This window comes from Pelobates fuscus, chromosome 6 (assembly GCF_036172605.1).
Source record: "Pelobates fuscus isolate aPelFus1 chromosome 6, aPelFus1.pri, whole genome shotgun sequence".
Classification (NCBI taxonomy): Eukaryota; Metazoa; Chordata; class Amphibia; order Anura; family Pelobatidae; genus Pelobates; species Pelobates fuscus.
In genome coordinates this window covers 51021689-51093777 of record NC_086322.1, presented here as the reverse complement: position 1 = coordinate 51093777, position 72089 = coordinate 51021689, and the positions used below count along the sequence as shown (strand labels likewise).

The following is a 72089-nucleotide window of genomic DNA, read 5'->3' as shown; positions in this document are numbered from 1 at the left end:
AAGTTCCAGATGGATCTGTTCGTATCTCGACTGAACACTCACCTGCCGAAGTTCTTCAGCTGGAGGCCGGATCCGGCTGCGTTGGCGACCGATGCCTTCCTTCAAGAATGGCCGCGGGGTCTGCTATACGCACTCCCTCCATTCAACATGATAGCGCGCACGATCTCGAAACTGGTTCGCCACGACTGTCGTGTAGCGCTAATCACCCCGCTTTGGAGATCTCGACCATGGTTTCCCCGCTTGATGGAGTTGTCGATCGATTATCCTCGGTTGATTCCAATCTTCCAGGACCTCCTTCTAGACCCGGATGGGAACCCACACGGGCTAGTATTACAACACCAGCTACCCCTGATAGCGTGGTTCCTTTCAGGGGACCTTGGATTGTCCCAGACGTTCCGCAGACAACTCTCCTACTCCTCGATAATGCCTGGGCCCCAGGCACACGAACTGCCTATCGAACTTCATGGAGATCGTGGTCTGGTTGGTGCATGGAACGGGCAGTGGATCCCGTATCTGCCCCTTTGCCTTTGATCCTGGAATTCCTCACGTCCCTGTTTGACTCAGGCAAGGCGTACCGCACGATTAACCTCTCCCGCTCGGCTATCTCGGCCGGACACAGGGGTTTGGATGGTTCCCCTGTCGGCAGGCATCCTTTTGTATGTCGTCTTCTCAAGGGTATCCGCCTTGCTCGTCCTCCTCGGCCTCGCTTCTCTGCCTTTTGGGACGTTAACATGATGTTGCAGTTCCTCTCCTCATGGTACCCTAATCAGGAGCTGACTTTGAAACGACTGTCATCCAAGTTGGTGATGTTACTCTGTTTGATCTCTTGCAAGAGGGTCTCTGACGTCAGGGCCATGGATTGGGACGCCATTGCATTCACCCCAGAAGGTGTTACTTTTGATATATCCAGGAGGACTAAATCTGCATCCAAGTCTTTTTCGTATCCCAGGTTTCCTGGCTGTCCGGCGCTCTGTCCGGTGGATTGCCTCAGAGTTTATCTGGATGTCACAAGTTCCCTTCGCTCTGCCGATCTACACGATTTGTTCATATCTTTCAAGTCGCCTCATCGACCGGTTTCTACACCTACCCTGGCACGTTGGATACGTGAACTATTATCCTCTGCGGGTATAGACACCTCTGTGTTTACGCCCCATTCTGTACGAGGAGCGATGGCTTCTAAAGCCTCCTCAGTCGGGTGTCGTCTGGAGGATATCATGCGGGCGGCAGATTGGTCCAGAGAATCGACTTTTAGAGACTTATATTTCAGACCTATTGAACACATCGCATCTCGAGTAGTTGCACAGCTTTGAACTTGCATAATATGAGCCTCCGTGTCTTTAATAAAATTCCCAGATTTTACTAGTAACATGACGTAAAGTCATGATTTTATTAAAGACACGGAGGCGAGTATTATTCCCTCCCGCCCTCCCGGTGTGGAATGGGGATACGAGATGCTTGAGACTCTACGGGTTTTTACTGTTCAATTAGGTATGTATTGATTATATATGTTTATTTATATGATTGGATGGTTTGGTACGTCTTATTATGTTTACTAATTATTTATCTTTTGTATTTCAGAATCCAGTTTATTGTTTGTGACTCCTTATGATGCTGTTTGGTAAGTCTACAGTTTTGAGTCTGGAAATTACCATATTTCTCTGTCTTTTTTAGCTTGATGTTGTCGCATTGTTCCTGTTTCCTGTGCTGATCAAGTAGGACATCATTCTTCTTACCTGGTCTTCGGTTTTCGCAAGAAAGAGGGGGATTGTGGGAGACACAGGACTTATATAGCCACTTCCTCTACCATGTGATTGGCTACCCGTTATGCCTATACAGTTTTTCTTTCATTTTTTGACAATATTTATATTCCTCTATCTTTGCTGCTGAGGAAATAAAGAAAGAGTTATGCATAATACTCGCCTCCGTGTCTTTAATAAAATCATGACTTTACGTCATGTTACTAGTAAAATCTGGGAATTTTAGTAAATAACCCAGTAATAGAGTAAATAAAGCAGAAAATCACATATATGTTTCTAATTGCTTCCTAGCGCATGATAAAATCTGAAATACCCATCTCATTTTAGTTAATTTAATAAGGGGCAGTCCACTGCCAGAATAATTATTTATTTATTTTTTAAATCCCTAATGAGTATAAATACCCCAAATGAAAATTTGCATTCATTTAATTCTGCATTTTTTTTTATTGGTATATCTCTAAAAACAGCTTGCAAAACCTGCAGACCTCTTGTCTGCTGCCTTTACAAGCCCTCCCTTTCTAACCCTGCCCTGACTTTCTGTGACTGTCCAATCACAGATTTCCCAATGCAGCTCAATGAGAAGTCTTTGCAAGGCAGATGCTTTGGGCAATTGCTGCCTCGTGAGTTTAGCTTCACTGAGCTAAACAAATTAGGACACACTCATCACACAAAGCTTTTCAGCAAACTACAGTGCTTTAGGGATATGGAGTGTCCTTTTAAACTGCAGTAAGTCACATTAGCTGTAGAGAGAGGACTTATTAAAACGAAAAAAAAAAGAACATAAACATCAAAGATTCACTAAGAAATATTGCTCTAATTCAAGTATCCCTGCTAGCAGGAATTGTGAATCTGTATGGCAATGGCATTTACAGCCTTAATGACGGCTAAAGTGTCCTATAACTGCATGTGCTTTATGCGATACCTCCATAGGCAGCTCAATAATAGCCCATCTGAGGCCGCCCTAGGCATCTGATAACTGTAACAGGTTGACCTGTAGAGTATATGATAACATATCTACAGCCATAACAATCTGCAGTATCTTCCTTCAATTGGACTTACAAAATTGTGTCCATGACGCAGTTAGCATTATCAAAACGCCCTGTAATTCTTATTCATCCTAAAAGCAGCACAACACATTTAAACATGTACTTCGTCTAAATAACCATATTAGTTATTGATTATTGCTCTAGGATTCAGTAATCCTGGCATGGATGAGTTATACCCTAAACTACATCTACATCTGTGCCTTAAAGTATATACTCCGTTCAGGGCCCTGCTTGTGGACCTTTAAATAGAAATACCTCTCCAAAAGGGACCTAATTTAGCAGCACACTGGCACAGGCCCCCAAACAGACCAGTTTGGGCCTGAGTGCGCCATTGTGAGACTGGGAGGATGTGATTACATGTCACCATGCCCTGGTGTACAAAGAACCTCTTGGTGAGAAGAGAGACATCGACCTGCCGTAACGCCCTCCCTTTAGACCTCAGAAGTTATGGAAACAGGAGATTGGCTAAAAATAGGCTTATATCGATTTATTGCTGTAATCGGGTTTACGTGTGTCTATGTGTGCCAATGTGTGTATTTGTATGTGTGTCACGTTTCTGTGTGTATGTCATCGTGCATATCTGAATGTGGCTGTGTGCGTGTCAGTGAATATCTGTTAGGGCCCAGCTCACGGTCTGACTACTTACATTGGGGGGGGGGGGGGGGGGGTGCCAAGGCACTCCTGAAACCATAACCACTACAGTGCGCTCTAGTGGTTATAATGCTTGGAGAATTAATTTATTACCTTCTCTAATTGGTTATCATGATTTAGGCATCCGTTGCTCTTATATCACTTAAGCCGCTGGTTATCTGTCACTTTTTCATTCGTGCCCTTCCAGTTAGAGATTACCAGTCAAATCATATTGCTTCTAATTTTTTGCCATCAATTATTCCTTTTACAGTATGTATTTATTTGATTTAACAGTTTCCTGTCCACACCAGATGTCCAGTTGTTATTTCCTACTTATGATTATATCATGATTATACCCGTGGCGCTGCGTACATGGGTACCCAGCAGCGTGACCTATGTAAGTTGTCAAGAAATCCTGCTAAAATGGTTTGACTACTTACGGTCGGATGGCACCAAGGCATTCCCATTATCGTACCATACACAATGTATAAGCTTTCCCAGTTAAGAGTCCTGATATTTTCAATATCTCACCATTATATTAATACCAGTGTTTGTCGTAATGAGGTCTCCGATAGCTCTACTAGACTCTGGATCAGGTAAGGGAAATTACAGTAAGTGTGGAAACTATTTTTCGCATTTATTAATTATTATTTTTTTATAGATCTGTGTGGTTTAGTGATAAACAATGAATTGGTAACTAACAAAAGAATTTAAGTTTTAGTGCGAAATATCAGAGCAGGTATAAAATAGCAGAATTTAGGGCAGAGCCTAGTTGCCAAGCAGAGTGGACGTGCCAAAACCCAGCTCCTGCATTATCCGTCTGATTTTGGGGAATACACCCCATAGACCTGGCACAGAACCACTCTAAAGGGGCATAACTGAACTGGGATCCTCGGGGTGCAACTCTGGACACCCAAATCGACAAACTAACCACCCGAGACCCCAAGCTGCAGTGACCGAGGCCTACAGGATGGCTGGCAGAGGGGAGACGGCCACTCTCCTTTCATCGTACCTGCTCCACGACCACCTCGACCCTCAATCATCTTGCCCCCACCCTGGGATCGGTGGGGGATATCCCGGTCCTCGCCGCGAGCCCAGATCGAGCCCATGCACAGCGCGTGGGCACCAGGGCCGGCGACACATGGCCCATCGAAAATGGCGGCGGAGTACTCAAGGCAACAGCGGACTCAGCTTGAAGCACCTGAGCAGAGCTTCGACTGCGGCACAGACCTCATGCAGCGTCTGGATGCACTATTCAACAACTTCTGGGAGAAGCTCCAGCAACGCGCACAGCAACTGTGCCCATGCCTTGCTAAACTAGGCATCTACTGCTAAATGGTGATTTTTGTATTGCACTGAGTGCTCAAGACCTAGCCTGTAAGCCACGTGAAGCCTAGGAGTACTGATTTGTCCGTATAGCTACCGCTATATATATATATGCATGACCTGTACTGTCCACAGCCTAGGTCTTCTGGCAAGCAACATAGAAGTACTCCTAAATATGTCACATCATCATACAAAACAATTCTGAACTAGCTACTTACACTAGTATTGCATTACGCCTGTTATTAACTTCTTACAGCTTAAAGTATGATTAACTAAGCATGTCTATATTAAACATATTGCCTGATAGACATATGTCCCGCATGTAAAGCGGAGGAATAGCCTGAGGACTGCTTTCGGGGCACCTCAAGCCTCTGCCTGGATAATTTTCATGCAGTGCAAAAAAAAAAAAAAAAAAAAAAATGGAAGAATTTCAGTTAATTTGCTTCAGTTTGGCTACTTTGGTAAAAAATGTGCCATTCCTTAATGAAGGACACAAAATTCATGCTTTAGTTATTCACAATGGGCTTGATTCACTAAATGTGGAATTGTAGTCAAATGCTGCGGAATAAGTTTGCGCAATCTAAATGTAAAAAATAACTGGAAACCAAATTGCTAAATTTAGGCTAAAATGGTTAAGTTGTGATTATAGTTAGCTCTTTATTCGGCCAGCTTATTATTCACAGGCTGAAGTTAGCTTCTTTTCAGTGAGCTTCTTACTCAGTGATAGAAGATAGCTTCTTATTCATCTAACTTTTTTTATTCATTCAAAATGTATGGAAATATTATGAACTGTGCAATATAAATATTACTTTCTTAATACAGTATTAATATACAAACCATATTTCTACACATTTTTTAGATAATAAATAATGAAAACAATAAAAAGAATAATAAATGTTATTAGCTACATAAATTAAGTTGGTTCATTTAAATTGGCTCCTGTTTCTGTAAAGTAGAACACTGTATCTTCCGCCTCTAAAATAAATAAAGAAATAACACATTTGCCACATAAAGGGGGCATCAAGACGCCACCTTCAAATCCATGCCATTTAAACTAAATCCATGTTGGCCATGTTGGCATTGATTTCTATACACTGGACACCCCTCTTTGTCATACAATAGTATTTAGCGTGAGCCAAACCACAATTTTGATTACAAAGTGGCACCATTAACTCAATGCGTTTCAATGGGGATTTCTGAATAAGTAACCAAGGTTTTCCTATATGAAAACCCTCTTGGCTCACTCAAAATGCCATTGATTTCAATACACTGGGGACCCCTCTATGTCATCCAACAACATTTAGCCTGAGCCAAACCACATCTCAATTTAAAAAACAGCACCAAAGAAGCACCATTAACTTAATGCATTTCAATGGGGATATTATAAATAAGTAACCAAAGTTTTCTTACATTTAAACCATCTTGGCTGACCCAAGATGACATTTAAGGGATCCCCTTTATATCATCCAGCAACATTTAGCCTGAGCCAAACCACATTTCGTATCAATATCTATCACCAAAGTAGCACCATCAACTCAATGCATTTCAATGGGGATTTCTGATTAAGTAATCAATGTGCTCTTATATAAAAACCATCTTGGCTCTCCCAAATTTACATTGATTCAAATACACTAGGCACCCATCTGTTTTATACATTGGGGTCCAGTGAGCAGTTTGCTCATCTTTTATTTGTGTGTGTGGTGTGAATGACACGGCACATAGGAGGTTGCAGGGTTGTAGATAAGTGCTGGAGTTGTTTTTTTTTTTTTATTCTTTATTTTAGGAGTGCAGGTTTATACAACATAGCAGGCAGTGCCACAACAGCAACTGCGTAGCACAACATTTCGTACGATAACAGTAAAGCGGCATATTGTAGCAGACATTAGCACAAAATTTTTGTTTTATATGACATCATCCTCAGTAGGTTGCCCCACTGTGTTAATCAACGACATGAGTGCTCAGGTTGGAGTGTTTGAAGCGTAACAAAATCCCTTATGTGGATGGTTGTGTGCGTCTGTGGATGAAGGTGTAACAGAAGTAAAAATTAATTAATAGTAAGGTGTGAAAGAGTAGTGGAGGCTAGACCCGCTGTCCCTAAGGAACCTATGGTGACGTGCATCCGGTAAATGGGGGTATCACAGGTCACGATCCTCTTGCGGTGCATGAGGGTATACTTGTGTGCCTATGGTGTGGCAAGAGGTTGGCACTCACTTCGGTTAAACATTAGTGCTGCAAGTGAGCGTCAAGTGAGTGGAGGGAGTGTACTCCCTGTGCCAGCGCGTATATGTCTATGGGGACTAGGACGTGTCCCTGGGGGTATGGTATAAGCTTATGTAAAACTAAACATCAGAAAATTAGAAAACAACAAGAAGAATAGCGTGGTGAACTACATAATAACAGTGGCCCATAAAGGGCATAGGCTCCGGTAGCAGTTCGTAGCCGTTCAGGGCACAGCAGTTGTGGCAGGATCACCTCGCAGGGCGGCAGGAACAAACGGGCGGATCCTCTCAGGGTCCCAAGTTCTCTGCTGCGTGTCCGGAGCGGAGATCAGTGCTCCCTCTTGGGTGGTTGGTAGCCCGAGTTTCCGTAGAGCGTTGGGTATTTCCTCAGCCTCCATTACTTTCAATGTCCCGGATTCTTGGGTGATCATGAGGCTCCTCGGTGTGCCCCATTTTTAAGGCACCTGCAACTTTGCGAGTGTTGCAGTCAGGGGTTTCAAGGATCTCCTCCAGTCTAAGGTTGCTCTCGAGAGGTCTGGAAAGAAAGTTAATTGGTGCTCCTCGAAGGAGTAGGGCGATTTATTTCACGTGGCTGCAGGACCGGTGCTAGGATTTTTAGTTACACAGGCGAAGATGCATTTTGGTGCCCCCCACCCTCGTTTAAAATAAGGTTCATACAAACACAGAAATAATCATACAGAGACATACAGACACAGACAGAGACATACATGCAGGCATATAGACATACATACAGAGGCATACCGTCATACAGACACATACAGACATACAGAAACATACATACAGAGACATCCAGGCATACAGACACATACATACATACAGGCATACAAAGACATACACGCATACAGAGACATACAGACACATACATATATACAGGTATACAGAGACATACAGGCATACAGACACATACGCACAAAGACATACAGGCATACAGACACATACATTTGTACATACAGAGACATACAGGCATACGGACACATACATTTGTATATACAGAGACATACAGGCATACAGAAACATACAGACACATACATGCATACAGAAACATACATACAAAGACATACAGGCATACAGAGACCTACATACATACATACAGAGACATACACACATACAGAGACATACACAATTACATACTAGTTCAATCTTGTCCCCTGGATGCATGCTGTCTGGCTCCTTGGAGTCCTGTCCTGCAGCCCATCACAGGGCGCCAGCCGCGCTGTGTGGTACACAGGGAGCAGGGATATGATGTCATTCATATCCTCGCCCCCTCCAACACATGGCGGCGGGCACCTGGTCGCAGGGGTTGCAGGGCTGTGACCCCTGCGACCGCGGTATTTACGCCAGTGCATGCAGATGCACACACAATTAAAGGACCACTACAGACACCCAGATCACATCAGCTCAATGAAGTGGTCTGGGTGTCAGGTCCCTCTAGTTTTAACCCTGCAGCTGAAAACATAGCAGTTTCAGAGAAACTGCTATGTTTCACCGAGGGTTAATCCAGCCTCTAGTGGATGTCTCACTGACAGCCGCTAGAGGAGCTTCCGCTATTCGAAAACACTGAATGTCCATAGGAAAGCATTGAGTAATGCTTTCCTATGGGCGGTTTGAATGCATGCGCGGCAAGAGCATTCGGAGCTGAGAGGCGGAGGGATCCCCAGCGCCAAGGGAGTCCGGCGCTAGAGAAAGGTAAGTGCTGAAGACACACACACACTCTCACGAACAGATGCATACACACCAGCTAACAGACACACACATTTACTGACAGACACACTCAGCGACAGACATACATACACACTCACTTACAAAACATACACTCTCACTGACAAACACTCACTAACAGACATCAAACAGACTCACTAATACACACACAAACACACTCAGTAAGAGACACACAGTAACACACTGACACTCACTAGCAGACACACTCACTGACACTCACTAGCAGACACACTCACTGACACTCACTAGCAAACACACACACTGACACTAGCAAACACACACACTGACACTAGCAGACACACTCACTGACACTAGCAGACACACTCACTGACACTAGCAGACACACTCACTGACACTCACTAGCAGACACACACACTGACACTCACTAGCAGACACACACACTGACACTCACTAGCAGACACACACACTGTCACTCACTGACACTCACTAGCAGACACACACACTAACACTCACACTAACACATGTTTTTTTTTTATTTAATCCCTCAGCCTCCTTACCTTTTTGGAGTGCTGAAGGGATTCCCTGGGGTCCAGTGGTGCTGCTGGGCTCCTTGGCTGGCTGGCTCCCTCCCTGGCTGGCTGGCTGGCTTTTTCCCTTGCTGGTTGGCTGGCTGGCTCCCTCCCTGGCTGGCTGGCTCCCGGGCGGGCGCGAGGGAGCACTCTCCCATGTGTGCTTCCTTTTCAGCTCCCTCGCGCACCGCGTAGGGATGCCGGCGCCGGAAGATGACGTCATCTTCCGGCTCCGGTATCAGTATGCGGCGCGCGAGGGAGCTGAAGAGGAAGCACACATGGGAGAGTGCTCCCTCGCGCGCCCGCAGAACCGGGCGCTCGGCCACGCTACAACAGGTCGTCGGTTGGAGGGGAGCGCAGTGCGCTTCCCTCCTTCCGGTCAGCCTGATTTTGCGCCCCCACGGCCGGTGCGCCCTAAGGCGGCCGCCTTTGCCGCCTTATGGTAGCGCCGGCCCTGCGTGGCTGCCATAAACGCCTGCTTGTCAGGGCCATTTCTGAAGCGGATTATAACATCCCTTTGCCCACCTGAGGTACCTGCGGGCGGCGCTGGGAGTCTGTAGCTGCCATCTAGCTGCATTATTTTAGCTTGTTTGGCTGAAAATAGTTGGGTCAGAAGCCTCCGGATTAAGTGAGGTAGTTCCGCTGCAGTGACTGTGTCCGATAGGCCGCGGATCTTCACATTTTTCCACCGCCTCCTGTCTTCTGCTGCGGCCATGCGGTGCTGTATTTTAGCTTGTTTGCCCTTCAGGGCAGTGAGTTCTCGCTCTAGTGCTGCGAGTCGCGTTTCGTGGCCCGTTGTAATGACCGTGTCATGGAGGCGGGCATAGACTCCTCTGATTTCGTCCCGGAATGTGGAGATATCTGTGGCAATGTTACGCTGCAGTTCGTCCAGGAGGGCCTTTAGGGCGTTTTCCGTCACTGGTGCCCCATGTTGTCGATCGGCCCTTTTGTCGGTTCTGCTATTGTGCGCCGGTGCTTCCAGGTCTCTCATGTCAGTAAGGGAAGTTTCGCTGGATGAGCACGACGGCCCATCCGTGAGAGGCGCCATGTCAGGCCTCATGGATCCCTGGGGCCTCCAAAGGAGATCGCCAATATCTGCGGTTGGCAGGGGCTTGTCCGTCCGGTATTTTTTCGACTTGTGTCCCATTGTGGGTGCAAGCTGTAGCCCGGTTTTGGTCAGGTTTTTTGGGTTAAAATAACGGTTTTGGTCTATTTTGACTGCTTGTGGAGTCGGAGCTCCCGCAGGACACGTCCGTTCGCTTAGGCAGCTGGCTCCGCCCCCCCTCGCTGGAGTTGTTTTAAACATCAGATTAACATTTATGGGTTGACGCATTTAGAAGCACTTGTGTGAATCGACTGGCCCTTTATATTAGGCTATTCAGTAATCCCCTGAGATTTTGGCGCCTGAACTCCTCTGAAGTGGTAGTGGTGCATTGCCAATCAATGTGGCCATCCACACTGTGGACATGAAACCATGATACACATGGCATTAAGCCGAAGGGTACATATAACCTAGCAGCTCTTGATGTTAAACAATAACCGATGATGTGATGCCAACTTATAGCTTGCATGATATCAATGGTATTAATATACCACAAGATCTGTAATGGCAGTGTATAAAATAATGTACTATATTCAATGTGGTAATTGAAAGGGTTAATGCTGTAATGGACTCAACTCCCCTCGGTTCTCGATCCCTCGGTCACCAATAATCAACGTTGATGGAGAATCATTGTCAGCAATAAGACACGGACACCAACAAGATGCTTTGACAAGATTTCTCAATCTGTATTACTTTGAAGCAAGCATTTATACAATTTTGTTACATGAGCCGTGATATATGCCATACAGTATAGTACATATTAGTCTGACAATAGAAAGATAAGCATATGAATAAAGTCTGGGGAAGAATATCATAAGATCGGAATGGGCAAGACATCCTGAGATTTAGCAATGTCGCACATCCTATAGAAGGAAGACCCTATTGTTTAAGTCTTTGCCACAGTTAGCATAATTATGTCGTACATTATTTTGAAGCATACAGAAAAGAGTTTAACTGTTTCATATCCTTTCAGTCAGCAATAATGATTATAAACCTTATAAAAGCATAAAATACATATGAAGAAGAAAAGTTAACTATTTCATATTCCTTCAGTAATTACGGGGGCTACCACAATGCCCTTCACCTATTCAGTAATCCCCATTGAAATGCATTGAGTTGATTGTGCCAGGTTTTGATATGCAAAGTGCATTGGCTCAGGCTAAATATTGTTGGATGACAGAGGTTTTTTTTTCGGTCTATTGATAACAATGGCAATTTGGGTGAGCCAATATGATTTTGATGCAGAAAATCCTTGATTAATTATTCAGAAATCACCCTTGAAATGCATTGAGTTGATGGTGCCAGTTTTTGATACGAAATATGTTTAGCTCAGGATAAATGTTGTTCGATGACATAGAAGGTTGCCCAGTGTATTGAAATCAATGGTATTTTGGGTGAGCCAAGAGGGTTTTCATATAGGAAAACCTTGGTTACTTATTCAGAAATCCCCATTAAAAAGCATTGAGTTGGAGGGACGGGGCCTAACAGCCGAGCTAGCCAGACATGTGTGCAAAGAGCTCTGACAAAACTAAGCTTAATCTTGGCTATTACTAGCCATAATCATGATTTCTACAGCCCTGCACCACGACTGCTCATTACTGAAACTAGTGGGAGTTTGTGGATACAAGCACTGAATACTTCTGACAAGATAAACCACACTCCTCATATGCGGCCTAGCACGGAAGGCGACCTCATGGCAGCGAGAGGCGGCCGATCTCCCAACATAGAGACCGCTTTGAGCAGCAGCCCTACTGATACCCCGCATCCCCCCCCTCTGGACCGGTGGGGGTTATCCCGGTCCCTGCAGGGGAAATTTACGAATCTACAGCATGTGGATCCTCTGCTGGAGCGAAGACTGCAGGCCGAGCCACAACCTGAGCAAGAGGGTTCAGAGATCCAAGCTTGGAAAGAGAGCTTTGAGGCTCGGTTTGATCAAATCTGTCGAGACTTCTGGAGGGATTTGGAACACAGACCAGCCACCCAGGACTTACCTGCTATACAGAAGATTGCAGCTGAAACGGCTGGTCACCGATCCAGCGCCGGGGCACATCCGTCTCGCCGACAGAGCTATCGGAGGTCTCTCTGGGCGCCGGAGCCGATAACAGCACAATACCACTGTAAGCCTGCCTCACCATCTCGCCGGCGCTTCCCAGTGCGGCGCTCTGGGGAGAGCCAAAAATACTCTACTAAGCCACTCCGTTTGGTGACCCGCACCTGGCAACGCAGATCACGAGCTCAGAGAAGACACAAGAGCCATGGTCCGATCACTGGACTGTGTTGCTTGGTAGCTGGAGCAAGGTGGGAGCGCACAGGCATTCGGGGATGGTGGCTCCCCACCATACAGAAAGGTGGACTTATGTGTTCCAGTCTTAGCAGCCTGCCATTAATGGGCATCGGATAAGCAGCCCAATATGAAGGCCACAAAGACCTTAATGTAATGTGCTTTCAGTGCTTAAGGGGTTTGATTTAAGTGGGAATTTTTTATTTACTATTTCTTATGTTTATATGCCAGTTGAGTTAAAGGGAAACTCCAGTGCCAGGAAAACGATCCGTTTTCCTGGCACTGGAGGGTCCCTCTCCCTCCCACCCCCCAATCCCCAGTGAAAACCCCTTCAGTGACTTACCAGGGGCAGCGACAGGTCCCACGTCGCTGCTTCCTCCTCCCCCGCCGCTCCTCCTTCTGCTTACGTCGGCCGGTGGGCGAGACTGATCTCGCCCGCCGGCCGAGGAGACCTAATGCGCATGCGCGGCAATGCCGCGCATGCGCATTAGCGCACCCCATAGGAAAGCATTGAAAATGAATTTCAATGCTTGCCTATGGGGAATAGAGCGACGCTGGAGGTCCTCACACAGCGTGAGGACGTCCAGCGACGCTCTAGCACAGAAAACCTGTGCTATGAAGCAGGAAGTGTCCTCTAGTGGCTGTCTAATAGACAGCCACTAGGGGAGGACTACACCCTGCAAGGTAATTATTGCAGTTTAAAAAAAACAGCAATAATTACACTTGCAGGGTTAAGGGTATTGGGAGTTGGCACCCAGACCACTCCAATGAGCCGAAGTGGTCTGGGTGTCTGGAGTGTCCCTTTAATATAAAATGCTATTCTCTGCACATAACCATCTAATGGCAAGTCTAAAATATTACCTGTATGAGACTGTTGGGTCGGTCTCGATTAACATGATATGATAGCCTAAACATGCTGTGTTCCATTGTTTAAATGTAATGCTCATTTTTTCTCACAGCACAAGAGCTTAATTTGTACATGTTGTGATGCAATAACCAGATTGGCCAATGTGAGATACCTCCCTAGGAGGCATATATCCCAGAGTACACTAACAGACTCCCCTTCCGCAGCTGAGGATAAATCTAAGCTCGGGGTGGGCATGCTACTTCAATCAATATCCTTAAAAATAGTTTCTTAAACATGCTCCATCCCTAGGAATAGTCCCCAGTGGATACTAAGCTACAGAATAAACTTAAGATTAACATGTTACACTATTTTATGCTAGTTTTATTGACAAAGTTAATGTCTACCTACCCAGTATGCCTCGATAACACTTGTTGCCTTGCATTGTCGGACATGACTTGTTTTAGCCTGTATTATTACAAAACCGTGCAGTCCTGTTATGTATACACTTATCTGTCAAAATTCCGCACGACAAAAATAAAGAAAAGCATTGAGTTAATGGTGCCACTTTTTAATCAAAATTGTGGTTTGGCTCACGCTAAATACTATTGTATGACAAAGAGGGGTGTCCAGTGTATAGAAATCAATGCCAACATGGCCACCATGGATTTAGTTTAAATGGCATGGATTTGAAGGTGGCGTCTTGATGCCCCCTTTATGTGGCAAATGTTTTATTTCTTTATTTATTTTAGAGGCGGAAGATACAGTGTTCTACTTTACAGAAACAAGAGACAATTTAAATGAACCAACTTAATTTATGTAGCTAATAACATTTATTATTCTTTTTATTGTTTTCAATGATATTATTAATTATATCAGAAATGTGCAGAAATATGGTTTGTATACGAATACTGTATTAAGCAAGTAATATTCATATTGCACAGTTTACAATATTTACATTTTGGATGAATAATTAAAAAAAAAAAGTTAGATGAATAAGAAGTTCACTTCACCATCATGATTAAATTTTATATTCAATTTTTAATTAACTCCATTAAATTATATATTCAGTGTTTATTAAATAAACTCCATTAAATTATAAATATATATATGTGCGTGTGTATGTATGTCCGGCTATTTATCCACGCTCCCTAGGCGGCCTTCTCCCCAGTCTATGAAGTCAGTGTACTTGTCTGTGTACGTTTGGGTGTGGTCTGGCTATTTTCCCACAGTCTCTAGCAGGCCATTTTTTTTCCTCTTTTCAACTTTTCCCTTCCTCACAGCAACGTCAAGTTCAACTGCACTCATTGGCCTCAGTGACTGAACCACGCCCCTCGTCACGAACTCTTTACATGACCAATCACTGCCAGGCAAGTGCTTAATATGCACAGAGTCGGCCAATCCGCTGTTGGGTGGGTGTGGCTAGAGACACTGTTGCTAGGCTTCGGCATCTCAATCGTTACCATCCCTGCTCAGTAGTTGATTGGGATCTGTCAACATTCACTTGGACACGCCCACCTTTGACATCCCGTCCTCTTTCTTTGACGTTTCGAATTCTGAATGGTTGGCAAGGCATTCCTCGCTGCTCTTGCTGCCCTTTCATTGGCTGAGGCGTCTGTCAATCATCGTATGTCAAAACTAGGCTGTGCTGCAGTTTATATGGACTAAGAAGTCCCCAAAGCGTCTGAACTCCTTGTAGTTCGTCCCCACTTCATCTTGTTTTGCTTTTTCCCCCTCTCCTTCTCTCCAGCAGGGGGGCGAGGTTTAGAGCTAAATTTTATTTTATTATTACACAGAGCCAGCTCTCCCACTAGCTATATTTCATACACTCACTCACTCAGTATGGAGCTCAACTCTCTGTTAATCCTCCTGGAGGCAGCTGAATATTTGGAGAGAAGAGACCGAGGTATTGTCACTCATTGCAAATCCCACCACACCTACACACTGGGGGGCTGCACACCATAAACACAGCACCTACACAGTGAGGGGCTGCACACCATAAACACTGCACCTACACACTGGGGGGCTGCACACCATAAACACTGCACCTACACACTGGGGGGCTGCACACCATAAACACTGCACCTACACACTGGGGGGCTGCACACCATAAACACTGCACCTACACACTGGGGGGCTGCACACCATAAACACTGCACCTACACACTGGGGGGCTGTACACCATAAACACTGCACCTACACAGTGAGGGGCTGCACACCATAAACACTGCACCTACACACTGGGGGGCTGCACACCATAAACACTGCACCTACACACTGGGGGGCTGTACACCATAAACACTGCACCTACACAGTGAGGGGCTGCACACCATAAACACTGCACCTACACACTGGGGGGCTGCACACCATAAACACTGCACCTACACACTGGGGGGCTGCACACCATAAACACTGCACCTACACACTGGGAGGCTGCACACCATAAACATTGTACCTACACAATGAGGGGCTGCACACCATAAACACTGCATGCACCTACACACTGGGGGGCTGCACACAATAAACACTGCATGCACCTACACACTGGGGGGCTGCACACCATAAACACTGCATGTACCTACACACTGGGGGGCTGCACACCATAAACACTGCATGCACCTACACACTGGGGGGCTGCACACCATAAACACTGCATGCACCTACACACTGGGGGGGCTGCACACCATAAACACTGCATGCACCTACACACTGGGGGGGCTGCACACCATAAACACTGCATGCACCTACACACTGGGGGGGGCTGCACACCATAAACACTGCATGCACCTACACACGGGGGGGCTGCACACCATAAACACTGCATGCACCTACACACGGGGGGGCTGCACACCATAAACACTGCATGCACACCATAAACACTGCGGGCTGCATACCATAAACACTGCATGCACCTACACACTGGGGGGCTGCACACCATAAACACTGCATGCACCTACACACTGGGGGGGCTGCACACCATAAACACTGCATGCACCTACAAACTGGGGGGGCTGCACACCATAAACACTGCATGCACACCATAAACACTGCACCTACATACTGGGGGCTGTATACCATAAACACTGCATGCACCTACACAATGAGGGGCTGCACACCATAAACACTGCACCTACACAATGAGGGGCTGCACACCATAAACACTGCATGCACCTACACACTGGGGGGCTGCACACCATAAACACTGCATGCACACCATAAACACTGCACCTACACACTGGGGGGCTGCATACCATAAACACTGCATGCACCTACACACTGGGTGAGCTGCACACCATAAACACTGCATGCACACCATAAACACTGCACCTACATACTGGGGGCTGCATACCATAAACACTGCATGCACCTACACAGTGGGGGGCTGCATACCATAAACACTGCATGCACCTACACAATGAGGGGCTGCACACCATAAACACTGCATGCACCTACACAATGAGGGGCTGCACACCATAAACACTGCACCTACACAATGAGGGGCTGCACTTTAAACACTGCATGCACCTACACACTGAGGGGCTGCACACCATAAACACTGCATGCACCTACACACTGAGGGGCTGCACACCATAAACACTGCATGCACCTACACACTGAGGGGCTGCACACCATAAACACTGCATGCACCTACACAATGAGGGGCTGCACACGATAAACACTGCACCTACACAATGAGGGGCTGCACACGATAAACACTGCACCTACACAATGAGGGGCTGCAGCTACATAAACACTGCATGCACATACACACTGAGGGGCTGCACACCATAACACTGCACCTACACAATGAGGGGCTGCACACCATAAACACTGCATGTACCTACACAATGAGGGGCTGCACACCATAAACACTGCATGTACCTACACAATGAGGGGCTGCACACCATAAACACTGCATGTACCTACACAATGAGGGGCTGCACACCATAAACACTGCATGTACCTACACAATGAGGGGCTGCACACCATAAACACTGCATGTACCTACACAATGAGGGGCTGCACACCATAACACTGCACCTACCCACCATAAAAACAGCACACCATAAACACTGTGCCTACACAATGGGGGGGCTGCACACCATAAACACTGTGCCTACACAATGGGGGGGCTGCACACCATAAACACTGCACCTACACACTGGGGGGCTGCACACCTTTAACAGAGAAGTCTGCACACCATGAACAAACAAGGCACCCCATAAACGCTGCACACAATAAACAATGCACCTACTAACCTGGGAGGGAGCTACTCTCTTTAACAAAGAAGCCTGCACCCTATACACACCTGCTAACATGGGAAGGAACTGCACCCTTTAACAGGGGAGTTTGCACCCCTTATCATGGAAACGATCTGCACCCAATCAACACTACACCAATTAACATGGGCAGGGGCTGCACCCAATAAACATTGCTTCTACTAACATGAGAATGGACTGCACCCCATAAACACTGTATCCTTTATCATGGGAGGAAGCTGCGACCCATACACATTGCCCACCTTCATAGCAGCATTTATCGTTGGAGGGAGATGCATTCCCATAAACACTGCATTGTTTACCATGGGAGAAAGATGCCCCCTCATAAATACTGCACCCATTAACATGGGAAGGGGCAGCACCCCATAAAAACTGCACCCATTAACATGGGAAGGGGCTGCACACCATAAAACTGCGTCCATTAGTATGGGAAGGGGCTGCACCCCATAAGAACTGCACCCATTAGCATGGGAAGGGGCTGCACCTCCATACGTACTGCACATTTTAATATGGGAGAGCTGCACCCCTAAAACCACTGCAGAGTAACACAGAATGGGAGTACAGCCCATATAAACACTGCTTTGTAACTTAGGAAGATGTCTGCAAACTCTGAACTGCACAATAACTTGGGAGGGACTGCCCCCCCCTTCAAAACACTACACACAGTAATGTTGAAAATAGCTTCATCCCTGAGCTCAGAACAGTAACATGGGTGGGGGCTGCAACAGCTTGAAGTCTGCACTGTACTATGGAAGCTTCAAAGCCCTTGCACTTTAATATTAATGGGGGGCTCGCATCCCAAAAACACTGCACAACAACATATAAAGGGGGCTCCAATAAATCCTGCATTGTAACATGGGAAGGGGCTACCCACTATAAACACTGCTTCATAACATGAGAGAGGGCTTCTCTGCGTAAACACTGGAAGATAATATAGCGGGGGCTACACCCCCTACACTTTGCATGTCAACATGGGAGTAGTCTGAAGCCAAATAAAAACTGCACAGCGAAATGGGAGGGGGATGCCCCCCATAGACACTGCACAGCATCATGGGAGGGGGGTACACCCTCATTAAAACACTGCACAGTGTCATGGGAGGGGGGTACACCCTCATTAAAACACTGCACAGTATCATGGGAGGGGGGTACACCCTCATTAAAACACTGCACAGTGCTATCCAGGGGGTGAAAATAAAAACATTAAACAGTTATATTAATCCTCACGTTCTATATCCATAGCTTTCATTCTATCTAGAATACACACAGACCTGTCGTAGTCATGTGTTGAAATAATAATTGTTCCAACATATCCAAATATATGAAAAGTACACATTGACTCTAACAATGTCTGCAGTGTGTTCTGTCCTTGCAAATCTCATCCCAGCCTAGAACCTCACACTAGCCCTCTTTAATGCGTATCCTCCATACAGTGTTACTTTCTATGTATGAACGGCCACTTATTGACGTGTTCCAAGTTTACAGACTCTGTTCTAATGGTACACAAGTGTACTCTGCAGACCTGATATTATGCTATGCATGTGGAGTAGGGCTAATGGCTCCTGTCTATTCCCCTGTCAGATCCTACTTCCCTGGGGACATTTCTATGACTGCTGCTGTTTTGGTTACATTATTTTGTGTGTAGATGTCGGAGTGTCATTTTATATTGAGTGTCAGTGGGGAGTGATTAGGATCTCACCCTGCAGGCCAGTCACATGCTGTGCATGTAAACATTGTAACTTATGGAGTAGTTTTCGCAGGGTGGAGAAGGGGTGAGAAGTTGCTACACAGTTGCATGTGCAGTGATCAGTGTACTGTGTGTTTTAATTATTGCCCCCCTCCTCTGTCTTTTTCTTTGACAGAAGCAGAACATGGCTATGCATCAGTTTTACCTTTCCATACTGATTACTCCTTGAAGAAAACCAAATCAGCCTCATTATCTAGAAAATCTCAGAACAACAGGTAAATAGCAGAGGAGGGAGAGTCCCTTCCCCTGTCCTGATTTGGGGGCTGCAGATCATATGAGAGTGCTGGGGGTGGTGCTGGGAGAAGTCGCCATTTTTCCTCCCTGGGCTTGGCTCTGTTTTGATCTCATATAAACACTGCCACGCGTACACCATGCACACAGCGGCCCATGCATGCAAACCCTGCAGCAGCCTGCCTCATCAGGAGACACACATCAATTAACCTCTTCCATGCAGTCACACTTCACTTCTCAATAACCAAACTAGCACTGGAATGCAGGACACTGCACCATGCTGCTTTAATTGATTTTTATTATTTTAAAACAAAAACAATGAATACAATATGTATATTTTATTTTTGCTGAATTTTATAACATAGCAGTGTCCTGGGCACCCATCACTAAACTATTATAAACACTATGTATATGTGTGTTTTTATTTTTTATTGTTTTAAATAGCGAGTTTGTCTTTCTATATACAAATGTTTCTGTATTTCTTGATATTTGTGGTCTGCACACATAGTGTAGTTTCTATGTTTATTAACTTAGTTTGTTATTTTGGGGGAATAATTGAATATGTAAGAATAATAGCCAGTAAATATGGCAAGTGTGTGCTGCATGTTACTTATTTATTTATTCATTCATTTTTGGTTCATTTTTGCTTCCTACTGTAAGGCAATTTAATTCCCTGACAAAACCACAAACTGCTCTAATTAGAATTCATGCCCATTCAAATTGAGCGACTCCTGGATTACAACTCCTATTATACTTAGTGACATTATGAGATCTTAATGGGAGTTAAATATGTTTCTGGTGTAATGAGATCTGAAGGTAACCACTTTCTAAACAATTTATGTGGAATAATACTCTCTGACCAATCACGTGTGGTGGTTGGGTGAGCCTGATAAGTGTTTTATTCCACAATAGCTTTAAATAGTTAATCACCACTTAATGTAGACATAAAAATGAATGCTTAAAATAGTACTGGATTTATTAAAAAAAAAAAAAAAATGAATTCAAATCCTAAATCTCAATAAAACCACCGATCTTCCTCCATTAGAAATAATTGACCAGGCAAATTCTCAGCACTAACAGAGAAGTAAGTGCTGTCATAAATTGCAGATGCCAGTTCTACAGTTTATGAAAGGAATGTTTTTTAGGGCTTAGAAAATATTTGTGCCAATTTTAGGTTTTAACATTTTTTAAATTTTTTTTTACATTTAATTATACTTTTCATTGACAAACATACGCATTACACCGTTTCCTTGTAATTTGTCTTCAGAATTATTTTGTGATCCTTTCATAGTTTTAAATTCCTGCTAATTTTCTGTGTGCAAATCAGATTTTAATCTATTTGCATGTATGTATGTATGTATGTTTTTTTTTGTTTTAAATGTTGTTTTAGGAACATCAGGTGGCACTGACGTGCACTTGTATGTTCTTGATGTTAATGTTTACATTTTTGAGAGAAGGTTATGTATTTCTTAGGTTCCGAATATATATTATACTCATTAAAAAATCCTTTTCTGTTTATTTGATTGGAATTTCCATGTGAGTAGACATACCAATGCATGCATATATTACAGTAGATAATTAAAGTTATAGACTATTATTTATATTTTTTCATTCTATAGGTATATATTGATCAGTATCCAGTTATTTCTTTTTTGTTGGTCACTAGGTATTACGAGGGTTAAACATATCAGTGTATTTGGTGATGCTACTGATTTTATGTTTAATTAGGCAATGTGTGCATTTGATATGCTTGCTGTTCTTGGCAGATAATTTTCATCTTAGCTCTCTCTACCCAGAGTGGATTATGTACTTCACACTAGACTTATTTCAGTAGAAGTTGCTTTATAAGATCAGCAATAACCCAGCTCACCTGCCTGCTAATCAGTTTAGAGTTAAAGGAACAGTGCTAGCACAATAACCACTACAGCCCACTGTAATGTTTATGGTGGCAGGAGTGTCCTGGCACCATCCCAGAGTAACTGGCCAACCTGTTTAATAACAGTTTGACTACTTACCTGGGCCTAGGCTCAGACAGGGTCTAGGAACTGTGGCTGTGAGAGATTCTTACTGAACCGACTGGGAGATCAAAAGATCTCCCTGCGTGGCCATGTGCCCCATCACCTATTTGAGGGATTGTTGTGATCTGTATCTCTATAGCTCCCTTGCATTCCCCCAGCGCTTCATGATTACTCGGAGCACCACAGTCAACACTCTGAGTCATAGACTGAGCTCCGGGAGTGTGAGAGAGCTCTTAATGTGATCTACACTTGTTATTGGTGCAGACTACAAAGCTCCCCCACCAGATCACTAGGGATCCTGCGACTGAGCCACCCCCCTACTTCCAGTGATTCAGCCCAGAGTGCCCTCCACCGGACTACCAGGGATAACAGCCCCCTCCTGTTAAAAAGTGAGCAGACAGTGTCAGGTGAACGCTCAAAGCTAATGAGCAAGGCCCTGCACAGCTAGAATAAGCTTAGTGAGAGGAACTTCTAACCAGTGGAGGAGTCACTTGTGGGTGCCTGACAGGACCCAAACAAGTTGTCAAACCATCCTTAAACTGTATGACCACTTAATCTGGGAGGATACTAGGGAACTTTGTCAGCCAACTGGTTAACTTGTGTGATGGCTCAGGTCAGCCAACAGTCAAGCTGGCATCTAAACCATTACCGGTATATTGGCTTGTAGTGCTTATGGTGCTTGGATTGTTCCTTTGGGGCAGTTCTTACAAAGTATTTGCATTCACTCAACATTTATGTTGTGTGTTTATTGCTCCAATTGAGTTAACTACAACTTCCGTGATGCACTGCTAGTGTTTAGCTGGGGCATACAAGTATTGTGGAAGATATTAATTTTGCATGGCTGCTTTGACTTTAAAAAAAAAAAAAAAATATTTAAGGAGTACTTCTGTACACCTTCTCTATAAATGTCCCCAGAAAAGGAAAGTTACGAATGTAAATCTGATGGACACAAATATTTGCACTTATCTTATTTCTTTCTTTTTTTATTTACTTTTAGATTGCAGGTTTTGCCTGATAAGCATAGTTCTGCTTTTAGCCTTATTTATGTTGACTACTATGCGTATACATTAAAAAAAGTAAACAATCATTTGTGTGTGTGCTCAGTGTACTGTGTTTACGTGCAGAGCTAAAGACACGTGACTTCTTGGACTTTCTCTTGCCTAGCACGTCTGAATTTCCAGGTTCGTTATATGCTTACTAAGTTACATGATCCTTCTATGAGAGGAAGGGACAAGTGTTTAACCTAACAGTCGAAACACAGACGAGATATTTATTGATGGCTATATACACAGACAAAAATAAAATAAAAAATAATCATGATTCCCACCACCAAGGTTATGGTTATTGTAATTTTATATGCTTTTACCTTTTGGTCCTTGAGGAAGTCCCTTATGGGAAGAAACGCATAGGGCCTAATTTTGATTTAAATTTCTTTTGAAATAAAGCCACTTTTCTACATTGTGTTCCTCCTGAAGTCCCTGGTTTATATTACACCTACCAGCTGCTGTAGCATGCCCAAAGAAGTACTCTGAGGGAAAGTGCCCCCAAATTTCGGGGGAAGGCACCCATTGAGCACATACTACCAAGAAATCTTGTGAGTGCAATTCAGTTTGGTGCTTCATTTATTGATAGCTATTTGTTTGTTTTTTTTGTTTGCTGTCTGTAACCATTAAGTGGAAAATTAAACTAATAATTTTAGAATTTTAAGCCACTGTACTGTGTGAGGAACTGCTGTATTTCCCAAACTAAAATGAAGAAATGACCCTATGACATTAAATAGCTCTTTGCATGTTTAGAATTATTTTGTGCTATAGTAGGAACCTGCCATTAGCATTGTAAATGTTTGAGAAGGAAAGTGACAAAATACATGTGATGCATGTGCTATAAATTGTTTTACTTGTTTGTGATACTTGATACAAGATGTTTAAAACTACCAGCCCTGCACCAAATACACATTTGACGATATGGAAAATTTAAGATTAAAGTGCAGCAACTGAAAACAAGTTTAGAGAATTTCTTCATAATTACTTAGGTTTTTATATATCTATACTTTACATAATACGACTTTGAGTTTTGGAAAGGTTTGTCACTATGTCATAATGTTTTTGCTTTTAATGTTCATAAAGTACGGGAGCAAAAAGGGAATTTGAGATTCTTATTGTTATTACAGAATTGTCTCTTATCAGTCAAATGTGTTAAGGACTACCCTTAAATAAATAAATGTACAATAATGACCTTTTAAAGCAAATTCACTTGCTTGATTTTAAAGTCAGCCTATACGTTTTAATTCTGGTTGTTTTGCAAATTATAGCTGTGTAAATGTGCAGACTAATTTAAAAACTGGCCTCTGCTTCCTGATAGTAATATCAGAAAATTGATGGTCTATTCCTGCTGGTTAACTTGTTTGATGGCTCAGGTCAGCCGACAGTCAAGCTGCACATAGTAAGTTGGGCTGAAAAAATGTAGGTTTAATCACTGAAAATGAATTCACTAGATTGAGACTTCAAAGTAAATTAAAGTTTAAGGTCAAAATCTCCGACCTGGAAAATTTCTGTCTGCTATTATCTCAGCTCAGCTACTCTGGCCTTAAATTTGAAATCCACTTTGATTTCATTTTGAATTCTCACTTTGAAATCTATACCTCTGTACTGCCAAAAGTGCTGAATAAGATAATCCGTTTGGTTCCTAAATTAGGTTATCCAGTTCTGTGCATCATAATCCTGAATTTAGTAAAGGCCCGCAGAAGCTCCAAACACACCAAATGTTAAATTTCCATAAGTCCCCATTGTTAATTAGTAGGGATCAATCAAACAGTACTCACAGTGGAAGTAATGGCACTCTTCTGACTCAGTGACCCCAGGTAGTGAATGTTAAACATTCAATGGCATCATACTCTCACTTCAGTGTGACTCAGTAATCTTTTTCTGTTGTTTTAGGGACCAAAGGAGTTGGGAAGCTAGCTGTTTCAGACTTGAGACCAGAATACTGGGCATGGGGGCTTGGCTGTCAGAATGTTCCCTGTGATGTTGGTTTAGTGAGTGTGATTTAGTTTTTATTGTACATTTTGACAACGATCAGTCTGTAAGCATTCAAACACATATGGTAGTTAGAAGAACACTATAGGGTCAGGAATACAAATGTGTATTCCTGACCCTATAGTGTTAAGAACATTATTTAGGTGGCCGGTCCCCACTTGCCCCTCTTCAAATGGGTATAAAACTTGCCTTTATTCCAGCACAGCACAAGTTTGCGGCGCAAGGCCCATGCCAAATCCACCTCCTTAGCTGGGATTGTCAGAATTTATCATCTCGGCCAATCCAATACTTTCCCATGAGAGAGCATTGGGAGGGTAATGTGCACACGTGGCATAACACAGTGCTGGCCAGTCAGTCAGCATCTCCTCCTGGAGATGTACTGACCAAGGAAGCACCTCTAGTGGCTGTCTGAGTGACTGCCACTGGAGGTGTCCCTAGTCAAAAATGTAATCACTGCCTTTTCTCTGAAAAGGCAGTGTTTACATTAAAATGCCTGCAGGGACTGACTATAGACACCAGAACAACTACATTAAGCTATAGTTGTTTAGGTGATTATAGTGTCCCTTTAAATGCTACAGTAAAAACAAAATATTATGGTTCACATCATGCTAACTGATAATGAGCCTGCATTCACACACACACTCTCTGAAGGTGGCTGTTCACTCAGCAAGGTAAGTAAATGTAAGATCATGGTTAGGGATTACATTAGGGTTAAAGACTGAATTTACAATATGATAGTTCTAACACATGAAGTTACAGTTACATAGTTACATTGCTGAAAAGAGACTTGTGTCCATCAAGTTCAGCCTTCCTCACATATGTTGTTGCTGTTGATCCAAAAGAAGGCAAAAAAACCTAGTCTGAAGCGCTTCCAATTTTGCCACAAACTAGGAAAAAAATCCTTCTTGACCCCAAAATAGCAGTCAGATGTCTCCTTGGATCAAGCAGCTGTTACCCCACTAATTAGAAATTATATCTGTTGTTTTTTTTTTAAAGTATTTATCCAACTGCAGTTTAAACATCTGTAGTGACTGACAAAACCACCTCTTCTGGCAGAGAATTCCATATCCTTATTGCTCTTACTATATAAAAACCTTTTCTTTGCCTTAGATGAAATCTCCTTTCTTCCAGCCTAAATGTGTGACCTCGTGTCCTCTGTATAGCCCTGTTTATGAATAGATTTCCAGATAAAGGTTTGTACTGGCCCCGAATATATTTGTATAAAGTTATCATATCCCCTCTCAGGCGCTGTTTTTCCAAACTAAACAGATTTTATTTTTTTAACCTTTCTTCATAACTAAAAAGCTCCATTCCTTTTATCAGTTTTGTACCTCGTCTCTGGACTTTTTCTAGTGCCATGATATCTTTCTTTAGAACCAGCGATTTATAAAGAGGCAAAATTATATTTTCAGCCCGAGAATTTATGCCCCTATTTATACATGACAAAACCTTACTGGCTTTAGCAACTGCAGACTGACATTGCATATTGCTGCCCAATTTGTTGTCTATAACAATTCCCAAATCCTTCTCGTGTGTGGTTATCCCTAATTCACTACCATTTAGTGTGTAAGTTGCTTGTGCATTCTTAACCCCGAAGTGCATAACTTTGCATTTCTCTACGTTAAATTTCATCTGCCATTTTAGTGCCCAGTCCCCCAATCTATCCAAATCCCTCTGCAGCAAAGCAATATCCTGCTCACATTTTATTACTTTACAAAGTTTTGTGTCCTCTGCAAACACTGATACATTGCTTTCAATGCCTATTTCAAGATCATTTATAAATATGCTAAATAGAAGTGGTCCCAAAACAGAACCCTGAGGGACACCACTTACCACTTTTGTCCAGCCTGAAAATTTACCATTAATTACAACTCGTTGTACTCTATCCTTAAGCCAATGTTCTACCCAAGAACAAGAATATTCATCTAGACCAATTTCGTTTAGTTTGAAGACTAACCTATTGTGAGGAACCGTATCAAATGCCTTGGCAAAATCTAAGTAGCTCACATCCACTGCAACACCCTGATCTATACTTCTACTTACTTCTTCGTAGTTAGGGTTATAATAACAGTCAGGGTTACATTTAGTGTTACATCAAGTGTTAAAGTTAGAATAAGAAGTTGGGTTATGCTAAATTAGTCCCCAACCCTAATTTAACTAATTGCTTATAGAGCAATGCAGCCCCTAACCCTAAACGTCAGTGAACCCCTAACTTTAGTTACCTTGCAGGACTTCACTGAGCAGCCCTCTTCAGAGATTGTGTGCTCATGTCTGTTCCCTAGAGATCAGGTAACAGATCTATACGGGGGAACCAACTGTTGTACGACACTGCAAAGCAAAATGAGGAACTAGAAGATTAGATGCTGAACAGTGATCGCTAACATTGGCCCAAACATAGAGGTTGAAACCTAAATTTTGTCAACTGCTCAAAGACAACTGGACAGTCTAAATTCCATTCCTGAAAGCACAGGCTTTATGCTTACATTTGCAAACGTTTTTGATTCCTTCATTTAGTTTTTTTTGGTTTACATACTATCTTTTCTCTTCCTTATTTTCCCTTCTCTTTTTCTGGGTATTCGGCTGTTGTAACACCTTTCTTGCCAATCTTTCCTATTAACCCCTTAACGACAAGTGACGGACGAGGTCCGTCACTCAGGGGAATGCGTTAATGACGAGTGACGGACCTCGTCCGTCACCTGTTAAAATTAACCCCAGATCGCCGCAATCGCGGCAATCGTGGGGTTAATGGTGCTCCGGTCTGCCTCTGCATTAGAGGCAGACCGGGAGCACCGGATCCGGCTGCCCCAGTACATGTGCCCGCTCTGACAGCATGTCTGAGCGGGCACATGTGCTCTGTATACTCACCTCCGCCTCCCTGCACTTCCGGGTTCAGTGTGAAGTGCAGGGAGACGGATCAGTGTTGATCCTGCCCCCTGGTGACAAAAAAATAAAGTTTATTTAAAATCCCACCCCCCTTTACCCCCCCTTTACCCATTTAAATAAAAAATTAACCCCTTCCCTGCCAATTGATCACTGACTACAGTGATCAATTGGCAGGGATTACATTTTACTATGATCTGATATTTTTTTTTAACCCCTGAGGGTTAATTTTTTTTTTTTTTAACCCTCAGGGGTTAAATGTATTTTATTAATTAATTTCAATATTTTAAAATTATAAATTTAGCTAGCTGGGGAGGGTGGAAGTTAGTGGGGAATTGGGGGATTTAGTATTAGGCTAACTTGGGGTTAACGTTAAAAAAAGTTTAAAAATAAGCTTTAAAAAGTTAAAAAATTAAGTTAAAAAAAGTTTTAATAACGTTTAAGTAAAAAATAAACCCTTTACCCAGTCCAAATAAAAATTAACCCCTTCCCTGCCAGTCGATCACTGCCTACAGTGATCAAAATACAGATCACAGTATTATACTGTGATCTAATTTTTTTTTAACCCCTGACGATTAACTTTTATTTATTTTTTAACCCTCAGGGGTTAAATTTATTTAATTAACTAATTTAAATATTGTATAATTAAATATTTTGCTAGCTGGGGTGGGTGGGAGTTATGGGAAAATGGGGAATTTACTGTTAGTGCTGCTTACTGCTAGTTAGGGGTTAACGTAAAAAAAAAGCTTAGAAAAATGTTAAATCTGTAAAAAAAAAGTTTTACGAAAGTTTAGGAAACTTTAAAAAAATTAATAAGCAAAACAAAAGTTTAAAAAAAAGTTTTAAAAAGTAAAAAAATACATTTAATAACGCTCATTACCACTACACCTGGTACAAGCTAGCGTAAAAATGATCCCACGCTAAGGTTCAAAATATGCCTTTTGAAATACCCTGGGATGTCTTCTTTAAGAAATGGTATGGCTTTATGGGGTATTTGGTTTATATAGCCTGGTAAAATACTCTAAAATGGGACATGGGCACAGCGTAAAAATTTAAAGTTTGAAAAAAAATGGAATGGCTGTGTCCCAAATGTGCCCCTCCTATGTCCACATATACCTGGCAAAGGTACATACGGGGGTATTTTTGTACTCAGCAGACATAGCTGAGCAACATATGAAGTATTATACAGTGGTAGTACACATAAGGTTTGCAAAATATACTGTGCAAACTCACTTTGTGTGTCAAAAAGGCAGAAAAAACGCTTCTTACCACTACACCTGGTACAAGCCAGCGGAAAAATGATCCCACGCTAAGGTTCAAAATATGCCTTCTGAAATACCCTGGGGTGTCTACTTTAAGAAATGGTAGGCCTTTGTGGGGTAGTTTGAATTTAAAACCTGCGAAGATGCTTGGAATTGCACATAGGCCCGGCGTCAAAATTCAAAGTTCGGTAAAAACTGATATGGCTTGGTCTCCTATATGGCACTGTAGCTTCACAAAATTGTGCCATAGACATACAATGGGGGTGTCCTTTTACTCAGAAGACTTAGCTGAGCATAATTTGGGGGGTTTGAACTTAGTGGCACACATGAAATATACAAAATGCCCAGCAAAAATGCAATCCGTATGTAAAAAAAATGCACAAAATTATTTTTTACCACATACTTTGGCATGTAATGGTAAAAAAATGGGGGCATGTTAAGGCACAATATGCACCTTATGAGATACCCTGGAGTGTCTACTTTTACAAATGGTAGGCCTTTGTGGGGTGTTTTTGAACAGTCAAACTGTTATAATACCCCAAATGGAAGCATAGGCTCATTAAATCAGTCTCTCAAAATTCTACTGTGAATACTGAAAAGGACAGGTCTCCTGTATGGCACTGTAGCTTCACGAAATAGTGCCAAAGACATACAATGGGGTACCGTTGTACTCAGCCGAAGTAACTGAACACATAATAAAACTTTGTACAGGAATAGCACACACCAACTTTACAAAATACACATGAGAAGTTCTTTGTTATAAGTTTGTGTGCGAAAACCCCCAAAAAACACAATTTTACTCCAATATTTAGCAGAGGTTGGCGGTAAAATGGCTACGTAGAAAGTGTCAAAACAACCTTAGGTAAATAGCCTGTGGTGTCTACTTTATATAAATATATACTTTTGTGTGGCAATTTTGTTTTATTTTATGGCTATTAAGCTTACAAGACAAACATACCAAATTCTAAAATCGCTCCACATTAAAAGTTTATTTTACTCCTTGTGCTTTGTGACCTGTAACTACCAAAAAAAACTTAAAATCCCAGACACATTATATATTCTGTAAATCAGAACAACTAAATGAATTTATTTTTAAATACTTTCCTTAACCTGCACTAATTAGGCACACATTATTATTGCAAAAACTGTAAAAAAAAAATCAACATTTTTCATTTTTTTTTGCATTTTTCTGTATTTTTTTATAATAAATAAGCATGTATATATATATATATATATATATGTTACATCAAATGAAAGCCCTTTCTGTCCTGTAAAAAACGGTATATAATATGCGTCGGTGCAATAAATTAGTCAAATGCAAATTGCAGTTGAACGCAAACAGCAAAAAATGCCGTTGTCATAAAGTGAAAGACAAGCTTCCGAAGCTCTGTCCTTAAGGGGTTAAGACCGTGCACTATGTTAGTAACTTTTTGCATTTTTTGTGTCTTTTCTATGATGTTTTTTAGTAGTCCACAGACAGCTGTAGTAAACCTCATTGACCAAGAATAACGAAAACTGGCATATCTTGTGCATTGGATAAATTAAAACACTCCGACAAACCAGCTGCCGTGCTCCGGATGTTCATAGTGGTTCACATACATATTTTAGTGCATCTCCAAATTGAATGACAACATTAAATAGCACCAGAAGGTGTTTTGTGTCTCCACCTGTTATCAGTATATTAATCCTTCCTGGATATATCTGAAGATAGGTGGTACCTCCATCACATTTTGTGTTTCTGAATTTATACAGAAAGTCCTCATTTTATTAGTCTAATTTCCCCAACTGAATGCAGCATTTTATATGCAAGAGTACACAATGTACTCAGAGAGGGATATTCATAAACAAAAGCATGACTGTGTAGTATATATCCAGGCTCAGTGGTATGGTGGCCACTACCCCGTTCTTTGGCGTGAGAATCTGCCCTATACTTTTCTTGGCTACAGGCATTCTGCAGTGTTGCCTCAACGTTTGTTACTTTTTTTTATGCTAATCGTGTTTTTCAAATTCATCAGCCCATTCAATCATCATTGCACTTTCATTAATACACACATCTTGTGCCAGTGATAGTTCTAGCCAATAGGTTAACCAGTCTTGTGGTAGTATGCATATGTGAAAATGTAATCTGCTCGGGTTTTAGACCTTTCGTTAGTACGATGTACAGATGGGATTTGAGTTCCTACATGGAGAGGACCTTGCCATCCCTCACTCATGGCTGACTCGGTAACTGTAGATGTAAATACTCATGGGTGTCATGAATATAAAAATATTGTTGGCGTTTAGCGGAGTATTAACTAGTTTTTCATTAAACACAAACATTTTTTTGAATGCATTTATTTTTTCCATTTCCTATTTTAATCGTTTTCTGCAACAAATATAAAATCATGATAAAATGAAAAGCGAAAACTGTCTGTTTTCTGGTCATTGCAAAGATCATTGCAAAGATTTATAAAAACCCTTAAATCCGATCTTAACCCTTTTTAGTGCTTGGAGATCTATTTTTTTTTTTTTTTTTATTAAATTCGAATTAATAACAATTTTTGTGACCCAAACACATTTCCTGGTGCTATAGTAATTCAAAAGGTTAAGGGGAGAGAAAATGAGGGGTGACATCAGAAGGAGCTGTTGCATAATGTTAGCAGAGTTGATAAAGAGACTGTAATACAGTGCTTCATAACCCTTTTTATTTTCAACAGGGAGATTAGCTTGGCAACCTGTACTTCAATTTTAGAATTAGCTCAGTTACCCAGAGTTTAATTGTAACATATAACAAAAGGAATTCTGTAAAACGTTTTCTGCTATACTCTTCCCACTGGAAAGGCTGCTATGGAAAATCAATTATTGTGGGTAGTTGCATAGGGTCTAATGAAAATGAAATGCCTGTTCTCTCTCGGTCAATGATTTTTCATTTTTAAGCCAAATCGGACAAAACTTTGAAGTCAACGTTGTGTTTGTTTGTGCTAATATTAAAAATATACAGTGTCCAAAATACTAAACAACTAAGCAACTTGTTTGTGTTTTTATTTTTAGTTGTGCGGCACCCACCATCCCAATGTTTAAATACTTTTTGTACTGTATTATTATGTAATATTTTAGAATAACAATGAGCAATATTCACTAAACCTCAAACAGTAGTGCATTAAAAAACGATATTGTTAGATCTATCCTAAAATAGGCAAGTTGTGACTATGCCTGAGTTTTATATAAAAAAAATTGTTTCTCATTCTGCATGTTTTTGCCTTAATTTTGCACTTTTTTTCTTTTAAAATGTTTTAGTTCACTTTAATTTAAAGCATAGTGAATAAACTGCATTGATTGTTTTTTTTTTTTTCCAGTACCAAATTGTGTTGAAATTACATTAGATTTTCTTGTTTTAAATCCCTGAAAATATGTTGGCACATAATCCAACTCTTCTGTAATAATGGGTAATATTTAATTGTGTATTATTTGTCTATGCTCTCCCGATGCAGCTTGAAAACAACAAATATTAAGATATACCCTTTCCTGCAAAACTCCATTTTTGATTGAAGAAGCAGTTGTCTCGCGGCTCTGTATTATGAAAGCTCTCCATTCTAATTTAAAACAAGTAAATATTTCCTGTTAAATATCTACGTTGCAGAAAATTGCCAAGAGAGCAAGTCCAATATTTTTATATAAATAAAACCGATTTAAACACTGTTTGATTTGATCTCCAAGTCCCTTTGCAGGTTTGCTTGGGAGCTTTGTAGTTCATTCTCTGTTATACCGACTGGAACATTTTGTGCAGCCATTCTTGTAATATTCAAAGTAGCTCCCAAAGCAAACATTGGCTGTGTTTTGAGGGTTTTTATTCTCAACAGCATGTGGTGTGGATCATTTCAGAACTTTTCTAAATTTTGCCTTTTAGAGCTGGTTTCTTTATGTACACATAGCACAAAATCCTCCTACAACAGATCCACCTGTGGTTATGAAAACGTCAGTATTATTCACATAATAAGAATTCCAGTGGATTTAAAGGACTACTATAGGCACCTAGGCCACTTCAGCTCAATGAAGTGGTCTGGGTGCCAGGTCCCCCTAGTTGTTTTTTGTTTTTTTAATTCTTTATTTTTGTATATGATAGAACAACGCGCATGTGGTACCCCAACGGCAATCCACATGCTTTTTCAAAACATTTATAACAATCAGGAGTACGTTAGTGCTTGCACATTTTTATTATTAGTATGCATTTGATCAAGATAAATCACGAGTTAGCTTCTGTTGAGCATAAACAAAACTTGTGTAGATCAGTTAAAATAGACAAAACATTGCTAGTAGTAAGACTGCATAAGTGTTAATTTAGATTGAGTAACATGCTGGACAGGGCACGACTGCTATTACTCGTGTCGTGACTGTTTGGTTACCTGCTAAGTATAGCATGGTTGGTCTTGTTTAATTATTAAAGAAAAAAAAAGTTACCTGCGCTCTTTCCACATCCCTATGTATTTTTAAACAAATGGAGGTTTTTAGTTACCTCCAATGGCCATGAGAGGGTATGCCCACCTGCCACCTTGTTTAATTTTTTAGTTATTAGTTAGTCGCTTATATGCAGGGGGAAACAAGAGTAATGTATTGACCACTGGGGTTGAGCCAACTGCGTTTAGAATATATAGATAATGCACGCAGGAGGCATTTAAATAAAGTAACATACGTTCAGGCATTTGGTGACAGGCCCTGCAGATCAAAAATAAAGATCAGATTCTAGGCCGAACATTAAAAGACAACTAAGGGACATTACGCTAGGCCAATCCTTACATTATATGGGGTCCCCTAGTTTTAACCCTGCAGCTGAAAACTGCAATGTTTACATTGCAGGATTAATTCAGCCTCTAGTGGCTGTCTCCCTGACAGCCACTAGAGGCCGCTTCCGCGATTCTCTGTGAGTAAATCGCACTGAAATGACGCTGGACGTTCTCAAGGAGTCCAGCGTCAAATAAGATCCCCATAGGAAAGCATTGAGTAATGCTTTCCTATGGGCGGGTTTGAACGCGCTAGCCTCTCTGGCCTCACATGCGCATTTGGCTCCACTTGGGAGCTGACACCGGCAGGGGGAGGAGAGGTCACCAGCGCTGAGGGAGCCCGGCGCTGGATTAAGGTAAGTGGCTGAAGGGGTTTTAACCCTTTCAGCTCAGCGGGAGGGGGGCGCTGAGGGAGTGGGGGGTCCTATTAACCATATAGTACCAGGAAAACAGGTTTGTAAGTTTGAATGGAAAAGCTGAAGCTAAAATTGCCAGGTTTAGTCTATATCTAGTTGAAGAATGTTTTCAAATGCGGTTTCAAACTTACAAACACATAATTCCATCCAGTATTTACCTGTGGAGTCTTATTGAGTGAGTAAAGATTTATGTTTGTTGTCATCACGGACAGCATGATGTCGCCAAGATCTGAGAATTCTTCTTAAAGACCGACTGAACTCAGGGTTGCTGTGTGAAAATAATCTGATTAGCAAAGGTCAGCAAATAATGCACATTCACATTGGATTGGACAGGAGATCATTTGTATGGATCAGAAGAGCTGGGCAAGTAACTTGTTAAAGAAAGTATTGGTTCATAATTTTACAATACCCATGTTAGTCAAATGGGCAATAATGGACCGTCCATTTCTGTTTCAGCTTTTTTGTCAGATTTATTTTTCCTTACTTTTTAGCCACTTAATATAAGGTGTTGTGACGTATCGGAACAAAGGAAGGCAGATGCTAAACCAGGCATAGGCAACCTTTCGGCACTCCAGATGTTTTGCACTACACCTCCTATGATGCTTTGCCAGCGTTATGGGTGTAAGAGCATTATGGGGGATGTAGTCCACAACATCTGGAGTGCTGAAGGTTGCCTATCCCTGTAAAACTATGCAGCGGGGTTAGCCAACCCATATCTCTCCATTTGCTGCAGAACAAGAATACATTCTCAGAATGCAGCAGACGGACAGAAGCATCATATGGGATGTACCACCAGAATACAGTTAATGTTGAGCTACCTGCTAAGCATCCCTGCCGATGAGCAAACATGGGGTGATCCATTCCAACGACTTAACTGCGTGCCAACTAAGAACGTCAGCTCGAGCAGGAGTCAGAAGAATTGGGTCAGTCTGCTTAACCTATCTGCTAGGATGACAGGCATCAAGATATCAAAGCTACGAGTGGTTTCTTCTCTTAAGTGCATAACCACCGTGGCATAATGCCCAAATTAGAGGTTTTTAGATACCAAAGAACGAGTACTTTTAACTATTTTCTCTGTATGAAGTCTGTGTGCTTTTAAATAGCAGACGTCCAAAACAGTTGTTTGGCAGATGGGAGAAGTGACTGTGTCTGGAGCAGATGACAGACATTTTGAGCTTTGAAGATAAATGAGGTGCAGTGAGCAGGGCAGCACACAGATAGAGATTGAAGTCTAGAGGCTTTACGGTGCACTGATGTGTGGGGTCGATCCCATCTCAAAGTGAAGCATGAAGCCGAGCGATAATGATGTATCTGATGACAGTGCCTGGAAGATTAAAGAGCAGCTGGGGCTTTGTACAAAGGGATGAGCGATGAGACAGGACTATAATCTTCAATGTACTGCAAGAATTGAGCCTCGTTTACACACTTTTTTACACACCGAAAACATTGTTGCCTTTGGATTCTTCTAAAATAACTAATGTTGCTGTTTTCAGTACTTACAATGTTTCTTTCTGAGCTTAAATAGGATGATGGGGATATAAATAGCAGGAGCCTTGTAGTCCAGTTCGCCTTAAAGGGCCACCCAGACCACTTCTTCTCATTGCAGTGTCCTTTTCCCCCTGCATCAGGTTGGCTGTCTACCAATTGCTTTGCATGAGGACTTCCAGTGTCCACTAAATCACCACAGGAAAGCACTGATTCAATGCTTTCTTATGGGTAAGGCCTAATGTGCATGTAGTGCTCTCCGTGCATGCACATTAGGTCCCTCTCCCATCGGCTGACGTTGGTTGGAGAACGAGGCGCTGGCCTCCTCCTTGGTCTCACTCTTTGCTCCCATGGTGGCAGAGGTAAGATGCAACATCCAATTCTGCACTGTTGTTGGCAGCAAGCCAAAAGCTCGGAGGAACTGTGGCACATCATCAGGGGCCTTGAGTGTAGCCCAGGACTCTCCTTTTCTGGCATGGAAGCTGAAGGGGTGGCCCCAGCTGTAGGCAATATGCTGCTCTCGCACTAAGGTGCTGATGGGGTGGAGGGCGTGTCGAATTTCAAAATGTCCAAGTTTGGCATTATCTGGCCTTGGACATAATGCGCTCCTTCTGTTGATATGAAATAATCCAGCATATCACATCTCTTGGCACTCCATCGGGGCGGGGAGGGCATAAAGGTTGGTGAGCCCTGTTTAGTAGAATCTCCTCCGGGTCCTCATTGCCCAGGATCATATTGAACATGGATTGCCGGGTATCATTCAGGGGTTCCTCAGTTTAGTCATAGTTGCTATACTATAGATGAGTTTGAGAATTTTTACAAATCAGCTACTTTGTTCCTAAATAAACACCCATATTTAATTTTCCACATTCAATGGTTCTGGCAAGAATAAGTAACAACATTTTATAAATTGGTAAATCAATGATCATATTAAAATATGATATAGAAATTGTACCCATTTTATCATTTAGCATCTTTGAAGGAAGAGAATTATACCATCAATATATTTATTGACGCCATCAGAAATCAATTTTTATAAATAAATGTGCAAAGACAAGACCTATGCATAAAAGAATACTGCAGGCACCATAACCACTTTAAGTGGTTATAGTGCCTGGAGTTCAGTGGCTCCTGGTCCTGCATCAATACAGTTACATTCTAACCAATACTAAACAGTTTACTCACCGCTTAACAGAAATTCTCTGTCCCCAGCAGCATGAAGCAAGGCTTGCAATAACTAAATAGCCGAGGAGGAGAGGGTAGCAGGCATTGATTGGCTGAGAGTCTTAGCTGAGCGACCTCAGCCGATCACTTCCTGGTATGAATTTTTATGGTGTGAGGTTGAAGCATAGATCTGCTGCTGCCATTTTAACATTGAAGACCGTTCTTCAGTCTGCTGCTTATGACTGAGAATCACTAGTAAACGATGAGTGGTGCCCATGACTCCAGACACCATAACCACTTCAATATGTTGAAGTGTTCCTTTAAAAATATTGTTTTCGATTCATAGTATAGTGAATAAAGCCCTTGATGTTGTTATTAAGTTCCTTTTCCCATCTCATTCATCAGCTTCCACAACTCGAAGACTAATTCGAGATTTCCAAGCATCCTGCCAAATTGCAACATATGGTGAAATACAATCACAGAACGGTTTATTCACAGATGAAAATAAAGTGAGCATAGCATAGCATGAGGACCTTGATTCCTGTAATACATCAAATGATTAGCAAGCAAAATGACAGCACTTTTACAGCCTCACTGCACTAAAAACAAACAAATGCAAAACACTGGGTTCTCCCATCAGTATCTATAGACATGTATATTGTATTTATATTATGCATCCAAAGTTATGTACGCATTGTGACAGTTCATTGATGGTCCCACGGCAGGCAGCCTACAGTACTGAGCTGAAAGCTAACAATACAACTGTATCCTTAGTTTGGTTGAAATGTTTCCACACTCTTTCATTAAAATGTTTGAGTTTGAGTGATAGGAGCTGTAGGCTTCCGGTAGGTCTCTATTTTTGATCCCAGAGAGACGGAATTCTCAACAAGGTTATTTATATTCTGTAAGTTGGTAATAACATTAAACTCTCATTTACTCTCAGCAGACCAAGAAACGATAATTATTATTTTGTTTAATCGCAAAATTTACCATTTCTAGCAGAAAACTATATATTAAAGTGTTTCAGTTGCAAATAAAATGTGTTGACTATAGGCCTAAAGATTGAGCCTTCATCATATAAATTTGTTTTTGAATTATATTAATAATAAAAACTTTTTTTATGATGCCAGTCTGGAAAGTGACATTACTAGGATCTACTTAGACTATGTTTGTCTTCAAATGTATATGCAATGCAAGTTATCTTTATCTTGCTGGAGGTTTTTTTTTTACTCAATGCTTTCCTATGGAGAGATGTAATGCACGTGTGGCATCTGCCGCTCATGCGCATTATCACCACTTGTCGTTGAGCTTCGGTTCAGCGCTGAGGGACATCGGTGCTGGGAATAGGTAAGTAAATGTTGGGATTTTAACCCTTTATTTACTAGAGCGGAGGGGACACTAGGGAGGTGGAAGCAGAGGGGACGATAGTGCAAGGATTCCTGGTACTATAGTATCCCTTTAACTAAAGTGAGAATTCAAGATAAATCTCAAAATTAAGATGGAAATAGTCGAATTGGAGTCAGCTATGCTTCCTGGTCAGCTATTTTGTACTTAAATTTAAAATTCACTTTGAATTTTCAAATTGATAAATACAATATAACCCTGTCCATCTTCAAACTACATATTCTTCTTATTCTTTTAGTCTCATTTACTTAGACTTACTCTAAACCTCTCTTGAGATATGTTTTGTTTACTGAGGTCCAGTTGTATTTACATTTAAATATATATGTATTGTTTACTTTTCATTAATAGTGTCTGTGCACGTATAGTATTCTACTCCCTCCAATTGGATTATTTTCAATTGTTTGCATGCTGGTCATGTTTACAATGCCTAGCATGTCGATTTCTCGAGGTTACAATCTATTCATCAAGCTTGCCATTTGTGTTTCGACTAGCCATCTAATAGTTTTCACATAGAGAAATTTGTAAATAGGCCTTGAGTTGTTATTCAAAAGTCTGATGAATGGAAGACATTCACACTTCACTTAGCCTTTTTGTTTTAAGTCTGGGGCGCACTCATTTAAATAGCACGGCTTTGACAAAAAAAAAAATCAAACCTACGTCTTTGCATATGAAATGCATTCTTCAGCCCAGAAATCCATATAATTTATATTTGTGTACAATTCTGTCTCATGCCCCTTTCCCTATTTAATTATTCCTGCAAGACTGGCATGCATTGAGCCCATGTGTAGATTTTCTCATGGGTCTAGATCTAGTATAGAGATTTTAATGCTTTTTTTTTTTGTTTGTTTTTTTTTTAAGTAGAATTAACCTGTTAAACTCCCCCTTTCCTCATAAGACGCCTAAATATCATGCGAAAATCACTTTATAGTGGTTTCTTGGCAGCTGTTGTTGGAGAGAAGTTTGGCAGAGGCTGACACGAGTTGTGGTCTTGCAGCAATGAATTTTGATAACTGTATTTCTTTAGAATAAAATTAAATTGTGGCACAATCTAAAGGGTTACTTCCTCATATCGTAGCCATGTGCAGTCCACACTGTGGTTAAATGGGAACCTTTCTCTGAAAATGACACCATTGCATAATACATTGAAAATCCACTGTAACTTGTATTAACTTTTTCATGTGATATTTTGTTTTCTTTTAAATGTATTAGAGTCCTGGCACAGTCAAGGCATACACTGTATTGGAGGGTGGGGAATGGAAACAATGTTTCTATTTCTCCTCCTCTCTCTGTGGTGTCTCTTTGCGGAATATTTGACCCAATGCTTGACAAGGAGTCAAGATGGAAGAACTCAGGTCCACGTTACAGGTAAATCCAATGATGCGGTTTTTACATTTAATAGTACTTTACAGACCTCACAAATACATGTTTGTTTAATATAGAGGATAAGTAACCATAATAATAATAATAAAAAACCTGGAAAGTGATGGACCACTTTTAAACGTATGACGCTCTGCATTCTTTGGGGCAACCTGCTTAGTTTATTTCAGTACTTTGCAAAGACGAGGAAAAGTGGTGTGAGGCAACTAATTACCAGGTGTACTAGACCATAGCATATTCTGCCCACTTCAAACTGCGTCAAATAAACCCTTGATAAATGTATGTTTCACCAGCATTGAAAGATATTTGACTCCGGAGTCCTGACCTCTGCCACATGTTAAATAACTGCTGGCACAGGAGAGCTTTATTTAGCTCCTGGGAAACATGCTTCTGTTTTGAATAACACCCACAGTTTTGAGCTATCTCAGATGGCATAAAACTGCCTGTAGACGTGGGGAGAGGGGGGCTGGGGGAATCTGTGAATATTTGTTGAGCTAAAGTTTTGTTTTGTTTTTTTTCCCCCCAAGACACTTGGTAATTTTGTTAAGTTGCTTTAGACAGGAGCAAAGGAAGGATTCTGGGAATAATAGTGCTTTCAATATGTTATATTTGCTGCCGATCACATCTCTGCATCCTACCTTATAGACCTGTGTTCCATATATAAAATATTTTCGTTCTTGAAGGTTGTGCATTATCTCTTACTCAGCCCACATCAAAGCTTACTCTAGAGACCATACATTGTGATTTCATAACACTTTTATCTGGTTAAAGGGTTTTGTGGTTTCAGCAATAAGCATGAGTGATGATATTTTAAAACCTTGATGGATGACTTAATTATTAGAATGATTCAGTAATTTAGCTATGTGTATATCACTGTCTGTGCTAATATCTAAAGCAAAGCACAATATAGAATAATTTAGTTATCATCTAGTGTAATCACTCCTAGTAAGTTATATGTTAATTGTCTTTCTGCTTGCCTTATAGCACAGTTGAATTTATGCAATATTAATGTGGTCAAATATATTAAAGAGTAAGATCTGATAGCTCGTGAATGTAATATAAATCTATATACATCTATGCATGCATACACTGATCAGCTACAACATTAAAGGACCACTCTAGTGCCAGGAAAGCATACTCGTTTTTCTGGCACTAGAGTGCCCTGAGGGTGCCCCCACCCTCAGGGACCCCCTCCCGCCCGGCTCTGGAAAGGGGAAAAGGGGTAAAACTTACCTTTTTCCAGCGCTGGGCGGGGAGCTCTCCTCCTCCTCTCCGCCTCCGTTCCTCCCCGTCGGCTGAATGCGCACGCGCGGCAAGAGCTGCGCGCGCATTCAGCCGGTCACATAGGAAAGCATTCATAATGCTTTCCTATGGACGCTTGCGTGCTCTCACTGTGATTTTCACAGTGAGAATCACGCAAGCGCCTCTAGCGGCTGTCAGTGAGACAGCCACTAGAGGAAATAGGGGAAGGCTTAACTAATTGATAAACATAGCAGTTTCTCTGAAACTGCTATGTTTATAAAACAATTAGTTAACCCTAGCTGGACCTGGCACCCAGACCACTTCATTAAGCTGAAGTGGTCTGGGTGCCTAGAGTGGTCCTTTAAAACCATCTGCCTAATATCATATAAGTTCCCCTCGCTGCCAAAACAGATCTAATGTGTTGAGGCATGGACTCCACAAATCCTCTGAATTTGTCCTGTTGTTACTGGCACCAAGACATTAGCAGCAGATCCCACTAGTTGCGAGTTGGGGCCTCCATGGATCTGATTTGTTGCTCCAGCACATCCTACAGATGCTCAATCGGTTTGCGATCCGGAACTTGGAAGCCAAGGCAAAACCTTAAACTCTATTTCTTCTCAAACCATTCCTGAACAATTTTTGCAGTGCAATATATATATTCACTGACTGGGTGATCAACAGATCAGCATTTAATGTAATTAACTGTAAACAGTACATGTAGGTGAGAGGGTCTAGAGTGAGAGTTCAGAATTAAATGGAGACTCCTAGCTGGAGGTGACTTATTCTCCCTTTACTGCATTATATGAATAATACATTGAAATTGCATGTGCAAAAAACAGTAAAAACAAACAAAAAATCCTGCACATTTCAAGAACCTGTATTTGCGACAAATCCTAGGCTGTTCAGGATCTGCCATGAGCCATCATCAAACTAGGAAGTGTTTCAGACAATCACGATTCTCACAGAATTTTCTGTTTTGCACTGCTGTTTCTCTCCTTTTAACCAATGCCTTATGGCACCACAAAGTCTTCTGGGAGTTGTACATCAATTATCTGCTTTCTGATGTAGAAAGCCAAGATCTGAATTTCAATTTTCAAAAAACATTGGTTTGAAACGAAGATTGATTAACAGTCATGAGTAGTGTGGGTACAATTTGGGGGGGTTAGTGGTTTAGGAAATGTGTCAATAATGATGATTTTTCAAGAGTTCACTAAGAAAATTCTTGTTTGAGTTCATAGTGACTGCCAAGGCTAGTGGGATATTTTAGGATTAGTCGCTTATACCTGTTGTACTGAAAAGGTTATCTTTGCAAGCTGCCAATAAAATGGTGTTAAAGTGATCTATAGAGTTATTATATGTAAAACGGATCAGTCCTATAAAACACAAACCAACACAGACTCCGTAAAACCATATTTTGATTCGTTTGATTGAACTGCACACCAGATGGTGTCTTTGTTTAAGAGGTTTAATATGTAGGGCTCTATGAATTCTGCCTCTGCTCAGACTGCAAATGTATTTAAGACTTACATTTTTTTTTGTGTGTCTGGTGACAGTTCACTTATTTTCTGCCGAACTCAATACATGCTGCCAGAGGGACTTTGTTTTGTTTTTTCCTCCCCACCCCCAGTGTCTTTAAATAGAGAGCACTGTCTGAAGGAGAAGCATTCAAACTGGTATTTTAAATTGAATCCACATTACCGAGACTCCACCGGTGAACATGGATAAGCCTGCAGGCCTAATGCTTACTGTATGTAAATGGAGTAAACAGCTGTACTAAAACTACCTATTTCTGACTCTTATGGCATAGTAAACCATTAATCTCCATCTTGAAAGACAGCATAGTAAATTGTTTTAATATAATATATCATTTATTATTTTATCCGTTAACATTCCATTCAATGTGTAGAGCTTTCTGACCAATAGGGTTCTTGGTTTGCTAGTGTTTAAAAAGTCCTGTATGTTTTATTGTGCTGTGTTTTTAAACACCAGTATGTTTCCACTCACAACAGACCCTAGACACCCATGAAAATACTTAGCAGAAGCTCTGCAATATACTTTGTTTGTTGTGTTTATGGCAGATGTAAACAACAATGTAAAATGAATGCACCACTTGGCTTTGTACAGCAAACTTTTCAGTCTTCGTGCAGTAACTGAAGCAGAACCGTAGGCTCCTTCCCAGAAGTTTGTGTTTTTAAGTGCACTCGTCATATCTAGCATGACTTGGTGCTATTTTATAGAGCATAATATACTAATTTGGCTGATATATTTATAGATAACAGATAAAAGGTTATTCTGTTCTACGTAATTTCATTTTTGGTCTTTACGACTTTGCCATTGGAATATCCAGCCGTCCCACCCCTAAATTATGCAGTTTCCTGGCACAACTCTGAACGTGTGCCACCACTTCAGGAATGGTAGGATATTGTTCAGGATTAGCCATTCTATCAGGTCCAAGTTTGGCGTATAGGAACCCTGCAGCAACTGTTCTTCCGGTGAGTATTTTAATTTATACATTTGCTTGCCATTTTGCCAACAGAGTGTATAAGTTAGATCTATTCCTAATGTAATGTGTTATCCGTACAATTTGTGCATGTGTACCTTAAGTCATGCTCTGCTTTTAGACCCGCTAAAGATGAGGGCATCAAAAATGTCATCTAAATACTTTCACCCAACTATAAGCCTCCATTTTATCGCCTTTGAAAATAATGTGTGTGAATACCTTGCTTATCATTCTTCTTATTCCATGACAATAAAAGAGTTTGAAGATGGAGGGCATCTTTCAGTCATTGCCAAGGGCGCCTGCAATTAAAATATTGTTGCACTTTAAAGGACCACTATAGGCACCCAGACCACTTCAGCTCAATGAAGTGGTCTGGGTGCCAGGTCCATCTATGGTTAACCCTGCAGCTGTAAACTGTTTACATTAGGGTTAATCCAGCCTCTAGTGGCTGTCTCATTGACAGCTGCTAGAGGCGCTTCCGCGCTTCTCGCTGTGATTTTCACAGTGAGAAGATGTCAGCGTTCATAGGAAAGCATTGAGAAATGCTTTCCTGTGGACTGACTGAATGCGCGCGCGCGGCTCTTGCCGCGCATGCGCATTCAGCGGATGACGTTGAAAAAGGGAGGAGAATCCCGGCGCTGGAAAGGTAAGAATTTAACCCCTTCCTCCCCCTTCAGCCCGGTGAGAGTGGGCCCTGAGGGTGGGGGGGAACCAAAGACAATATAGTGCCAAGAAAACAAGTTTGTTTTCCTGGCACTATAGTGGTCCTTTAACTTAGCCAAGTCAATAGGAAAAGTATAGTATCAGCCCCAGTGAAGGATGTGAGCAGATTCATATCTACTGTAGCCTCCAGTTCTTTAAGAAGTCCTACCTCTTTAGGATATCCTCCCACCTTCCTGGGTGACTTTCTCTCATTACAATTGTCCTCCTCAGTTCCCTCTCTCTTCTTCCACAAGCCACATTTACTAGCTTATGTTGACAAAGATATCTTGTCCAAAAACAAAAGGTTGCTTGTATACAATCCCCAAATCCTCTATTTAAATGTGACAATTCTAGTGCACTAGACCAATAGAAACATAGAATGTGACGGCAGGTAAGAACCATTCGGCCCATCTAGTCTGCCCAATTTTCTAAATACTTTCATTAGTCCCTGGCCTTATCTTATAGTTAGGATAGCCTTCTGCCTATCCCGGGCATGCTTAAACTCCCTCACTATGTTTACCTTTTACCATTTCAGCTGGAAGGCTATTCCATGCATCCACTACCCTCTCAGCAAAGTAATGCTTCCTGATATTATTTTTAAACCTTTGCAACTTTAATACAAGACTAATTTAAGTGCCTTGGATAGGAGAAAGGTAAGTTCAAATATGAGTGTTTGCCAAAATTTGTTTTACAGTTAACAAATAATGTATCTTAGACCGTTGAATTGGATTTAGGCAAGTGGGCCTGGATCATGGCTTGTTTGGAAAGTATTTGTATCCTCTTGCCTGATCTTTTCTGGTCTTGTGTTTTTGCTCGTCAGTCTATTTTACTTTTCCCCCCCTTTTAAATAAAGGGTTTACACATGGTAATAATTTTGCCAGGTTTGTGTAATTCATCTTGCCTCCTGAATGTGTAAGACAGCCAGAATGTGCAGAATAAGCAGAAATGTTAGTCGAATTGAATCAAAATATTCAGCTTCTTGTGATTTATGTCTCTAGAGACCATAGTTCAAATCATTGCCAGAGAACGTTTTCTGCAAGTGAAAATCTATTTGTTTGATTACGATCCTTTTGGGATAGAAACACAAAATAAGCACTCATGTTGTCCAGAATTATGTATTTTTTTTATTATACACAAAAGGTTCAGTCATGTTTGGCTTGCTTTGTGCATAGTGCAAGTTCTATTTTTGTTTTATATTTCTATCGTATAGACAGGTCATTCTTTTAAAAGTGATAAATATCATCAACCTCAACTGCAACAATGGGGGAAAACGTATGTATTGAGGGGAAATTAATTTTGTGCAATGACACGTATGAAATCTACCCAGTTACTTCAGCCAAGAGTGTCCTTTTAATAGCTATCTGCCCATCCAGTCTGCCTTATCTATATTTGTTCTTGATTTTGTATCATAATTCTCCTAAACCGTGATGGGGGAACCCTACTGTTTATAGCTTGAAAAACAATTTGATTTTACTGTGCTTAAAGCTTAAAAAACAATTTGACGAATCATGAATGTAGTAATTTTAATCTCTCTAATGCCTAACATCTAACCCATCTATATGAATTACAAATTTAATACCAACTTAGGCGATCTAAAAGCATAGTTAGTATTCTATTTTGGGGCATTTATATAGCGCCAGCTTATTCCACTGCACCTTACAATATTATGAGTGGGGGAAAATGAACAATAAATGAGACCATTACAAAATGTTATAGGAACAATACGTTGATGAGGACCCTGCTCAAATGAACTTACAGTCTAGAGGAGGTGGGGTAAAAACCACAAAAGGAAGGGCATCGAGGGGGGACAGCAACCAAACACCAAGATGGGAAAGTAGCAGAACTGGAAGGTGATAAAGTCATCCGTGAATCTTGGAATTGTTGGAGTATGAACTAATGAGAGAGGAAAACTATTATTGGTTAACAAGGGTTAAACGCAAGATGAATTTATAATGGAGAAAGTCTGACATGGTTCAAGTCTTCCTCCAGCAGCGTTTGGCTGAACGGGAGCATCTCTGCAGGTAGCAAATTGACTTAGTGTGCCATGGTTGGAGGCGCGTCCTCGTTGAGGTGTATATTTGGAGTGGGGCTGCACCGTCTAGGGCAGAGGTGAGGGTAGTGTTCTATCAGTAGATATCCAGAGAGGGACATGAGAAGGTAGGGATGGATGAGAGTTGAGAACAGACATCAGCTGAAAGTTGCAGGAGGTCAAGAAAATTCTGGTTTCTCCTGAGTTGAGGAGGGTTAGGCTGAGAATGTTGGGTGAGGGGGCTCTCAAAAACAAATGATAAGAGACACGTAGCAATAAGAGCCGGATCACACTCTGGTGTAAGACACACCACAGCCCATAATAGTAAATGGAGGGGCGTGAGAGTTAGCACAGCCAACATTGGATATCGCCTAAGTTCCGTAACAGACAACATGGGAAATGTTTATGATGTCTCTGGTGAACTGTATGATTGGTTTTCAAGTTGTTAAGAGTGTGCAGCACCCTATTATGTAACCAATGTACCTGCAATTTCCCCCTTTTCTTTCTGTACCCTGGCGAGCAGGCGCCAACAAATTGATATGGCAAGAAAATAAATAAATAAATAAATAAAAATGCTTTCAAATTGAAAAAAAAACCAAATGATAAGAGGTGGTGATCTGAGGAAACGGAGTGTTACAGAGATTAGACACTGTGCATGCATCTGAAAAAATAAGGTTTGGCTATACTGGCATTATTTTTGAAATTCACATTGAATTCTCACTTTGGTGAATTAACCTGCAAGTTTTGATCACTAACTGCTAAGATTTTGCCTTTATTCCACAACTCTCCTCATCCCTGGCCATGAAAATATCCTAAAAACAAGGCGGTGGAAAAAAATTAACTGCCAAGTCGCCCTTTCTGGGTAACAAAAAATCTCACTTGGTTTCCCGTTTTAGAAAAAAAAAAAAGTTAAATTTAAAGTTAACGTGTTAACAGGCAGGGCTGCAAATAAAATGGCCATGTAGCAGAGTGCTGGGAATCTCAGGCTAATGTGTTACAAAGGGACATGAAATTATAGTGAAATTGAATCCCTCCCATTTTATCACTGTTAAGCCTCCGTGGGTTATTTTTGTTACTAGTGAGCAGGGCACGGACACGGAAAGGTTCCACCTCCTCTCTCTAAGTCACAGTCTTGGTATTCTTAATAACAAAGTTATTTCCAATGCCACTTTTGGAATTTAACATAAGGAAGCAGGTCTAAATGAATATTGCTTGGTGTTGTAAAGGGAGAATGTTTGTGTGATGGCTTTGTATTTTAATGCATTATATTCTATGTGCAGCTTTCCCCATGTAAGATTTAGAATGTGGTTGTGATCTGTCGCTGTAGCGAGGACTGACATGCTGCTGTGTATATTTATGGGTAAGGGAGCGTATGCTGGTCTTGTTTCACATTGAGCTGGGCTTGTGACATGATGAGAGGATTCCAGTTATGTAAAATAATGACGTTTGATACACCGAATTTAAGCTGCTTTTTTCCAGTCCTGTTTTCCAGGTTGAAAGACCGCTCTATTCTTAAACTTTTCGAAATGCTATTTATTTTACCAAGTTCAGTAGGATTTCCTGTTTGTGCCTGGCTGTGGTGCATTACTTCTGTGTTTCTGTCAGATTTTGGGAAACCTATTTACAAGAATGAAGGATTTCAATTATTTTAAGCACCTTTTAGTGGCTGTCTCAATGTCTATTAATGAACGCGGCAAACAGAATTGAGGGCAACTTTATAAATACCTATTGTTTTTATGTTGTTGCACACATTATTTTCATTTTATTTTACACATAGACTTCTCTGAATTGAATCTATTATATATCTAAAAATTAAAGCTTAAATGTTACAGCACAACTGACCTCTCTGAGTGCTGGGTTTTGTTTTATTGCAAGAAAACATGGCACCCATACTCACTAACATTTGATTAGATGTGAGACTATTCCTATGGGCTTATTGATTAAACCTGGATTTCAAGAAGAATTAGTTCAACCCTAGGTTACAGAATTTTCAGGGATGTGGCAGGCAATACCATCCCAGAACCCTAATTCTTCACACATCCCACAGACTCACTAGTCAAAAAATTAGAAATTGAGATCTAGAGGGGTTTTGTTGGAGGACTTGGGTGCCATCTTCGTGCCCCCGATAGAATAAGAATGTTTATGCATTTTCTTAGTGGCAATAGATTTACTAAACAATATAACTGTACATGTGTTTAAGTCACCCAAGTACGTTTATAAAGCTGTTTTTCATTATCATTATTTCCAAATTTATAAAATGCCATATTTTCTTTAGTACCATGTTTTCAATATACTGGCATGCCATGCACATTAATAGGCAGTAGGGCTATTTTAACATACGTGTTTATTTTGAGTTAAATGTGTTCTGTAAAATATAATTAAATGAAATTACATCTAAACACCTCTACCTCATCGTAGTAAGATGAATATCCTGGATTTAATAAAACACAGAGAGAAGAGGTCATAGGTAAAAACTAATATTTCACAAAATGCTTATTCTAGAACTGGAATTGTTTAATTCTACGTTGTGGTATGTCCTCTAAACATTGAGGATTCTATTTTGTAATGATTGTAACCTTGTTTTGTGTAAAGTAATTTTACCAGAATTTAATGAAGAATAGTGAATTTAAAAAAACAAACAAACATATTTACAATGAAAACATAGACATTTTAAATATTAATTTAAACCTTTACCATAACAATAATGTGATATTCTTCATATTATTATTTTGTTGTGATTGTGCACTGTGTAATTCTCCTGACCCCTGCCGAATGTAAGTGTATAATATTATAATTTTCTCTCCTCCAATTGCCCCAGCGATGGCTGATTAAGCAATGGAATGTGCTCAAATATATGATTAATAACATGGAAGTCCAGAAAGGGCAATGGGAGGAGGACATTTCTGACACAGAACACTGTGCTGCCTGTCACTACCAGTTTTAATAACCCCTACCGCACATACTAACCATCTTTTTTTTACAGTGCTCAGTCACTCTACAGCTGAGACCCAAGACACTCATGCTGTAGCTAGTTGAAACGTTGCAAATATTCAACTTGCAGGACTGGGGCTGTGACTCAGAGGACTGATCTGATTTGGATTTCAATGTGTTTTAATCTGTAAAGATTGTTGCTTCTGTTAACCATGTCAGTTACTGCTGGGCCCCATATACCAATGCAGCATAATTGTATTGCCAGCTGCAAAGGTAATAAGAAATCTATCAGTATCTTAATGCTTTAGCACACTATGTGCTGAGAGATAATGGAGTAGCTGACATAACCGCAAAAAAAAAAAAAAATAGAAAGCCAAAGTTATCATAGCAGGAGCCCTATTGTCGATGAGATCATGAGAGGGAGAGCTATGAGCGGGCTAGGATGATAGACAGAGATAGTGTGCTGGAGCATTATACAGAGACATGCACTGCATGGGTATTGTGTGGGATAGTTGTGTTATCTCCATACTGTGCCCAGCTCTGTGTGTTATTTCTTTGTATTTTACTCAGCTCTACCTGTTGTATAGGTATCTCTGTAGTCTACTCAGCTCTGTATATTGTATAGGTATCTTTGTATTATACCCAGCTCTGTGTATTAAATGTCTATTTTTTTTTCTCAGCTCTATTTGTGGTATGATTATCTCTATATTGTACTCCGTTATATGTATTTTATAGACCTCTTTCATATCTATAGATATGTTTTGCCCAGCTTGTTTTATTGTATGAGCATCTGTATTATGCTAAGCTCTCTGTATTGTATGAGTATCTCTGTACTCTATCGGGAGGAATACGATTCTGGGGGAGGAGTCTGGTGCCCCACCATCTTAAAACTTCACCAGCCGCCAATGATTGTGATATAGAAATCTTTGCTTTAACATTTTTTTCTTTCTTAATAGGTCATCACACAATGAGCTAGAAAAACACAGGTGAGCTCTTTTGTACTAATTGGGTTCTTGTTTTAATTCTCAACAGGTATTTTAGGATTAGGGAGTACCTGGCTTTGATGGGCTGTGCATGGTAACTCCCCTGATTCCCAGCCAGGGCATTGCCCACATTACTTTGAGGGCAGGTGCTCCCTGAGTTTAAGTCCCATCCAACCCAAAGTCCCCAGCATACAGTACATTATGTATCTTCAGGATTCACAGTTTTGGAGGTGCTTTAATTCTATTTAAGTCATTATAGGGTCTATTTACCAATTGCTTTTAACCCCTTAAGGACCAAGCTTCTAGAATAAAATGAAATCATGACATGTCACACATGTCATGTGTCCTTAAGGGGTTAAACTCATAATAGGTCAAGGTTAGGAAGATCAAGTTTCTTTGTTTTTTTTTCTTTAAGTGAGTTTGACTTTGAGCAGTAGCAGACCAGGTTGAATATCTCACTGTGAGTAATCTTCATTACTTCCACTGACTGCATTTAAGAGATGGTATTTCTAAGAGATCAGTGACTTATCACCTCCCACTGATCAGACACGTATGAAGGGATATAAAATTGTCATGTAGGTTCCATGCTGAAAACATATGCGGTGTTGTCAGCTATATGCCTCTCACTTCCTATAGCAGTCGTTTGATGTTATTACTGGCCTATTTTTACACATTCACTGCAAGATCTTATGAAGGCTTTAGTTATCACATTTGTTATCTTTCTCAATTTCTTCAAAGAGCTGTATTTTTAACTAACAGCTTTAAGCTGAAGCGTCTTGGTCCAAAATAGTTCTCTGTACTAGATCTCTTTGATTCTGCCTCATTCCATGCCATGTGTGACTCGTCTGGCCTCTGCAGTAAATGTTGAAGTTGTGTTTCTCTTTCTCAAAAAAATAAAAATAAATAAAAATAAAAATAAAACATTAATTTAGTGAGCATTATCGTGCCAGTTGACTACCCCTTTTTGACTCTTAAGGGTTAGATGGAAGCACTTAAAGGAACTCTATAGTGTTAGGAATATAAGTCCTGGAGTGAGTTTTTTAGGTTTCAGGCCTACTCAGATTGCTTAGATTTTCTCCCTAACTGCGCTGGTCTTGCTCGGTTGGCCCCACCTCCAATAGGAAAGCATTGCAAGGTTCTTGTGCATGCATGGCAAAATGTAGCGCTGCGCCAGTCAGCATCTTCTCATAGAGATGCATTGAATCTATGTGGTGCATTCAGCATCTCTATGCAGAGCGTAGCTACGCTGAACCTATGTGTTGCACTGAGATAGGAAGCATCTTTAGTGTCCGTCTGAGTGACTAGGTGTTTCTCTGAAACATTGAAATGTTTGGCAATGTTTCCATTTACAGGCTATAGACACTGGAACTACTACATTAAGCTGTAGGGGTTCTGGTGACTATAGTGTCCCGTTAAATAAAAAGAAGAAAAGGAATGCCATACATTTAAATCCCCTTGGATATCTGCTGGTTCACTGAATGTCACAAAAGCTGAAATGGCTACTGTTTGTAGATTATTTGTAAACTTCTTCTGGTATTTACTAGATTTAGTAACTTGTAAAGAAGGTTGTGATCTTTGTGACTGCTATTTGAAACTAAACCTAATGTACAACGTCTGCCTTTACATGATCCCATGACTGGCTGAATGCCCTCATGTACTGAATGTGGCTGACGTGGACCCATAATGTTAAAAAATATACGGTAATGAGACCTGATTATAAATTTTATTCTAAAACTCAAGGATTTCTTGCTGATGGAATAGTTCTGTTTATAATTGAACCAATATGGTACTTGTTCTGTTTTACTTTAAAACTAATATACTTTTTTTAATTCTATACACAATGCTGTCAAAGAAGGTCCACTGTTCGAAAATGCACATAGGAGCACAAAAACAAGCATGAGAATTGCACTCTAAAAAAAAAAAAAAATCTCTATGTCAAAAATACAAATATTACCAATCCATCACTGATAAGAGATATTCTCACAAATGTCACAAAGACAAAGCAGTTCTTCATGGAGGAGTTGCTAAAATGCCTTCATAGGGTTTCCCTGAAGACAATAGTGGGTTTTGGTTTAAGAGCTGATAACACAGAGTGCCCCAAAACGTGCAATAATGTAGGAAATCAGACATGAGTCAGATGTTTTGCCAACACTGCATACCTGCTTTTTTTTCAACAGTTGAACTGGTAAAAGTGTTATTTATTGTTAAATCCACTTGTTGCAATTCATAAACGACAGACATTATGCAAATAATCTAAAAATTCTTCTGTATTTTTTGTTTTCCAGGCGAGCAAAACTACGACTATACTTGGAGCAGCTTAAACAACTAGTGCCACTTGGGCCAGATAGCAACAGACATACCACTTTAAGCCTCTTAAAAAGAGCAAAAATGCACATCAAGGTAAGTTCTGTACTCCGTACTATCAAATGTCCATATTTGTTTTTTGCCATATTCTTATGTAATTTAAAAAGTAATTTATATTGTATTTTGTGTTCTGCACATTTTAAATTCTCTAGAGATGTTTGTCACCAATGTTCCATAAATAGAACCCAGTGTACAGGGCTTGTTTTTTAGCACGGTACACATGTTAGTTATTTTGCACATTCATTAATTCTTATTTTATGTTGATTTTTTTTTTTTTTTAAATGTGTTTAGAAACTAGAAGAACAGGACCGAAAAGCACTTAATATTAAGGAGCAGCTTCAGAGAGAACATCGCTACCTCAAGTGCCGTTTAGAGCAGCTGTCTGTCCATGGGATGGAGCGAATGCGGACAGATAGTATGGGCTCCATCATGTCTACTGACTCGGAGCAAGGTGAGAAAGATGTGTGCATTCTCCAGGGTCTAGAAATATTACTCTGGAAATGACAGTGTTTGCAGATGACACAAAACTTTGTAAAATAATACAATGTGAGCAAGATATTACTTTGCTGCAGAGGGATTTAGATAGACTGGAGGACTGGGCACTCAAATGGCAGATGAAATGTAATGTTGAAAAATGCAAAGTTATGCACTTCGGCGTAAAGAATACACAAGCAACGTATACCCTTAATGGAAACGAATTAGGGATAACAACAAACGAAAAGGACTTGGGAATTGTTATAGACAACAAACTATGCAACAATGTGCAATGTCAATCAGCAGTGGCCAAGGCCAGTAGGGTATTGTCATGCATGAAAAAGGGCATTCATTCTCGGGACGGGAATATCATTTTGCCTCTTTATAAATCACTGGTAAGACCACATATTGAATATGCTGTGCAATTTTGGGCACCTGTTCTAAAGAAGGATATTATGGCACTAGAAAAAGTGCAGAGGCGGGCTACAAAATTAATAAAAGGAATGGAACATATCAGCTATGAAGAAAGGTTAACAAATTTAAGCTTATTTAGTTTAGAAAAACGTCGCCTGAGAGGGGATATGATAACATTATACAAATACATTCGAGGCCAATACAAACCATTGTGTGGAAATCTATTCACAAACCGGACTTTACATAGGACACGAGGTCATGCGTTTAGACAAGAAGAAAGAAGATTTTGTCTAAGGCAAAGGAAAGGTTTTTTTACTGTAAGAACAATCAGGATGTGGAATTCTCTGCCTGAAGAAGTAGTTTTATCAGAGTCCATACAGATGTTCAAACAGCTACTAGATGCATACTTGCAAAAACAGAATATTCAAGGATATAATCTTTCAATGTAGGGTAATAACTGCTTGATCCAAGGATAAATCTGACTGCCATTCTGGGGTCAAGAAGGAATTTTTTTCCTAGCTTGTTGCAAAATTGGAAGTGCTTCAAACTGTTTTTTTTTTTTGCCTTCTTTTGGATCAACAGCAAAAAACATATGTGAGGAAGGCTGAACTTGATGGACGCAAGTCTCTTTTCAGCTATGTAACTATGTAACTATGTAACACTGCAACACACACTCTCTCTCTCTGGAGAAGTGTATCTGTATTTTTCTTATTTTCTTTTTTTTTTTTTTTGTAACCCACCACTGTCATTGTTGGAGGAACTGACATGCATCTTGAGGGCAATTTGTTAATTTCATGAAACCATATTGCAATGAGTAAAAATTGGAAGATGATACGTTTGGTTTTTGAGAGGTTACTTGTAGGTTGCTGTGAGGCATTCCATGAAGAGATGGGACATGTGCAGTTGTAATGTTAGATGGGAGAACAGACCAAAGATAAGGAGAGTGAAGATCCAAGTTAGGGATCATCAGCCGAAAACCTTGCCTGGCAATTACTGTGGTTGCAACAGCACCACTCTGGGTCAAAACTCTTTTCTACAGGCATGGTCAAGCCATGTGTAGCTGTTTCCATTCTCTGCTTGGTTCTGGGTAAGACTTTGTCCTGCAAATATTGGGCTTGTTTCCATGCTTTTCTAAATTATTTAGCGACAAATTTGTAAGTGCTAAACTGACTCTCACTACAGATTGTAATTTCAAGCTGTTTTGATGTTCCAAAAGTTCATTTTTAATGACTAGTAATTAACAGCTACTGAAGGATTTCACACCTTCCATAGAAATTAATGGGCAGTTTTAATTGCTGCTCTACTTATTAGATGCTCAAATTACCACCAAGATGCATTCAGTTACTAACTCACTCAACTTTAAACCGGCTTCAGCTAGCTCCAATGTGGAAAAGCTATGTTGCCAATGCCAATCACAATTTCATAATGTAGCCTGTAGAGGAAAAAAAACACGAGTCTATTCTGTTTAAGTGTTGTTATGCACTAACACCAATCTATACGTACAGTGTGTGCAAGTTAGGTGTATGGAAATACTAAAGGCAACTTGCTCAGATGATCGTAAGTAAAGTGCAATGAGCTGAACATCTTATAGTCTCCTGGCGGAGTTGGTATGGCATTAATTGGAAAACTTCCTCTTTGTCCAATTTGCAAAGTGGTAAATGCTTAATGGTGATCGGTGTCAACTGAGACAGAATGAACTCCAACATCACCATGATTCTTCTTGACGAGCCGCCTGATTGGCAAAATGATTGTCTCCCTGCTGGTCTCTATAATTTGGAACACACTTTATTTTATTTTTTTTGTGAATCTCATGATTGTTTATTTTTAATTTTTTTCATCACATTTGGATTTTAATTAATACTTTTCTGTCTATCTCACTTATATATTTAGGCAGTTTGTTGTGTAGGGAAATCTTAATTAGTGCAGTCTAAATGTAACACTAGTTTAGCCACATTATAGGTTGCCCTCAAAGGCACAGACAGGTACGAATAGCTAGAGACTTCTCTCCTATACCTGTTTTTCTAATTTTTCTAGCTTATCTACCTTTCTAACAAAATAATTTTTCTTCTATGTTTTTGGCATCTAAATGAACTGATGTGAGAAGAGATTTATAATACACTACTACTGTTTTTTTCTTTCTGTAGTTATGGTGATTCTGTTTTGTTTTGTGGATTTGCTCCATGTTTTTATAGAAAGGAGTATTACATGATATAATAGTATTTAATCCATGTGTTTTGTTTGCTTTCTTTCCTTTTTTTTCTCTAGAAGTAGACATTGAAAGCATGGAGTTTACACCAGGGGAAATGGACAGTATCGGAAGTGCCAGTGATGTGGAAGACCACTACAGTTTGCAAAGTGGCTCCAGTGATGGGAGTTTTACACATTCCCTGAGACTCAATTCCAGGCTGTCGTAGTGGTCAAAATACTGAACCAACTCAGGACCATCCAGCTGAAGGCACTTAAGAGAAAACAAATGAATACAAAAAAACTTAAAAAAAAAAAAAGCAAGAATACCAAGTCACAAAAATGCCAACCTCCGCTCAGCTTGATTCTCAATTTAAAAAATGAACTCCTGCCATTGTTTGTCCCCTCAAAGACACTAACTCGGGCTGCACTTTGACATTGAGGGGACGATATGAAATCAAAGTTTTAAAATTATTTACAGAAGAAGGTTAAAACTCAATGAAACCTATTTTGTTTCAAGCATATCATTCCATTATTAAGTATTACATGGAAACACAGGAAAGTGCAAGTCAGATATTTTTCATTATCCAAGAACAGGTTAGTTTTGAAAATGAAGAAGAATTTATACACCGGGCAATTTTCATAGTAAATAACCCTAATTTTTTTTTTTTTTTGGTGAACAGATAAAGTGCTGAATTTGGGAACGTCTATATTTTTTAGCATTATGTTCTGGGGAGAGAAGGAGAGAAATATTGTAGGATTTTATATATATATATATATATATATATATGAAGCTGATCTTCGGTAGGAGAGCTCAAAAAAGTCTGTACTGTACAAGGGTTTGGGATAAAGGCCTACTCTATATATCACTTCAAATGACAGCATGGTCTCCTCCTTTTGCACTGAAAACGTTTCACTTGTAATTGGCCAGAGATACATCGCTGTATAATGCTTTATTGGTTACTCCTGCTGAACAGCAGCTTCTACATTATATGCTGATGCTGAATAACATTACACACTTTCAAACTTCACTAAAACGTTTCTTTGATGAAGGAACAAAGTATAACATATATTGGATGAAAACTAGCATTTAAAAATGTAATGATATTTAGGGATACCCTTAAGAGTTCTAAACCATTACATTCACAGAATGGAAAAGCGTATTGGGCTCCATACAACGCGAGACATTTATGTGATCACTTGTCTTGCCATCTTTCTGACAGGTTCAGAAATAATACAGTAGGCGATTTTAACCACATATGCATGACTTTAGCCCAGAAGCTGTATTTACTTTGTGTATGATGCTGGCATACTTTATTTTTTTTTTATTGTATTGTGCTGCAGTTTTGGGAATCTGTATTCCCTAAGCACCAGCAGGTTAATATAATTACCCAGGAGCAGGGTATTCAAGCACAAATTTTATATTTGCAATGTCAAACCGACAGTATGTTTTAAAATTGATATTGGGATCAATTGTTGTAAAATTGATCTAGGGATCAGTTTCAAGTCAAATAAATACATAGAACCTATAGTAAATCTAATGGTAGTAATCATAACTGGCACTCCCATATTTCTGCAAAGGACAAAGAAGTATTTTTATATCTGTAAATGTACCTTTACAGTTGCCTAGATATTCATTTAAATGCTATTTTATTAATACAGTGAAGGATACAAACATAACATAAACATGTAACCAATCTTATATACAAGTGAACTGTTCAGCAAACTACGCTGCTTGGATATATTAACTATCGATTAATTGACAAAACATTCTAGATTGACTTTCATGGGTAGAAGAACCTATGATAGATTTCATATAAGTAATGCTTCCTAAATCCTAAAGTGTGTATTGTCAGTCTGCATAATTATGTAATGTAGTTCATATGAGAGCGTTATGTCTGTGCCTTGTGATACATATATTTTGTTTTTGACATTTTGTAGAAAACCCAAATTTTCTCAAACACTGTGTGGATTAGGGATAGGCTTTGCAGTACCTTCTGGGAGGATATAGCTTGTTCAAGCCTGCTCTCTACTAACAAGTGGCAACCTCGGGTACTGTGGACTACAACCTTCTCTCTGAGCCTCGTCATACCTGGGAACTTACTGTGCTATGTTTAACCTTCATATTAAACGCCACAATGATGTGTCTCTCTACCTACTTCCTTCATCACTCATCCTTACAATGTAACATTTCAGCCATACTGAAATGAGTTGCTCCAAACCCATTCCCCATTTTGTAAGAGGAACTTCAAACAAAGTAAATATTACAATTCCCAGGTATGAACAAAGTGGCGGTTCTAGACCACAGCAGCTGTTGGGTTTATTGTCTGCCTTAGATTCTCCTTGTCAACATGAATGCTCTGACTCTGCCATAGTGAACTAATAGCAGGGCCTGTTTTGGCAAAATCTCTTCTCACCTTCAACATAAGTAAGATGAGTCTGCCATTTTGCTTGTTTTTGATTTTAGCCTTGTAACGCTACCACTGCATCTTATTGAAGGCATGGCTTCCAGCATATTTCATTGTGTTTCCTCGGCACACTAGAAAAATATACATTTTAACGTCTAGAATGAAAAACAAAAAAGTAGGAAAAAAAAAATTGATGCTGTGAAACGGCACTTTTTATTTTGTATACTTTAAATCTGTATCTATGACAGTTGTAGCAATACTATGAAGTTGTAGTTTAGTTTTTATGTATAACAGCCTCTTTTCTCTTGTGAAGTCTGTTAGAGCAAGGCTCTATGGTGAAATGGTCTGTCACCTTTACAGTGTGAATGTAGCATATATAAACCATGATCAATGCAATAGGTGCTATGGACAGAGAGCATTCCAGGTGCAACATTCTAACTGTGGAGCAAACACCACAAAACGGATGGAATCTTCGTGCTACTTGCTCTTCTTTGATCAATTTTCCCTAGAGATGCTCTTTGTACATAACCCCTGTTATACTAACAAAATGTTACTGAGCCCTCTTTGTGAAGTCACGACACAGCCCATTCTGCAAATTGTGATAACTGATTTGCATATGAGGGTCACAGCATGTGTCACAAAGTGTATGGTTAGCACATGTAAACATTTTTCGTCTGCTTTCAATTCTGCTATTTTTTAAATAATGTTTTTTAACGGTCTTCATATCTATGTGAAACACTGTTAAGGAGACAGTTGTTTAAGGGGAATGCAATTACTTGCATTCAATCTGTTGCCAGAATTGCCTTTTGACACATTCTTAGCTTATTCTATTAAAATGGGCCCGTGAGAGGGCTCTATAGCATAGAATGGTTAAAAGTATTTGTTGAAACAAACGCAAATGAAAATAAAAGCTAAGGCACTTTTCTAAAAAGTGGATTTAGCAGGTATGATCTATATTTCCTGTAAAAGATTTTGTATTATATTTTTCCTAAATGTTCTAATTTTATTGGGGGGCAGGCAGGGAGGGGTCATGCAGGGTATGGAATGGATCCAAACAAGAGTCTCAGGGACTCTCCTTTTTTTTTTCTTTCTTTCTTTTTTTTTTCCATCATATTGTGCCTTGGTATCCATTTTCGTATGCCTCTCAAATTGTATTTTTGTATATTTCTGTCAGACCTTTTCCGATTGTGTATTTATATTGGGCCGTAGTTTTACCTTTTCTTTTGCCAGTCGTAACATAATGTCCCACAAGAGAAATTCACATCACAGTTTCTCTTTTACTTGCTGGTTGGCCTGAAAAGGTTCTTTTCAGAGTACTGGTTGCCAAAAGTCACTAAGAGTCAAAGAATTGGAAAAAATGGAGGGTTGGTCAAATTTGACAACTAGTGAACTTTTCAAAGTTATAGTAAAGGCATATTGGAGTGACCTGTTTTAGTTAAGAATCCACAATTCTCTCTGTAACATAAGGGTTGTGTTATTGGTTGACATTACTGAGGTGTTGTTTCACTGCCAGTCCCAATAAGTCTGATATGGGCAAACTGTGCCTGTATGGCGAACAGCTTGCATTCTCATAATGGATTGTGGATCACCTATGGTCACCTATTTTATTGTAGATGCTCTAATTTTCAGGTGCCTGGTATTTAATATTTTAAATATTCCGACTTAGTAAGGTGCCACATTTTGGGCTAGTCCATAGAACTCCCTAGTGTTTTTGTCGGTTAAATTGTAACACGTCCAAATCAGCTACCAGATGGTATCTTCCCATACATCTGCTTTGTGATGTTTAGAGGTTTGAAGTTGTAGCCCTGTATGTAATCGTTGTACAGTTTGATGAGCTCGACTATAAGCAACCACGCTGCCCATGGAAAAGCAGTGGAATAAAGTCCATTCTTAGAATTCATTAGCACTGCCTCTTAAAAAAATAAAACAAGTAGGTGACTTGGATAAGAAGCAAAACTATAAAGCTCAAGAAAATAGCACAATTATGTTTTTGTAAAAATAGAAAAAAAAAAACATTGTGTATATATCTGAAAAAGATTTGTTAAAATGTATTCAGATAATGTGTTGAATGCTACACAATGCACAGTGTAGCTTGATCCTTGTTTAAAAAAATGATACAGATTAACCTTTTCAACATTTCATATCTGGTATTTGTGTGATATCTCAGAAACCCAGTGCTAAGTATGGAAAAAATGACTATATTTATATGGCAGCTTAAGATCATTTGCACTTTCATGAGCTTTGACCTTGCCAACAGCAGAAGAAAAACATACACTTTTACTTGTATATCAACATTAATATAGAATTGTGTATTTTTCTTGTTTTGTTTTTTTCCATACTAGTGTTTCAGTCACATGACCTTGTTTGTGATTCACCTCCAAGCTATTTAAAAGGGGTGTGAAGTCCCTACATTGGCAGCTGACCAATCTCATATTTAGTGATTGTGCTAAAGGGATTGGTAATCTCCTTTTTTTGATAAGGTCCTGGTGTTTATGTTAAAACATCTTGCTTATTATTATAAGTACCCCTTTAAAGGGGAATTGAGCAATATTTGATTATGTGTCTAAGCAGAAATCACTAGTTCAGCTTTGGTGCTCAATGTTACATATTTGCAGATAACTGGTGCAATTTGGCAGTGATTGCTAAGCTTTACACTACTGATGTTCTCGATTTACATTTTTCGTAAAGGCTGGCTATGCATCATGGGGAATGTAGTCCACAAACATCCACTGTGCCAAGATTAGCCGTCACTAGACTGTATCGAGCGAGATAGACTTTAGGCTTTACTCATTGTCCGTGTAACATGCAGAAACTTGAACTTTTTTGTTATCGTTTTATTCTGTTTAAAAACAGATCTTGTACAAAAATCATCTGAAAATGATCTGAACATTCACTAGGAATTTAAATTTCTAAATAAATCAAATTATTTGCACTATTGCAAGTGAAAATGTATTCATTTTTATGGGTAAAAAATACACATTTTAAGTTCTTCCAGGGAATGTAACTCCATATTCTGCATTTCATGCTTTACTAGAAAAAAAAATAATAGGTGAACTTATTATGAAGAAGCCTTTAAAAAATAAATAAATAAATAAACAAAACGCAAAACATTCCATTTGTGATAGCACCATACTTACACTTCATACATCTACATTTCTATGCAAGTTACAGAGATTTTTTTAATGCCCGTATATATGTATGGATCAAGTTTGCTGACCTAATCATTACAAATTAGCATAGACTTTGTGGGATCAATTAAGCAACTGTATCCAGGGGAAGGGCCGATTGATATTGTTTTTCCATCAAGAAACAGTGTACTTTTTAACTTCGTACCAGCTCTCTGAGAAAATAGTTCTAAAACCCCCAATTCATAGTGTGCCTCTCAGTCACTAAAATGCTCAATAGCAGTGTTAGTCTGTGACAGCTATCAGTTAAAAAATAAAATAAGGTACTGTTAACTTTTAGTTATTGTCAGACGGATATGTAAAATCGTTCCATCTTGTATTGTTAATGTCAATTTATTATTGTGTTGTAACATTTTGTCATACGTATCACAGATATTTCAGCTGTAAACATAGAACTTACTGTTTTTGTAACTGGTTTTTGCAAATTATATTTTACTGCAGCTTTGTGACACAAAATGTTTCTAATCCGTATTTTCATGTTTATTCCACCAAAGGTCCCATAGGTAATAATCCTTTATGAGTTTAATGCATTTAACTAGGAAACGTGGTTTAACAAGGGAATTGCACATTTTACGCAAAAATGTGGCATTTTAGTTTCTGTGCAATGTTTTGCAAAGGTGCCAAATCAGGTTTACATAGGTCCCCGTCCACACCTTAGGAGCCATTAAATAATTTAGGAAATGTCTATATTTAACCATAATTAATGACATCTAATAAAACATTTGAAACCTATACAATGTTTAAAAAATCACTAGCATTTAGAGATAAGTGTTGCATACTTATCCTATTTAATGTGTCGTAATTTTTATTTAGTAACACAGAATAGAAAATCTGTAGTAGAGAGGATCATTAGACTTTTAGTAAACTGATTTCTGCAGAGCATATGGGCCCCCACTGTATGCTGTCTTGTGACAGGTTCAACCTCACCAGTAATAGCTACTGATACATATCACCGAAACAGTGATCACTACTGCAAAGACAAAAATACAGAAACCTCTCCAGTTGTTGTCATATAACATATAGCAATAGTATTCAGTGTATGTTCCCCAACACGTCACTTGAATTGAGTGTACCCTTTAAATAATAGGATTGCAATATTCACCTTGTGTCTCCTTGCCGTGGTATAGTCACTGCTCAGTTTTTAGTGTAGAAAACTAGCTCACGTGTCAAGCAGTATTTAAATGTGGCTTTGGTTAGTGACTTTCCAGAAAGTGATATTGCTGTATATATATATACATCCGACCTGGTTTCTAGTGCCCCTTGTCAGAACCTGATAGGGCAATGGACTCCCAGATGTGTTCTTGACCAATCTATGTGCGTGATGCAAAAAGTAATTCACAAACATCAGGGAGTCCAAGTTAGCCATCAGAAATAAACTTGTAGCCTTGTCAAATGCTTCTAGTGCTTCATTTGGTTGTAGGGCCTTGCCCCCAGTTATTACCTTAATGAACATTCTTTGATTACTGAGTTGGCCGTTTGTCAGTGAATTTGGACCTCAATTAATAAAGGGAACATTTTGTGGCCAAAGTGCACAGTGCATTAATTCTAAGTGTATATATTTTTGTATACACATGGTTTTCTATATGCCAAATACAACATGATTTAATTCATAGAAATATCAGGATGGCATTGACTTTTATATTTGTAACATCAGTATCTCTCTTGATTTTGCTGTACCTCTTTGTTTTATGTTGGGGCTATTGCAGTACATTATGATTTACCTGCTCTACCAATGATATCTGTCTTCCTATATAAAACTAGCTACTTATCCAAATAGACATTTTGCAAGTGTATCTACATCCTCATATTTTCCTTTTGTGTTTGCAATTCGTTTACTAATGGATGTGCAGAGACATTTTGTTTTGGTCCATTGGTGATTTACACTACCAGTGGTCCATATCCTTTCAACCAACATTAGTAACCGTTTAAGAAAAAAAAAAATGATCATGTCTGCTACACTAAAACACCCACTGTTCTTTTAGCGATTACAATACTGATTTTTCAGTTTATGAACCTACCAGATTAGACACATGTAGACATTAAAAACCTCCACCAGACCTTCTAAGACTCAAGTAAAATGTAAAAGATATGGCTATTCTGCATATAAAACATGAATAACACCCAGGGGTGAAAGTCGAGTTTACACATTTTTGTAAAATACAATCATCGCCTCAACTGCAAGGCAAAAAAAATTATTGTTTTACAAAAGTTCCAATAAATGTACACTACAGGAACAGAATTACAGAGCATATATAATATAAAATTCCCTATTTTCCTTTTTTATGACAGAAAAACATCAATTTTATATTTTTAAATATATGAAAGTGATATTCATGTAGAAAATACTGTTATTTTTCAACCACTGAGAAGACCGGATTTAGCTCGAAGGCAGACAGATGAAAATTGTCTGGTTATAAATGAATGTATACAGAACTGCACCCTTTTCAGCCAAGAATGGTTGATATTGTATGTTTTACATAACTGTTAAACTATTACAGGAAAATTACACCCAAAATGCGAGTTAGTATAAGAATTATGAGTAGTATCTCCTGGTACCTGTTATTTTGTTGTGTGGATGGTGATGCAATCCTCGTTATAAATGAACAAAACCAGTCTGATTTTCCAAATTGTTTTTCTCTAGCTTGATCACTATTTGTTAAAATTAATCCTAAATATTAATGATATTAGTTGCCCCCAATACATCGCTTTACAATGTTGCTGTCAAAGTGGCTGTTGTTTGTAGCCTTATCTTGATCGTGACTAGTTGAGAATTGCCACCAAGTACATAAATAGTGCCAGGACAAACTATGGGATTTTTCACATTGCCTCATGGGCAATTCAGATTAACTTGTACCTTGACAGAGGAGTACTCAACAAACTCCATATTCACTTTCTTTCTATGAGTTGCTAGAGATGACTTAAACTTATGCACTATAACCACTTTAGCTCATTGAAGTGGTAATCGTGCCTGGAGTTCTCTGGCACCGTCAATATTATTCTTTTGTAAATGTTTAATTAGCACAATCTACAGACTAAAAAACAATGTAATTATGTGAAACTAACATTATGCATGCCAGATTCTCTGTAATGTTAATTTTGATTCTGCTAATCAAGGAACTATGTGATGAAGTATGCTAGAGGCAAAAAGAGACATGAAGGTGATCTTGGGTCAAAATGTTGCCAGATTACTTTTATGGTGACTGATTGAAACTCATCAAATCTATTTTTACAATTTGACTTTGTTTCATTTGGCCCTTTTATGAAAATCACAGACTTATTAATTTAGTATCACGTTGGTTTTGGGTCTAATTTTCAATGTAAAAACATTAATAGTCCCCAACATATCTGGGACTCCTTCTGATGACAAACGGTGACCGTCATAGCTGGTGAATATGTAGGACTGCACTGGGCGGGTTCTGTGCCAGAAATAAAATGGAGAAATAAATAAATATATATGATATGAAAAAATGCTTTATAGCTTTTAAAATGTATAATATTGTAAAATTTCATTTTGAACACACGTACATGGTGCTTGCTACAGTTTGTAGCACACTGACGGTATTGTGCTGTATCACCCTTTCATTGTAATATAAATACAAATTTTTATATATCGGTGGTTTGTGTGCTTTTTTTTGTTTTGTGTTCATTGTATTTATTATGTTTCCAATTTTTCCAATCCCAGATTATGACAGTGGGAAGATTATTTCTCAAACAACAAGTGACGTAGGAAATAACAATTATTTTGCCAAGTACTAGATGTGGAACAATCAGCTTGGAAACCAGTGGAATATGTCTGTAAATTGCTCCAATATTATAGCATTGCTCGGGAGTTGCTTTTTATACATAACGCACAAAGTTTCTATTGAGGATAGCACGTATCAAAATTTTCACTTTAAATCCCCAGTAATCCTCACTCTAGTGAATAACCCTGTATAAAGTTCCAAGCCATGTCTTGGTTTATGTGGGTTACACACTTACCAATATGTTCTACTCTTTGGGAGCATCCATTTTCTACACGTTTGCTTGATGTGTCGTTAGAACAATTTCATGATCACTCGGTTGAGATCATCTGTGGAGCAGTTTCACACCTATTTACTCCTTAAAGGCAGATTATCAGAGAACAACATATACCGTGAGAGGGCTTTCTTTGAGAAAAACCCCGGCAACACGTTAAGGTTCATGAACTAAACACCAAATTGACATGGATTGAAAATTAAATTGCAACATTTAGGATACAATTATATAAATTCACCAGTTTTTAGTTATTGTGTAATTGTATAGACTTTTGATTCCTCCAACATTTAAATTATGTTAAATACCTGTCACAATGTAAACTTAGTATCATATATATATATATATAGAGAGAGAGAGAGGGAGAACCAAGAACATTATTAAATGCTTTATTTTTTATTTTTCCTTTGTGTTTTGCATTTTACAGGTTTTTTTGGGGGTGTGGAGGCTGTTGAAATACCAAGCACCCAATCACAATGCATTGTTGAGTTGTTATTGGTATTTATTTAGCGCCAACTAAATTCGCAGCGCATTACAATCTTATGAAAGGGGGGGACATTTACAATAACTGTGACAATCACACAGTGACACAGGGTTGCACTAAAGAGAGAATGTTCTTGCTTAGGTATAGTAAAAACTAGACTTGTGCACAGTGTACATTTTGGAATTGGGACAAAAATATGGAAATCCCACATAAGGATATCAATTTAAAAGAATCAACAAATCACGCATGGAAGAATTAAGTTCATCGCGTGATTAGTTAATTTTATGACTCGATTTATCTATATTGCGATTGTTTCGAAAATGAATGACCAAGACTAGTAAGAACCACCTTCAAATATTAATTGTTCGATGTATCCAGACAATTGGTTTTAATACATGCTTAGTAAGTTTGTTGAAACCACTTTCCACCTTTTCTTTTGTTACAGTGAGCCAAGTTCTGTTTAGGAATCAAACCATGATTTCATATGGCTAGTGAGCTTGACGTGGAATTCTGCCCGTGAAAAGAAATAAAATAAGGATATTATAATTAAACACAGGGGACTTTGCTATGCTCATGTTGCTAACCGGCAGCCGATGGCAGATGGCTTGTCAGTAGAGGCAGTTTGAGTACAATGTTTTACAAAGAACTGTAATGCCTTTTTCCCTCTGGAGATCTTCCATACTCTGCCTGAGCCTCATCCAGTCAAATACAGTCAAATAAACCAACAGATTAAATGGACTGCATCCCATTTGGCAAGAAAAATGTATAGAAGAAGAGAACAAAAAACTCTGTTTATTTAGATGACAAGAAATACATTTATGAGTTGTACTCATTACCTCCTTAACCAGCTTTAAACATACTTATTGTGACCACTTCGAGGTAGACAACAGACAGATGGTTGTAATGTGCATGCTCCAGACAGTCTATGTGTTGGGGATGTGAAAACGTACAGTGTAGCCAAAGCAAAAATTAATGCCATACTGTTACCTTTAGCAGTGTAAAACGACACTTAAAGGAACACACTTTTTAGTAAAGTAGAAAAATTGCCAATGTTAGGACATTATCCTCTTTGCAGCCGCTCCACCACCGATTAAGTCATTGGCAATGATGACTTTTGGCCAATTGACTGCTTCTCATAGAGACTCAGCCAATCAAAAGCTTTTCATATAGTTACACTGAATCCAGTGCCTCTTTATTGGACGAGTCCGGTGCCATGATGATGAAGACCTTTGATTTTCAAAAGTCATAGGGAAGAAGAGCATCTAGTGGCTGTCAATCTGACAATCACTAAAGGCATGGTTTCAGACAAATGTAAACATGTTCTGAAAAATTGCAATGTTTTAAATTGTCCAAAAAAGGAGCAGGATCTATGCACTTGAACCATTAAGATGAAGTGGTTTTGGTGGTAAGTGTCACAATGGATCAGAACATTTGAAGCCATGAGCAGAGCCTCAGTACCATACTTTTATCAAACAAGGCTGAATATATTTAAAACAAAATGAATGTCCAAAGTTTAAACCAAGGAGACACCTTGTGATATATACCCGATTCTTAACAATAATGTGAATAAAATGTGATATTCACAGTTACATATTTAATATGAACACAATGCGGTGCCCAATGGGTTGGTAGGCATTATGTGCATTTCACATGGGTACATTTATTTTACAGGAGGCCTAAACAACATTCATTCTGATATAGCTACTTGTTTTCCAGTACATATCACTGAAGCATCCAGTGTCCTTTCCCAGTTGTAAGAAGGTGGGTACTCCTTTCACCACTTCAAACACTTCAAGCTACTGTGCCCACTTCCTCACAATAGGTTTTCTTTTTTGAGAACTACATGTAGAGATGATAGTGCCATATCTACTGTAGCCATAAAGACAATTTATTTAGACGATTTAGGTAGATTAATAGTTTAGAAACCACTTTAATGTGACTGTATCTCAGTTGTGCAGTGCAGTTAGCAGGACCAGGCCCGGACTGGCCACCGGGCACACGGGGCAAATGCCCGGTGGGCTGAGGCTGGCAGGGGAGATCACAGGATCTCCTGTGCCGGTGTATGCAGGGCCGGCACTAACTGAGCGCTGGCCCTGCTGCATTCTATGACGGGCCGTTGGGGAGATCAAAGATCTCACCGGGCCACATGCAGTTTCTTGCAGCCGCTGGTGGGAGAGAGAGGGAACTTCCTGAGTAAGTCTGAACTAACACGTGACCGCAAGTCCGACGTTGTACGCAAGGAGACGCATGAACGCATGTCTATATGCGGAATTATGACGAACCCGGAAGAGATTATTGTCAATTCTGCAAACGACACCAAAATGGATTTAAAAGGGATGATGACAGGAACAATCAATACAGAACCACTTTTGAGAAAGGCAACCAGCCGAAACGCGTTAAGTGGAGGTGGACTATATTCTATTTATTTTGTAAGGTATCTGTTTTTTCCTGTGTGTTAAATAAAGCGTATGGAGCAGTTTTTAACCTGAATCTGATATCCTGGAATCTGTTTGGTGCTGCACCAAGGAAGTTAAGCTGTAACCCAGTATTCAGATCCTTACTAAAAAAAACACCATTTCTTCAGCATAATCACTTTAAGTCTGAGCCAGCTTGTGGAGTGGCTCAGAACCATGTGAGTGGATCCTATTTGTTCTACACATAAGATTTGTTTTAACTATGTTACCCTATTTGCATTTTTTTTTAAAAGATCTATTTATGGATTCATCTATTTTTTATCCCATTTGTGCTAATATTTCTAGATTTTATTGAGTGCTCTCACCGCCATTTATTGCATTTTTTGCTCCTTTGTTTGTAAAAGACATGAGCATGCACATAGATTCTCGTGCATAAGTGTGTATGTGTGTGTGTTTGTATGTGTGTGTATCTGTAAGTGTGTGTGTCCAAGTGAATGTGTGTGTGTGTGTCGGTCAGTGAATGTGTGTGTGTGCGTCGGTCAGTGAGTGTGTGTCTGTCAGTGAATGTGTGTGTGTGTGTGTGTCGGTCAGTGAGTGTGTATGTCGGTCAGTGAGTGTGTGCATCTGTCAATTAATCTGTCAGTGAGTGTGAGTCTGTCAGTGTGTGTCCGAGTAATAGTGTGTGTCTGTCTATCAGTGTGTCAAATCATTGAGTGTGTGTGTATGTCATTGTATATGAGAGTGTGTGAGTGTGTGTATGCATCTATCAGTGAGTGTGTGCGTCTGTCAGTCAAAGTGCGGCCTTGACAGGAAGGGGTGGTAAAAATTTAAATTAGGTGGGGGGGGGGGGAGTGCCCGAGCATACACCACTGGCTGAGAGGCATACCAGTTGGATCACTACAGACTGACTGTAAAAAGTTATATGAATATTATTATTTATATAGCGCCAACAAAGTAGCACTTTACAATATTATGAAGGGGGGGGGGGGGGAGGGGACATTTACAATAAATGAGACAATTACACCGTGACACAGGAACAATAGGTAGATGAGGACCCTGCTCAAATCAGCTTACAGTCTAGAGGAATATAACTATGTTGCCAATACAAACATATATAATGAGCTGCTATGTGCCTAACACACTTTATAGCTATTTATCCAGGATCATTTACATTGAGCAAAAATGCTTGTTAAACATATTACGGCAAAATAAAATGTCTCATCCAGATCATCAATCAGCACCGTGCTTATTTCCTGGTTGATATCTATACTTTGTGTAGAATCAGGGAAATGTAAGTACTGTAAGGAATTGTAAGTGTAATATGATATTGTGCCAGGATTTATACTTGTTTAAGATTAAAGATTAGACTGACAAAAGAAGAGTAGATAGATGTTCAAGCAGGATTTTGACACGTAAGTATGACATTTTATTTCTATTTTCTGTTTCTAATGTAATAATGCCTTTTTTTTTCTTTTTTTTCTTACAATAAACTGATGTAAAGGAACACTCTGGGCACCACATGTTCATATGAATGAAGTTGTTATGGTTCCCGGAGGACCCTGACTTACTTTTAGGGGTTTAACCGTTCACAAAATATTTTCTCCAGTGCCGTTTAGCTGTGCCCCCCTGTTCTTCTGCTTCTCTCGAACAGGAAACCTCAGGAAACAATTTATTAAATATTTGAAGATTGAGAAAGTCTCAGATAAGAAGAACGTGGCATTGTTTGAAATGAAGTCTGCATAGACGAAATCACAGCCAAACTGCGGTAAGGGCATTTGGCGTTTCTCCTCTCTGATCTGTGTAAATATAATTATATTGTTCTGTGATGCCTACTGCTAGCTCTAGAATCTTCAAGATAAATTTCAGGTAGAGGACCACATCAGCAGAACTCTTCATGTAAAATACTACTGCAACCGTCTATTTGTTTTTTCTGAGGACTTTCCAAATCTACATGGAATTTTAGGTGGAATTTTTTAACCTTTTTTTATTTTTAACCCCTTAAGGACCAAACTTCTGGAATAAAAGGCAATCATGACGTGTCACACACGTCATGTGTCCTTAAGGGGTTAAGGTAGACTGTTTTTATGTTTTTTTCAATCCTTTTTATTGAGATTTTATCATAGATGTAGGAAAAAACACAGAGACAGGCAGGTCTCAGATTACGAAGAGATTTTAAAGAATCAGATATAGTATACATATGTTGCAAAGAGATCGCTTATAGAGCTTGCTGTAGCTCTGATATTTACATCAAAATGCTGCTGGGTGTCCTGGAACACATCTAACAAGATTAGTGGAATGGTCCTGGGTGGGATCTATTTGCCCTGCGTCTCAATGCTACTTGAAACTCTTGTTAGGTTTAGGACTGTTCCAACCAGGTAGGATAAGGAGATACGGCGTGTGAGACGCAGCAACTGTTTTATATATTAAAGAGGATTTATTTTCTTTGATAAATCTTTCATATCTTTACATATCTATACCGCTGTATTAATTTTTATAACATTTGTGTGAACAGAGATTTTCTCAACTCTGTTTGCTATGTTTAGATTATTTTTTTTTTTTTTTGGATCTCTTTTATTTGAATTTTTAGGTAATACAAGGGAGAGATATGAAGATCACGAAAATCACTGTTTAGAAACGCGCAGGTTTCAGGTAATTGGTAGAGTAATATAACAGTAGGTCAATTGAGATGCACAGATCTCTCTGGCACCCCTAGCAAATGACACGCAGGTCTCTCAAGGACAATCAAACATACAGTATATTCCCTGTGTCTCTGATGTCAGTTAGCATGTCAGAGATCAGAAAATGCATTCGAGACATGACAGAGGTATACGTAATTATGGGCATGCAAGCCCGCTTCAGTAGTAAGGCAGGAGGACCTGTCGTGGATGTACTGGGTGGGTAGAAACGTCATGCAGGTGATTGCTAATCAAGCTTATGTACAATGAACATTCAAAGGTCGTGACACTGCTCGCATCGTCTGAGCGCTCACCCTTGATTCCTCCCACCATCCCCACTAGAACATTGGGCTTTTCCCTTGATCCATATGGATCCGCAGTGCGGTATTTCTCATGGCGTCTAGGCATGTCCAATGGGCTGGGGGCGAGCATATGGCTTTCAAGAGTGGGGGAGTGTTAGGATAAGTTACCCATGCGTATCCGGCTCGATTCCTTGCCGGTCACGTATATCGTTATCTGTCATGGTGTTTCGTGGTGTGCAGAGTAGGATGAAAAGGTAGTGGGTCTAGTAGGAGTGGGGAAGAGAAGGGGCAAGAAAGGGTAGAGGAAAGTATTGTCACCAGGGCTCCGGTACCCCCCGAGCGGCATCAGGGTCCAGCATTCCGCAGGTCCCCCCCGCGGGTACCCCGGTTGGAATGGGTGTACAGAACGGCCATGCCACCTCGTGAGTCCCTCCTCCAGCTGCTTACCCTATCTAACGGTCTAGCGGTTTTGGGACCTATAGACAACCCATGGTTGCCACCTCTCAGCATGTTTGTCCCCTCTCCCCAACAGGGATGCTTGTAAGGCCTCTGCCCCCCGAATGTCCTCCACTCTGCAGATCCAGTCCTCAAGTCGAGGTGTCTCTTTCTTTTTCCAATAAGTCGGGATCAGGGCCTTCGCCGCGTTGAGTAGGTGGCGCAAGATCGATTTCTTGTACCTCGCTATTGACATCTCCGAAATGTGTAGCAACGATAGAGCCGCTGACCATCCCGGTGTCTCCCCCAGGACTTCATTACATTCCTGCCGAATCATGTTCCAAAATGGCACAATCAGGTTACATTCCCACCAGATATGCACCGTCGTGCCCCTCTCCACTTCACACCTCCAACACGTCGGTGGAATCGTTGGGAAGATCCTGTGCAGTAGCGTTGGCGTCCTGTACCACAGTGTGAGCAACTTATAGTTAGTTTCTTGGTATTGCGAGCTGGTAGAGCTCTTGTGTTGCCACAACAGTGCAAGTTCCCACTCTTGGGGCGTGAAGGAGGTGTCTAACATTGTTTCCCATTGCCGTCGGAAGGTGTTATTTTCCGCCAGATGTCCCACCAGGATGTGCTGGTAGAGCGTGGATATCGCCTTCCCCAGGGGTAGGCCTTTTTGGCAAGTGGCTTCGAACCAAGTGAGTTCTCTATGTAAGCGTTGGTTGTTGCGTAGTGAGTTATAATAATGTCTAATCTGCATGTATCGCAGAACCAATAAAGGCGAGCGAGGTGAATCTCCCAGGAGGGATTCCAGGGTCCGC

General features: G+C 40.1%; 1 protein-coding gene across 1 annotated transcript; it reads left to right on the top strand.

Annotated features, from left to right (window-relative positions):
- The first annotated feature begins 15119 nt into the window (after positions 1-15119).
- Positions 15120-55678, top strand: MXD4 (MAX dimerization protein 4). The gene is made up of 6 exons (XM_063457684.1): positions 15120-15381; positions 19615-19714; positions 49889-49918; positions 52201-52315; positions 52571-52730; positions 55433-55678. Exons 1-6 carry the CDS (start codon positions 15318-15320, stop codon positions 55579-55581), a joined length of 618 nt encoding a protein of 205 aa, XP_063313754.1. The 5' UTR covers positions 15120-15317; the 3' UTR covers positions 55582-55678.
- Positions 55679-72089: the final 16411 nt, after the last annotated feature.

Excerpts from the sequence above, each read along its gene's own strand:
- MXD4 (XM_063457684.1), top strand. The coding sequence starts at position 15,318 with ATGGAGCTCAACTCTCTGTTAATCCTCCTGGAGGCAGCTGAATATTTG. Across the intron at positions 15,382-19,614 it reads TTTGGAGAGAAGAGACCGAG|AAGCAGAACATGGCTATGCA; the intron begins GTATTGTCACTC and ends TTTCTTTGACAG. Across the intron at positions 52,316-52,570 it reads GAGCAAAAATGCACATCAAG|AAACTAGAAGAACAGGACCG; the intron begins GTAAGTTCTGTA and ends AAATGTGTTTAG.